Below are 55,523 nucleotides of genomic sequence, written 5' to 3'. Positions count from 1 at the left end.
GGCCAAAAGTTTTGAGAATGAGCTTGCTCAGGAATGGCAGCAGGCAGGTGTGAGAGCATCTGCACGCACAGTGAGGTGAAGACTTTTAGAGGATGGCCTGGTGTCAATAAGTGCAGCAAAGAAGCCACTTCTCTTCAGGGACAGACTGATATTCTGCAAAAGGTACAGGGATTGGACTGCTGAGGACTGGGGTAAAGTCATTTTCTTTCCGATTGTTTGGGGCATCCGGAAAAAAGCTTGTCCGGAGAAGACAAGGTGAGCACTACCATCAGTCCTGTGTCATGCCAACAGTAAAGCATCCTGAGACCATTCATGTGTGGGGTTGCTTCTCAGCCAAGGGTGTGGGCTCATTGACAGCATGTCAGGGCAGATTGCAGAGGTCTTGAAAAAGAAGGGTCTACACTGCAAATATTGACTCTTTGCATCAACTTTATGTAATTGTCAATAAAAGCCTTTGACACTTATGAAATGCTTGTAATTATACTTCTGTAGCGGCTGTTGGAAGGAGAGGACCAAGGTGCAGCGTGGTAAGTGTTCATATTTATTTATTGAACTGAACACTAAATACAAAAATAACGAGAGAATAAATTAAACCGAAACAGTCCCATAAGGTGCAAACACTGATATGGAAAACAACTACCCACAAAAACCCTGTGGGGCAAAGCTACCTAAGTATGGTTCTCAATCATGGACAACGGTAGACAGCTGTCCCTGATTGAGAACCATACCTGGCCAAAACAAAGAAATACAAACACATAGAAAAAGAACACAGAATGCCCACCCAAATCACACCCTGACCAACCCAAAAATAAAAAGCTCTCTACGGTCAGTATTCCATAGTAATATCTGACAAAAATATCTTAAGACACTGAAGCAGCAAACTTTGTAGAAATTAATATTTGTGTCATTCTCAAAAATTATGGCCACGACTGTACACTTGTTTGTACGTAGAACCCTAACACACATGGTGTAATGTGAGGAAATAGGGAAATGCATGCCTGCAGAGTACCTAGCTGCATAACCGCAAATTGCTCACTATTTTAATCATTACAAATGACGTGTTTGAAATTGGATACTCACAAACTAATGTGGCTATGGAATTATATGAATGAAGCGATAATGAATGACCACCAACGCTATATGCATGACTAATTATAATTGGCATGAAATTTCATAGCCATGAATAACTATAACTTAAGGTACCGTGGAGCCATGAAGAAGGCTGATTTATTGAGCCTAATGAATGAAAGGCAACCTAGTTGCTGGAGAGAGTGTGGGTGGATAACCTACACCTAGCATGGCTGCTGTGGTTGTGGCCCAATTCTGAAAGAATGGCCAGTGTAACATAGACGTTGAAAAGTACAGTTTTATGCAGTAGAGATTTGATACGCTAGCCAGAACCAGACAAGGCAAGATAGGAGGGGTGAGCGACAGAGGATGATGTGGAGAAGAGGTTGAGCGAGAAGTTATAGTAGCATAAGGACAGGATTAAGTGTTTATGCAAGCTATAATAGGTGCAACCGAAACCCGTAATCAGGAAAAATTGTGATTAGCCTTGATTGCGACGTGATGCAACCACTAGGCCAATGAGTTGAGGCCCCACTATTTATTTACCATTATCTGTAATGTAATCATTTAAGAGTAATAGCCTGCAAACTACTAAACTTGAAAATCCCCCAATTGCACACGGACCGGTAGTGAAACCCTGACTGATTTAATTTATTTTTATTTAACCTTTAACTAGTAAAATTGGTTAAGAACAAATTATTATTTACAATGATGGCCTGCCAAAAGGCAAAAGCCCTCCTGCGGGGACGGGGGCTGGGATTAAAAATAAATCAAAATATTGGACAAAACACACATCACAACAAGAGACAACAACACTACATAAAGAGAGATCTTAAGACAACAACATGTCATGGCAGCAACACATGACAACACCTGAGATGTGCCCGAGATCATCCAGGCACAGTCCGAGATGATCTGTTGCAACATGACCATAGGAAACTATAGGTACAGCCATGAATAGGCACCTGTGCAAGTGCCGCATGAATAACTGTCCAATCAAGGAAATGCACTTGCCAAATTAACTCTGCGTACTAGCATCAACTTGGTGGAAACCATTGCAGAGCAGCCTTAATAAATTGCTACAAAGTGGTGACTGTGGGACCAACCATTGTTAGTTGGGTTGGATTGTTATTGAGCTTGTAATAACAATGCATAGGAGTGATGAAATAAACCCTATGTGGAGACAACTAATCCAGCTATAGTCATTTGGATGTACATTTAATTTGAAGATACTGAAAAGGTGAATGACACAACATCGAAGATAATAGCTATGAGTTAGCATGACGTTAGCTCACCGCTTCGAAAATGAAAGTACTAGAATACGCTATACTTCCAAATAAAGATACGATTTGACAAATCGTCAACTCAATGGTGTCATAAATATCCAAATGAGTTGAATGAGCACTCAAGTAATCTTGAAGCTTGGAGCACTGGCCCCAGATATGGAAGGCAGCAGGCCTATTGCTGCAACTACTTTGGCTTTAAAGAATTTCTTAAATAAGAGATTTTGTAGCTAGCCCAGCCCCAGAAGTGACTATTTTTATCAACAGTATGCAAGAATTTGCTATGTGTTGTCTTAGGAATTCAGCATTCTCTGTGTTGGTCTTGCCAACCTCCATTGTCACACCTCTGAGAAGCAGAGGTAACATCATGGAGGTCTGATATCTGATTGGAGGTTAACTTTACAGTAATAGAATTGGTCAACAAATCAGGTTTTGAATCCAAACAACTCAGATGCTTATAACATATGAATTGTTCCTTCTCTTATTTGTTCCTGACCTGCTTTGGTGAGATTTTCTTATTCTCTCCACCCCATTGACTTTTGGGGATGGCCTTTTAGACCATGGTTTCTCTCTCTCTTTCTGACCATGCTTAGAATGCCTTATAATGCTTGTTAATGCCTTGTAACTTAAACGTTATGAATTGCATGTGAATCGATTCATTTTACAAAGTAATTACATACACTTGTATTTAGAATCCATTCTCAGACATTTCTTCATTGTCTATTACTGTAACTCCACCATAGTCTCTTGCATATTGCAAATTATCATTATGGAGTCAAACATTTTAATAGGCTAATTGCTTAGGCTTATTTGCAAGTCGCATATTATGTATTTATAATATCAAATTACTACCACTACAATCTCAGTTAAATAAATAAATACAATTGATCTCGTCTTTTCCTACTAGCACGGACTTTGCTGATAACTTCTGTATTGAAGAAAAATGTACTTACCACTGTGATATGTAGTTGTCTCATCTAGCTATCTTTAGATTAATTCACTTACTGTAAATCACTTTGGATAAAAGTGTCTGGTAAATGACTAAAATGTAAAAATCACAAGAGACATGATGTCCCAGAGTGGGCTCCCGAGTGGCGCAGCGGTCTAAGGCACCTCATCTCAGTACAAGGGGCTTCACTACAGTCCCTGTTTCGAATCCAGGCTGTATCACATCCAGCCGTGATTGGGAGTCCCATAGGGCGGTACACAATTGGCCCAGCGTCGTCTGGGTTGAGCCAAGGTAGGCCATCATTGTAAATAAGAAATTGTTCTTAACTGACTTGCCTAGTTAAATAAAGAAATGCTCAGCGGTGACATGTTTAGTGACGAGAGCTTGTGAGCAACTTCAAGTTGTGCAAGGCTTAAGTTATCAGTGGTATGGCCGTGCGACAACCAATGAACGATGATCACGTTGATTGGAGTAGAATGATATCCGACAGGTCTATTTGGAAGATACAACCATGAAGGGAGATCTGTGATTGGCACTAGTAGTTGTGGTATGACCGCCCTGACAGGCAAAATCAGAGGCTGAAGCATGCATGGAGAAGCATTCTCCCGATTCAGTCCAGGAAAGATGTAGCTTGGTCCTTTGAAAGCTGAAGCAGCACTTGTAACGATAAACCCTTTTAATAGAATGATGACAAGCATAAAAACTACCAGGCAACAAACTGCAGCTGACAGCCACAATCCTTAATATATTCCCTTCAATGACTAGCTTCGCTAAATGGCCCGATCCGGCAAGCTTACAATAAACCATGCAGCATTTAATGTAAGCTTGCATGATCAGGCGGCATTGTGAGGCTAGTCAATGACAGCCCTGCCACTTGGTTTACTATTGGGAGGGCTGGAGAATATAACTATGATTCTAGATGAAACTGGGTGCAATACCGACATAACATATCGGCAAATAACATAACTTTGATAAAAACTTTGTTGACGACAATGAATAAAAATACCTAGAGTGACAAGAAAATAGGCAGTAGTAGGCATACTGAGCTCATGAAACATGAAAGAAATAGTCCCCACTGAAAAAGTATTGGATAACATAAGTGACATTGTTAAGCATCACTGTGAAGTAGGCAAGTCGCAAAGAAAACAGGAGCTGCCTCCACTATTCCAGTACCATTTCAACTTCAACATCATCAAATCACCTACAGTTCATTCAGAAAGTATTCAGACCTTTGACCTTTTTCCACATTTTATTACATTACAGCGTTATTCCAAAATTGATTTGTTTTTAAAATCCCACACAATCTACACACAATACCCCATAATGACAAAGCAAAAACAAGTTTTTAGACATTTTCCTGTTTCCATTGATCATCCTTGAGATGTTTCTACAACTTGAGTGGAGTCAACCTGTGGTAAATTCAATTGATTGGGCATGATTTGGAAAGGCACACATCTGTCAATATAAGGTCCAACAGTTGACAGTGCATGTCAGAACAAAAACTAAGCCATGACGTCGAAGGAATTGTCTGTAGAGCTCCGAGACAGGTTTGTGTTGAGCCACTGATCTGGTGAAGGGTACCAAAACATATTTGCAGCATTGAAGGTCCCCAAGAACACAGTGGTCTCCATCCTTCTCAAAAGGAAGAAGTTTGGAACCACCAATATTCTTCCTAGAGCTAGCAGCCCAGCCAAACTGGGCAATCGGGGGAGAAGAGCCTTGATCAGGGAGGTGACCAAGAACCCGATGGACAGAGCTTCAGAGTTCCTCTGTGGAGATGGTTGTCCCATCTCTGCAGCACTCCTCCAATCAGGACTTTATGATAGAGTGGCCAGATGGAAGCCACTCCTCAGTAAAAGGCACATGACAGCCCGCTTGGAGTTTGCCAAAAGGCACCTAAAGACTCTCAGACCATGAGAAACAAGATTTTCTAGTCCGATGAAACCAAGATTGAACTATTTTGCCTGAATGACAAGCATCAAGTCTGGAGGAAACCTGGCACCATCCCTACGGTAAAACGTGGTTGCAGCATCATGGCGTGTGGAAGTTTTTCAGCGGCAGAGACTGGGAGACTAGTCAGGATCGAGGGAAAGATGAACGGAGCAAATTACAGAGATCCTTGGTGAAAAGCTGCTCCAGAGCGCTCAGGACTTCAGACTGGGGTGAAGGTTTACCTTCAAACAGGACAACAACGCTAAGCAAACAGCCAATACAATGCAGGAGTGGCTACGATACAAGTCTCTGAATGTCCTTGAGTGGCCCAGCTAGAGCCCGGACTTGAACCTGATCTGGAGAGACCTGAAAATGGCTATGCAGCTATCTGACAGAGCTTGAGAGGATCTGCAGAGAAGAATGGGAGAAACTCGCCAAATACAGGAGTGCCACACTTGGAGTGTCATACCCAAGAAGAATCAAGGCTGTAATCACTGCCAAAGGTGCTTCAACAAAGTACTGAGTAAAGGGTCTGAATACTTATGTTAATTAAAAAAAAAAAAGTTTTAATACATTTGCTAAAATATCTAAACTCTGTCATTAAAGGGGTATTGTGTGTAGATTTATGAGGGGAAAAAAACAATTTAATATTTTTTTAATAAGGCTGTAAGGTAACAAAATGTGGAAAAATAAAGGGGTCTGAATACTTGCCCAGTTTAAGGCAAGAAACAGCCATGCCTTTATCTTTCAACTTTTTCAAATCGTAGTCTCTGTCAGAGTCGTGTGTATAGGTGGCAGGGTGCAGGAGAGTCAAACGGCGTGTAAGTGGAGTCTTTTAATAGAAGTCCACTTAACATGCTCCAAACACTAAATACGTACATACATAAACGAACATGGGTACGAGAACCCGTTGCGCACCTATACAACATAAAACAACACTTGACATAAAACAATCTCTGACAAAGACATGAGGGGAAACAGAGGGTTAAATACACAACAGGTAATGAATGGGATTGAAAACAGGTGTGTGGGAAGACAAGACAAAACCAATGGAACATGAAAAATGGATCAATGAAGGCTAGACGAACAAGGAGAGGCAACGACTTCGGCAGAAGTCGTGACAGTCTCACACCTCACGTCTCCTAGCCCATAGGCTTATATGTTTTGATAAGGTTTGTATCACAACTAAAGTGGCCAAATAACTTCTTAAAATGAAGCACATTAATCCATTTTACAACAGGTGATATGTATGCCTAATTGGCATACATAAGCAGCGCGTGACTTTCAAGTTTGGTGAAGATAATTTTCACCATAAAAATTCAGCTTTAAAATAAAAGCATTATATGGGTAATTGCATTTGCGTCACATATGAGAAACGTGTTTTCCTGCTAATGGAACGTTTGCACTTACCATGTGCGCAATATGAAGAAATAGCCTAATAGTTTATCAACATTTTAAGCTAAACGTTATGATTTGTTGTGTCAGGCTCATTGCTTAAAAGTTTTTTTTATGCTAGTGGTTGTATTAAATGTGTTATTTTTCACATCCCACAACTGTCCTAGACTATGTTTGTAATATATCAAATCAAATTGTATTTGTCACATGTGCCAAATACAACAGGTAGATGCTTATTTACAAGCCCCTAATCAAAAATGCTATAAGAAGTTCAGGAAAAAGTGTTAAAGTAAAAATTTGAAAATGAAAAGTAACAAATAATTAAACAGCAAGAGAAAAATAACAATAGCGAGGCTATGTACAGGGGGTACCGGTACAGAGTCAATGTGCGGGGGCACCGGTTAGTCTAGCTCTTGAGATAATATGTACATGTGGGTAGAATTAAAGTGACTATGCATAGATAATAAGCAGAGTAGCAGCAGCATAAAAGAGGGGTCTGGGTAGCCCATTGATTAGCTGTTCAGGAGTCTTATGGCTTGGTGGTAGAAGCTGTTAAGAAACCTCTTGGACCTAGACTTGGCGTTCCGGTACCTCTTGCCGTGCGGTAGAAGAGAGAACAATATATGTCTAGGGTGGCTGGAGTCTTTGACCATTTTTAGGGCCTTCCTCTGACACTGCCTGGTATAGAGGTCCTGGATGGTTGGAAGCTTGGCCCCAGTGATGTACTGGTCCGTACGCACTACCCTCTGTAGTGCCTTGCTGTCGGAGGCCGAGCAGTTGCCATAGCAGGCAGTGATGCAACCAGTCAGAATATTCTCGATGGTGCAGCTGTAGAACCTTTTGCGGATCTGAGGACCCATGCCAAATCTTTTCAGTCTCCTGAGGGGGAATAGGCTTTGTCGTGTCCTCTTCACGACTGTCTTAGTGTGTTTGGACCATGATAGTTTATTGGTGATGTGGACACCAAGGAACTTGAAGCTCTCAACCTGCTACACTGCAGCCCCGTCAATGAGAATGGGGATGTGCTCGGTCCTCCTTTTCCTTTGTCCAATAATTGAGGATAATTGAGGATCAACGTGTCGGATGTGTTGATATCTACCCTTACCACCTGGGGGCAGCCCATCAGGAAGTCCAGGATCCAGTTGCAGAAGGAGGTGTTTAGTCTCAGGGCCCTTAGCTTAGTGATGAGCTTTGAGGGCATTATGGTGTTGAACGCTGAGCTGTAGTCAATGAATAGCATTCTCACATAGGTGTTCCTTTTGTCCAGGTAGGAAAGGGCAGTGTTGAGTGTAATAGAGATTGCATCATAATATTTATTTCTAGCACATAATAGAATAGGTCAACTTTTGTACTATAGGGGATAATAGATTGACATAGGCGAGTGCTTTTGCTGTTTGTTAGGCCTACACATCTTCTTGGCTGACAAAGTAAATGTGGGTAGTTCTTCCAATATCTTCAATATGCGCCTCGGAATTGAAGGACGCAAACCGTTGTGTCCCCGACGTGTTTGTCTTTAACTTGTAGCCTGTGAGAAAGACCATTAGATAATTCTGTAGTCAAGGTATCAATTGAACCATCCATTCTTACTGATCATTAAGGTATATTCTTATCTTTAAATATGAATGGATCTGAAGTTAAACCGAATCAGAGTTATTGGACACTCAATAGAAGCCTGTTGGAAGATGATAATTTCAAGATGGATGCCAGATATTATACAAGACAATTGGAGGAAAGCCCAACTATTTAAGTCTTATGGGAAACATTGGGAATTAATGAAGCATGAAATAAGACAAAGAGCCATGAAAAGAGGTAAAGAAATTGCTGAACATAAAAGATTGAGGGAAGATAAATACTTTCTCTAATCTCTATGGAGGACCTTGATGAAGAGGGAAAGGGTCAGTTATTCTCTTTACAACTAGAAATGGACCGGATGTATGAAGAGAAGGCAAAAGGGACATTTGTAAGATCAAGGAGATGGTTGGAGGAAGGTGGAAACAATACTAAATACTTTTACAATTTAGAAAGAAATCATTCTGAATTTACATCTATTCATAAGCTCAATATAGATGGCAAAGAAAATGAAAACCCCAAAGATATTTCAAAATATGTTTCAGAATTCTATGGTAATCTTTATACCAGTAATGCCTGTCCTACTAGTGACATATCTACCTTTCTAGACTGTCAGAGACAGTGCAACATTTAGAGATGAAGACTTCCAAAAGTCTTGTGATGAAATTATTTATATTAATAAAATTAAAAAATGTATCAGCAAGTTAAAAGACAACAAATCTCCAGGGAATGATGGCATTATCAGTAAATTCTATAAATATTTTCAGGAGGATATTATTGAATTTATATTTAATATTTTTAAAGAGGCAATTGATTTAGGGGTCCTGTCTGTTTCTATGACGCTTTGCCTAATTTCTGTAATACCCAAATTAAACAAAGATTATATGATGTTAGAAAATTGGAGACCAATCACATTAATGAACAATGATTGATACTGATGCAGGTACCCTTTGCAGATGGTCGCATGCGGTTGGACACATGGAATCATTTTCGCAGTATCCTCAAAACTGTGTCTTTTTGAAAACTGCTACAGGGACATAAGCACAAAAAATGCTGCTTGGAGACAAGTGTCCACGAGAGTAGGATTGCCAGGTCAGTTTGGTAATGAGCTTGTGCTAGATGTGGCTAGTTAGCTAACCTAGCTTGCTAACCCAGCCAATGAGGTGTGTGTGAAAGAAATAGTCAAATAAATTATGCTAGTTACTACCCCTGATAACTTTACCAAATAATCATGTTTGAAAGAGTGTGAATGCTAGATAAATAGTAATAGAAATGGTAGATACTACTGTACCCCTGATAATTTGGTCAGATAGCTATCATGGACATGTCACCTACTGTACACAGACACACACATGGCTATCTAATAACTATAGTTATGCTAGGTAATGGTTTGGCTTATCATGTTCATGTCTATGTAGAAGAAGACTAGGAGGAAGTGGAGAGGACTCAGGGAAAGGTATCAGAGAGAGAGAAGGGCAGAGAAAGAGAAGAAGAGGTCAGCAGCTTCAGGCCAGCAGCCTTGGTGCTTCTGCCACATTCCTTCTTTTCTGGATCCATTTATTGTGCCTATGGCAACGAGTGGCAATTTTACAGCCAGACCCTCTACTACGTCATCCACAAGTGTTGTCGCTACCGGTGCATCAAGACCCTCAACGTCACCTACAAGTGCAACCATCGCCTCCACCGGTGCAGCGAGACCCTCTACAACGTCTACATCATCCACGAGTATGACCACCACCGGTGCAGCGAGACCCTCTGCAACGTCTACATCATCCACGAGTATGACCACCACCGGTGCAGCGAGACCCTCTGCAACGTCTACATCATCCACGAGTATGACCACCACCGGTGCAGCGAGACCCTCTGCAACGTCTACATCATCCACGAGTATGACCACCACCGGTGCAGCCATGGAAGATGATGAAATGTAGGAAGCACCTCTGGATCTAGGACCACATGAGATTATTATGAACCTCACGGAAGTGACCACTGAGGACCTCGTTGAACAGGATGTGGCCATGGAGAGAAACGAAGAGGAACAACGTCACACCAAGCGTCATCGGAGGTACCAGCCCCCAGATCCACTCAACTTATTATAGTTGAGATCCACTCAACTATAATAACTACAACCTAAAACTTCTTACCTGGGAATATTGAAGACTTATGTTAAAAGGAATCACCAGCTTTCATATGTTCTCATGTTCTGAGCAAGGAACTTAAACGTTAGCTTTCTTACATGGCACATATTGCACTTTCACTTTCTCCAACACTTTGTTTTTGCATTATTTAAACCAAATTGAACTTGTTTCGTTATTCATTTGAGGCAAACTTTTATTGATGTATTATATTAAGTTAAAATAATCATCATTCAGTATTGTTGTAATTGTCATTATTACAAATAAATCAATTGGCCGATGAATTGGTATCGTCTTTTTTTGGTCCTCCAATAATCGGTATTGAAAAATCATAATCGATCGACCTCTAGTATACACATCACTCCACAGTGCGCTTTTAAGTTATTGGCATGGCCAGTTCTGAGGTTTTGCCTCTGGTGGCAAGTATCTGGAGCCAAAAAGGGTACCCTATGGCCAGAAGTAATAAATGCCAACAAGTTACCTCATTGGACAGAAAGAGATTTAGCTAACTCTAACCATATGAAACCTTAGAGGTGTATACTACAAAGTAGGATCAATGAGTTAGCCAGCTAACATTAATAAACAACCAGAAGTAACTTGATTTTATGATTGTACATTGTGTTTTGGATTGTTGAATCAGTTAAGCTAAAGCTTGAAATGGGCATGGCCTATCTTTTTTTAAAACAAATATTTCAGAAAATGTGGACGTTGGCTGGCTAACTCATTGAATCTGCTTTGTCGAATACCCCTCAGCACTAGCTGGAGAGGTGAAATTGTTTACTTCTTACTGCGATGAGAGTGTGGCCATATATGGTCAGATTCTCCTCAGACAGACAGCTGCTACCTATCTTGCGTCTACGATAAAGAGCCCAGCAAGTCAAAATGTTGACCAAAATCCCATTTCAACTTTGCTGGTTCATCGAGGTGTTGGAAATATAATTTTGTTCATTATTCTAAATTGCAATGCTTTTTATCTTAGGTTGAGGTATACAGTCAAAGCATACAAAAGCCAGAGCATTCGTACATTTGGGCGATTCCATGCCAGCATAGCACAAAAATATTTTTGGTACCTCATTGTTCTGGCAATTCTCACATAGGAATTTTACTGGGAGGAAGGATGTTTCACATGCTAGTTAAAAATTTACAAACCATTTTTTTTATCATGATGAAAGTGACAATCTTTAGACCACTTTCAACAAAAATACCTTTCAATATACATCTACAATAACTAAACTCAGCAACAACAAAAAAAGTCCATTTTCCAGGACCCTGTCTTTCAAAGATAATTTGTAAAAATACAAATAACTTCACAGATCTACATTGTAAAGGGTTTAAACACTTTTTCCCATGAACCATAAACAATGAACATGCACCTGTAGAAAGGTCCTTAAGACACTAACAGCTTACAGACAGTAGGCAATTAAGGTCACAGTTATGAAAACTTAGGACACTAAAGAGGCCTTTCTACTGACTCTGAAAAACACCAAAAGAAGGATGCCCAGAGTCCCTGCTCATCTGCTTGAACATGCTGCAAGGAGGCATGAGAACTGTAGATGTGGCCAGATCAATAAATTGTAATGTCCGTACTGTGAGACGCCTAAGACAGCGCTACAGGGAGACAGGATGGACAGCTGATCGTCCTCGCAGTGGCAGACCACGTGTAACAACACCTGCACAGGATCGATATATCTCCGAACATCACACCTGTGGGACAGGTACAGGATGGCAACAACTGCCCGAGTTACACCAGGAACGCACAATCCCTGCATCAGTGCTCAGACTGTCCGCAATAGGTGGAGAGAGGCTGGACTGAGGGCTTGTAGGCCTGTTGTAAGGCAGGTCCTCACCAGACGTCACCGGCAACATCATCACCTATGTGCACAAACTCACCATAACTGGATCAGACAGGACTGGCAAAAAGTGCTCTTCACTGACAAGTCGCGGTTTCGTCTCACCAGGGGTGATGGTCGGATTTGCGTTTATCGTCGAAGGAATGAGCGTTACACCGAGGCCTGTACTCTGGAGTGGGATCGACTTGGAGGTGGAGGGTCCGTCATGGTCTGGGACAGTGTGTCACAGCATCATCGGACTGAGCTTGTCGTCATTGCAGGCAATCTCAATGCTCTGTGTTACAGGGAAGACATCCTCCTCCCTCATGAGGAACCCTTCCTGCAGGCTCATCCTGACATGACCATCCAGCATGACAATTCCACCAGCCATACTGCTCGTTCTGTGCGTGATTTCCTGCAAGACAGAAATGACAGTGTTCTGCCATGGCCAGCGATGAGCCCAGATCTCAATCCCATTGAGCACGTCTGGGACCTGTTGGATCAGAAGGTAAGGGCTAGGGCCATTCCCCCCAGAAATGTCTGGGAATTTGCAGGTGCCTTGGTGGAAGAATGGGGTAACATCTCACAGCAAGAATTGGCCAATCTGGTGCGGTCCATGAGGAGGAGATGCATTGCAGTACTTAACGCAGCTGGTGGCCACACCAGATACTGACTGTTACTTTTGATTTTGACCCCCCCCCCCCCCCCCCCCCCCCCCCCTTTGTTCAGGGACACATTATTCCATTTCTGTTAGTCACTTGTCTGTGGAACTTGTTCAGTTTATGTCCCAGTTGTTGAATCTTATGTTCATACAAATATTTACACGTTACTTTTGCTGAAAATAAATGCAGTTGACAGTGAGAGGTCATTTCATTTTTAGAAATGGAAGTTTAGAAAGAGAAAGTCAGCGCGTCACAGTGACCCAAACAACAATCTCACTCGGTGCAAAAAGTGGATTTAATATGATTCTGAATATTTCTTTGTTATCGGAATCAATGCTACAACAAGAAGAAGTTAAGACACCGGTTTGTTCCAAATCGAGAATGAAGAAAGTATTGTCATGTAAAGGTGTGTCGAAATATTAGAACCAAATGCATGACCTTAGAGACCAACTTTAGATTTGCCGCTGAGGTTCCAGTTCACATGGCTACTAATATGTAATTTAAATAAATATTAGATTTGACCTAATCTAGATCTAGGTTTCTAATTGAACTGCTTAATTATAAAAACTAGATTAGTTAATCTAAGGTTAAATCTCTATGACTATGATTAGTGACACGTGTCATAATGGATTCACCATAGCAATATGTTCTAATTCTATGGAAACAAACCAACACTGGTCATTGCTAGTTAGCAAAGTGAGTTTTCACTTCAGGCTAAGGATGAAATTAATTGCACTTTGCTGTCAAATAAGTTAGCTGGCTAGCTGAGTTTAACAAACATAAACCACAGGAGATAAAATTGTTAAATCACACCAAAAATAAAAGCATATACACTAATATTTGCTGAATTTAAACCTTCTCCAGTGGTAGTTTAGATTATACTAATTTAACATTAGTAAAATTGTTTTTAAAACAATGGAGCAACAATATTACATTTTATCCTGGTTTAAAGTCAAAATGTAATCTAATCCTTCTAAAGTTAAGTGGGAGTAATTTAAAAATAGGATTAAAGTTTGGTGCAACAAGATTAATAAATAAACTGGGTTTAATAAAGGTTTAAGAGTTAATCCATGTTGGTACAACCCACCCTCAGTCTTGATATGTAAATGCTGATATACGTTATTGCACATCATGCCTACCACTAGGGGATGTTGTGAATAAGGTTGATGATACTGACTGAACAGAACTAAATAAATAAAAAAAAACACCCCGTTTTAGATTACCTTTTATTTTTCATATATCTGAAAATGCAAAGTTCATTGCCGTCGTCAGGCTGTCTGAGAGTTTGGTAGCAATTTTGTCTGAAAAGAAAATAGTGAGAAAGGAGAAATTGTATAAACTCACAGATCAACATATCAATTACAGAAGTAATGGTAGAATAAAAACACCAAAACCATATTGAAGTTAAAAACCTCAAGGTAACAAAATATGGTCGTCAAGTGATCTACAAACCAAGGATTTATACAACAAATTGTTTGTTTTAAAACGTAAGACATACCAGCTCTTTTCTGTTGCTTCTTCCTCTTCTTCCCAGCAGCCACGAGTGCTTGGCCCTGCTGAAGAGGGTCTACATTCCAGATATCCTTTAAATCGAGGGTCCTGGGGGCAGCAGCATCAACTGAACCACCAGTCTTTGCCCTTGGTGCTTTTATCTCCACAGTCATAGGTCCAAACTAGTGTTAAAAAAAAAAAAAAAAAGACAAGATGTACAAAACACTGATACCACCTTCCTAATATCGAATTCACCTGGTCAGTATGTCATGGAATGAGCAGGTGTTCTCAAATGTTTTGTACACTTAAGATGAAAGTCCTTTGATGAATTGCATTTAAGTGGAACTCAGCAAAAGTCATAATAACACTGTAAAACTGGTATCATCTGGGTTGTGTTAAGTAGTCATGAAAATGGGGAGTTGCTTCAGGGACATTGGCAACTAAGTTTAAAGCTTTAATTTTTTTAAACTTTTCTTACTTCCTGCTTTGGAATGGATGTGTCAATGTGTACAGTCGTGGCCAAAACGTTTTGAGAATGACAAATATACATTTTCAAAGTCTGCTGCCTCAATTTGTATGATGGCAATTTGTATATACTCCAGAATGTTATGAAGAGTGATCAGATGAATTGTAAAGTCCCTCTTTGCCATGCAAATGAACTGAATCTCAAAAAAACATCCCCACTGCATTTCAGCCCTGCCACAAAAGGACCAGCTGACATCATGTCAGTGATTCTCTCGTTAACACAAGTGTGAGTGTTGACGAGGACAAGGCTGGAGATCACTATGTCATGCTGATTGAGTTCGAATAACAGACTGGGAAGCTTTAAAAGGAGGGTGGTGCTTGGAATCATTGTTCTTCCTCTGTCAACCATGCTTACTTGCAAGGGAAAATGTGCCGTCATCATTGCTTTGCACAAAAAGGGCTTCACAGGCAAGGATATTGCTGCAAGTAAGATTGCACCTAAATCAACCATCAACTATTGAAAAAGCGACAGTCCCAGGTGATATATTATCGATTATATATTCTAAAAACAACCTGAGGATGGATTATAAAAACGTTTGACATGTTTCTGTGGACATTACGGATACTATTTGGAATTTGTCTGTGATGTGGTGACCGCTCGAGCCTGTGGATTTCTGAAGATAACATGCCAACCAAATGGGGGTATTTTGGATATAAAAATAATCTTTATGGAACAAAAGAAACATTTGTGTAAGTAACTGGGAGTCTCGTGAGTGCAAACAGCCGAAGATCAAAGGTAAGCGATTTAATCTATTGCTGTTCTGACTTTCGTGACCAATCTACTTGGCTGCTAGTGTTTAATATTTTGTCTACTGAGAGATGTTCTTACATAAACGCTTGTTATGCTTTCGCCGAAAAGCTGAATTGAAATCTGACACACCAGGTTGATTAACAACAAGCTAAGCTGTGTTTTGCTAAATTGCACTTGTGATTTCATGAAAATTAAATATTTTTAGTAATTTAATTTGAATTAGGTGCGCTGCAATTCAGTGGGTGTTGATGAAAATGATCCCACTAAAGGGATGGGTGCATCAAGAAGTTAACCCACTGTTTCTAGGCCGTCATTGAAAATAAGAATTTGTTCTTAACTTGCCTTGTTAAATAAACTTGTTTTTTTTAAGTATAATTGAGTGCACACTGTGTACACATGTATATTACATACAGTACCAGTCAAAAGTTGACACACCTACTCATTCCAGGGGTTCTTTTTTTTTTTTTTTTTTACTATTTTCTACATTGTAGAATAGTGAAAACATGGTATCATGTTGTAACGAAAATCTTTATTTTTAGATTCTTCAAAGTAACCAACCGCCTTGTTGACAGCTTTGCACACTCTTGGCATTCTCTCAACCAGCTTCATGAGGTACTCACCTGGAACGCATTTCAATTGACAGGTGTGCCTTGCTAAAAGGAAATTGGTGGAATTTTTCCTTCTTCATGCATTCGAGCCAATCAGTTGTGACAAGGAGGGGTGGTATACAGAAGATAGGGCTATTTGGTAAAATACCAAGTCCATAAGAAGAACAGCTCAAATAAGCAAAGAGAAACAGTCCATCATTACTTTAAGACATGAAGTTCAGTCAATACAGAAAACTTCAAGTTTCTTCAAGTGCAGTCGCAAAAACTATGCTATGATGAAACTGCCTCTCATGAGGACCGCCACATGAAAGAGTTACCTCTGCTGCAGTTCATTAGTTACCAGCCTCAGAAATTGCAGCCCAAATAAATGCTTCAGAGTTCGAGTAACAGACATCTCGACATCAACTTCAGAGGAGTGCGTGAGTCAGGCCTTCATGGTTGAACTGCTGCAAAGAAACCACTACTGAAGGCCACCAAAAATAAGAGATGTGCTTGGGCCAAGAAACACGAGCAATGGACATTAGACCGGTGGAAATCTGTCCTTTGGTCTGAGTCCAAATGAGATTTTTGGTTCCAACCGCTGTGTTTTTGAGACGCTGAACGGAGGATCTCTGCATGTGTTGTTCCCACCGTGAAGCATGGACGTGGTGGTGTTATGGTGCTTTGCTGGCGACACTGATTTATTTAGAATTCAAGGCACACTTAGCCAGCATGGCTACCACAGCATTCTCCTGCAATTCACCATCCCATCTGATTTGTGCAGTGGGACTATCATTTGTTTTTCAACAGGACAATGACCCAACACATCTCCAGGCTGTGTACGGGCTATTTGTCCAAGAAGGAGAGTGATGGAGTACTTCATCATATGACCTGGCCTCCACAGTCACCCAACCTTAACCCAATTGAGATGGTTTGGGATGAGTTGGACCGCAGAGTGAAGGAAAAGCAGCCAACAAGTGCTCAGCATATGTGGGAACTCCTTCAAGACTGTTGGAAAAACATTCCAGGTGAAGCTGGTTGAGAGAAAGCCAAGAGTGTGCAAAGCTGTCAAAGGCAAAGGGTGGCCACTTTGATGAACATAAAATACACTGCTCAAAAAAATTAAGGGAACACTAAAATAACACATCCTAGATCTGAATGAATAAATATTCTTATTAAATACTTTTTTCTTTACATAGTTGAATGTGCTGACAAAATCACACAAATTATCAATGGAAATCAAATTTATCAACCCATGGAGGTCTGGATTTGGAGTCACACTCAAAATTAAAGTGGAAAACCACACTACAGGCTGATCCAACTTTGATTTAATGTCCTTAAAACAAGTCAAAATGAGGCTCAGTAGTGAGTGTGGCCTCCACGTGCCTGTATGACCTCCCTACAACGCCTGGGCATGCTCCTGATGAGGTGGCGGATGGTCTCCCGAGGGATCTCCTCCTAGACCTGGACTAAAGCATCCGCCAACTCCTGGACAGTCTGTGGTGCAACGGATGGAGCGAGACATGATGTCCCAGATGTGCTCAATAGGATTCAGGTCTGGGGAACGGGCGGGCCAGTCCATAGCATCAATGCCTTTCTCTTGCAGGAACTGCTGACACACTCCAGCCACATGAGGTCTAGCATTGTCTTGCATGGTGGTTGTATGGTCTCACAAGGGGTCTGAGGATCTCATCTCGGTATCTAATGGCAGTCAGGCTACCTCTGGCGAGTACACGGAGGGCTGTGCGGCCCCCAAAAGAAATGCCACCCCACACCATGACTGATCCACCGCCAAACCGGTCATGCTGGAGGATGTTGCAGGCAGCAGAACGTTCTCCACGGCGTCTGTCCACATGTGCTCAGTTTTTTGGGTTAACTGCCTGTTCAGGGGCAGAACGACAGATTTGTACCGTGTCAGCTTGGGGGTTTGAACTTGCAACCTTCCGGTTACTAGTCCAACGCTCGAACCACTAGGCTACCCTGCCGCTCAGTGTGAACCTGCTTTCATCAGTGAAGAGCACAGGGCGCCAGTGGCGAATTTGCCAATCTTGGTGTTCTCTGGCAAATGCCAAACGTCCTGCACGGTGTTGGGCTGCAAGCACAACCCCCACCTGTGGACGTCGGGCCCTCATACCACCCTCATGGAGTCTGTTTCTGACCGTTTGAGCAGACACATGCACATTTGTGGCCTGCTGGAGGTCATTTTGCAGGGCTCTGGCAGTGCTCCTCCTTGCACAAAGGCGGAGGTAGCGGTCCTTCTGCTGGGTTGTTGCCCTCCTACGACCTCCTCCACGTCTCCTGATGTACTGGCCTGTCTCCTGGTAGCGCCTCCATGCTCTGGACACTACGCTGACAGACACAGCAAACCTTCTTGCCACAGCTCGCATTGATGTGCCATCCTGGATGAGCTGCACTACCTGAGCCACTTGTGTGGGTTGTAGACTCAGTCTCATGCTACCACTAGAGTGAAAGCACCGCCAGCATTCAAAAGTGACCAAAACATCAGCCAGGAAGCATAGGAACTGAGAAGTGGTCTGTGGTTATCACCTGCAGAACCATTCCTTTACTGGGGGTGTCTTGCTAAATGCCTATAATTTCCACCTGTTGTCTATTCCATTTGCACAACAGCATGTGACATTTATTGTCAGTGTTGCTTCCTAAGTGGACAGTTTTATTTCACAGAAGTGTGATTTACTTGGAGTTACATTGTGTTGCTTAAGTGTTCCCTTTATTTTTTTGAGCAGTGTATATTTTGATTTGTTGAACACTTTTGGTTACTACATGATTCCATGTGTTATTTCATAGTTTTTGATGTCTTCACTATTATCCTACAATGTAGAAAATAGTAAAAATGTAAGAAATCCTTGAATGAGTAGGCGTGTCCAAACTTTTGACTGGTACTGTATGTGGTGGAATCCACTGGTCATAAAAAAGTATGGAAAAGTGTGTGTTGGTGAAAACAAGTAAAAATGATTCAAAAAGGTTTGTTGTTTGCCTTCCTCCTCCCTGGGCCTGCTGTTTCAACATAGCACCAATAACCTGTCTGTCTCCAGCTTTTCTCGCACTCTTGACCCTGTGTAGTGTGTGAAACTAATGTCTTGCGGGAACATGCAAAATGGTATTTCAACACATTGTAAAAATGCTGTATTTTACCACACCCTACCCCATCCAGGTATAAATTAGGGAAGGGAGACAACAAATAAATAGCTTTGCATGTGTGGCTCCTTACCACAATCAATCAGTATGGCAAACATTCTCTGCTCAGAGAGCCTTAGAAATAGTTTTTGCAGAGAGAGAAGACTTCGGAAAACAAAGAATTTTCAGAATTTGAGGATCATGTCACTGTCAATTCAGAGTCTGACAGTAATTTGAAAGAAGAGGGAGAGCTTGACCCAGTAGGAGAAATATGGATGTCAAAAACTTGTGAAATTGAATGGTCTTCTTGCCCAAGTAATGAGACATGGCTGCCAATGTGATAAGGATGCAACCAGGGCCAACGCAGCGGTTACTTATGTGCAGGACATAAAGTCTTTTGAACTGGTCATCCCAGACGCCATCCGGAAACCCATTCTGAACTGCACTAATTTGGAGAGAAGGTGTGCTTTTGGAGAGAGATGGAAGTAGATGGACCCAACTAATTTAAATTCATACTTTGGGGTTCTTATCTTTGCTGGTGTTTTCAGATTAGAGGTCTACCGATTAATTAGGGCTGATTTCAAGTTATAACAATCGGTAATCTGTATTTTTGGGCACCGATTTGCCGTTTTTTTTTTTTTACACCTTTAACTTGGAACGTCAGTTTAGAACACATTCTTATTTTCAATGACGGCCTAGGAACATTGACAACATAACAATGTAACAGCAATATTTAGACTTAGGAATGCCATCCGTTAGATAAAGTACAGAACGGTTCCGTATCTCACTGACAGAATAAACGTTTTGTTTTCGAAATGATAGTTTCCGGATTCTAACATTTTAATGACCAAAGGCTTGTATTTCTGTGTGTTATTATGTTATAATTAAGTCTATGATTTGATAGAGCAGTCTGACTGAGCGATGGTAGGCACCAGCAGACTCGTAAGCATTCATTCAAACAGCACTTTTGTGCGTTTTGCCAGCAGCTCTTCGCTGTGCTACAAACATTGAGTTGTTTATGACTTCAAGCCGATCAACTCCTGAGATTAGGCTGGTGTAACCGATGTGAAATGGCTAGCTAGTTAGCGGGGTGACCGCTAATAGCGTTTTGAAACGTCACTCGCTCTGAGACTTGGAGTAGTTGTAGCTCTGCAAAGGTAACGCTGCTTAGAGGGTGGCTGTTGTCGTTGTGTTCCAGGTTCGAGCCCAGGGAGGAGCGAGGAGAGGGACAAAAGCTATACTGTTACACTGGCAATACTAAAGTGCATATAAGAACATCCAATAGTCAAAGGTTAATGAAATACAAATGACAGAGAAATAGTCCTATAATAACTACAACCTAAAACTTCTTACCTGGGAATATTGACGACTTATGTTAAAAGAAACCACCAGCTTTCATATGTTCTCATGTTCTGAGCAAGGAACTTAAACGTTAGCTTTCTTACATGGCACATATTGCACTTTTACTTTCTTCTCCAACACTTTGTTTTTGCATTATTTAAACCAAATTGAACATGTTTCATTATTTAGTTGAGGCTAAATTGATTTTATTGATGTATTATATCAAGTTAAAATAAGTGTTCATTCAGTATTGTTGTAATTGTCATTAGTACAAATACATTTGAAAAAAAATAATGGGGGAAAAAAAAAATTGACCGATTAATTGGTATCGGCTTTTTTTGGTCCTCCAATAATCGGTATCTGCGTTGAAAAATCAGTCGGTCGACCTCTATTTCAGATCTAATGGAGAATCCCTGTGGGATGCAGAAACTGGCAGAGAGCTTTTCAGTGCAACGATGTCTCTGGAAAACATCCACATTATTTCCAGGATTATCCGCTTATTATCCGAGACACCAGACCAGCCCGGCGGCAGAGAGACAAGCTATCTGCAATTAGGTGAGTGTGGGACAAGTGAGTGGACCGCCTTCCCCTGTTTTACAACTCTGGGCCCAACGTTACTGTTGATGAGCAGCTTTTGCCATTTAGGGGCCGCTGCCCCTTCAGGCAGTACATACTGTATAAACCCACAAAATATGGAATCAAGATCCAGGCTGCCTGTGATGCTGCTTCATCATATGCGTGGAACATGCAAGTGTAAACAAGGAAGCCAGGCGGAGGAGCCCCTGAGATTAATCAGGGGATGCAAGTTGTCCTGAACTTGACACAGGAACTCCGTGGCCACAACATCACATTCGCTAACTTTTTTTTTATTTTATACTTCGCACAAGCTGGGACAGGAGCACTTGACAATGTTAGGAACAGTACAAAAAAAACAAGCCAAAGCTCCCACCTCAGCTGGTGAACACACAGAACAGGCCTATCAATTCCTCTAAATTTGTGTTCACAAACGACACGTCCCTAGTCTCCTACGTACCAACGGCAGGTAAAAGGGTGGTACTCATGAGTACGCTGCATAGGGATGGGAGAATCTGTGTCCAGGAACATCAAAAAACACAAATCATAATGGATTACAATGCCACAAAAGGAGGGGAGGACAATTTAGACAAGCTGGTGACTGGCTACAACTGTGATATTCTTCAACATCTTGGCGTGGAACGCATTTGTCATCTGGATGGCGTTGAACCCAGATTGGAACAGAGGGAAGAAGACGGCTCTTTCTAGAAGAGCTGGGCAAGGCATTGGTGAGACCTCAAATCCAGAGGCGGCAGCAGATCCCAAGGACCCCAGCTTATGCAGCCATCATGAGGGGGATTCAGGAGGAGGATGCTTGTTGCCCGCCTCGCAAAACCAACAAAGCCAATACCGAAAGTAAGTGATGTTGTTGAATGTGTATGTCTCTCCTACCTTGGCCTGCTGTAACTATGTATGTGAGTGTGTGTGAAATGTTAGTAAAATTCCTGAACTAAGTGTTTTCATCATTCTAGGTTGCAGCTGGTGGCAACAAGAAGCGCTGCGATGTGTGTGGACCCAAGAAGGACAGGAAGACAGTACACAGGCATCAAGTGCAAGAAATACATTTGCAACACACACACAGTAGAGAACTCTGTCCCTCATGTGGTGTGTAGACCGGCCTTAATGTGTGTTCAATGGGGCTCATTTATCATTTACATAAAATAGAGTATGTAAAATGTATCCTTCCAAATTGTTCAGTTCAAACCAATAAACATCAAGTGATGAAAACATGATTTTTCTACCCGTCTTGATTATAATTGATTTGTTTACAAAAATAAATATGATCTAGCAGAGGTAAATGGCAAATATTAACCATGTATCAGATATAACCATGTATGCTGTCTATATTGCTTGTAATTGATAAGTCAACATCTAAGTATTAAGTATTTGTACGGCATTGTTTTCAAAACCCAATAATGTAGTGAGTCCAACAGACCCGCGAACATTAGGTGAATAACAAAAACATGACCACCACACAAGAGTTAAGAACTAAAAGGTCTAAAAAAAGTACCACCGAATCAGTTTAACTTGTCAAGTAAAAGCACTGCAATACCTCTGGGTCCTGATCATCATCCATGGATTCAGTTTCATCCTTGGACTCAACCCCATCCAAAGCTCCACCTTCCATTTCCAGGTCACAAGGTGGTTCTTCTTGACCACCCTGAGTCATCCCAGCAGTTGCCATGCAGAAACCCATTTGGACATCAGTGCAAGACGACACTACAAGAAAAACAAACATTTAGCACACTCTTTTTATCCCAACATAACTTTTTCAATTACTAGGTAACTGTCAAATGTGTGCGTGTATCCTACCAGCTAGCACTTCCTGGTTTCCCTTCTCTAGTTCCTCCCAGTCGAAAGCTTTGCCCATCTCTGCCACAATCTCAGCACTGATATGAGTGGGAAGAGTGTGCGTCTCCGGAGGGTGTGTAAAGTAGCTGATCCTACCCCTGCATGAAAGTAAATGAAACAGAATAATGGGACTTTAGGTAGGGAAGGTGTTGCTTTGAAAACCTCAGATGTAATAAATGTTTTTGCAGTTTTCACCCACCCTGTCCAGTCCATTAGGACACTCTTTGCCGCCTTGTCATTATCAGGCAGTCCTCCCTTCCTCAACTTGCCCTGTCGCTGTGCCAACAAAGCCAGGAATTCGAGAGCTGTGTGGAAGTCTGGAACACCATAGTGTTCCATGATCTATTGAAAAATTAAATGAAATATGAGAAAATGGACGTAACATCTGTCACATCATTGCAGTGAATATGCCGTTAAATAATCTTTGGGTACCTGTGTCTTATTGCAGCGTCTTAAGATGGCTTCGACTGGAGGTAGAGGGTCTACAAGCTGCTCAATCTTTACACAATTCCGAAGGATCATGGCCGCGTCAGTCGTCGAGGTTGCCATTACAATGCCGGGACAATCTAAAAGCTTGATGTGCTTGTCCAAGTGTATTTCCTGAAGGCACCTAAAAGCCATCATACAGGTCAGTCACGCAAGGAAAGAACATGTAGACCTAGACATAAATAAAGCCAAAAGCGTTGTACTTACTTGGTTACACCGGGTGTGGCTCCAACATTGCATGCACGTGCCCGCTTCAAACTGTTTATCAGACTGCTCTTTCCAACATTGGGAAAGCCTGAAAAAAAGAAACCATTCAAAATATTGCATAACTTCAAACCTTTGCCCAATTTGAAAAGTCTGGAATGATGTGGCCAAGATCCTTCAAAATTGTGTGAAGATTGAGCAGATAGCCTAGTGCTTAGGAGCGTTGGGCCAGTAAGTGAAATTTTGCTGGTTCGAATCCCCGAGTCGACTAGGTGAAGAAATGTTTTTTTTTTTAAAGTGCAGTTGAGCAAGGCACTGAACCCTAATTGCTTCTGTATCAATAAGTGCATTGACGACGTCGTCACCACAGTGATTGCACGTACATACCCCAACCAGAAGCCATGGATTTCCAGGCAACCCTCACACTGATCTAAAGGTAGAGCTGCCGCTTTCAAGGACCGGGACTAACCCGGAAGCTTATAAGAAATCCTGCTATGCCCTGTGATGAACCATCAAACAGGCAAAGCGTCAACACAGGAATAAAATAGAATCATACTACACCGGCTCTGACGCTCGCCGGATGTGGCAGGGCTACAAAGAAAAACACATCCGAGAGCTGCCCAGTGACACGAGCCTACTAGATGAGCTAAATAACTTCTATGCTCGTTTCGAGGCAAGTAACACCGGAACATGCATGAGAGCGTCAGTTGTTCCCAGGCGACTGTATGATCACGCTCACCACAGGCGATGTGAGTAAGACCTTTAAAAAGGTCAACATTCACAAGGCCGCAGGGCCAGACGGAGTACCAGGACGTGTGCACCAAGCATGCGCTGACCAACTTGCAAGTGTCTTCACTGACATTTCAAACCTCTCCCTGTCGGAGTCTGTTATACCAGCATGTTTCAAGCAGACCACCACAGTCCCTATGCCCAAGAACATGAAGTTAGCCTGCCTAAATGACTACAGACCCGTAGCACTCACAACAGTAGCCATGAAATGCTTTGAAAGGCTGGTCATGGCTCACATCAACACCATTATCCCAAAAACCCTAGACCCACTCCAATTTGCATACTACACCAACAGATCCACAAGTTATGCAATCACTATTGCACTCCACAATGCCCTTTCACACCTGAACAAAAGGAACAATTATGTAAGAATGCTGTTCATTGACTACAGCTCAGCGTTCAACACCATAGTGCCCTCAAAGCTCATCACTAAGCTAAAGACCCTGGGACGAAACACCTCCCTCTGCAACTGGATCCTGGACTTCCTGATGGGCAGGCACCAGGTGGTAAGGGTAGATAACACATCTGCCACACTGATCCTCAACACGTGGGTCCCTCAGGGGTGCATGCTCAGCCCCCCTCCTGTACTCCCTGTTCACTCATGACTGCACGGCCAAGCACGACTCCGACACCATCATTAAATTTGCTGATGACACAAGTGGTAGGCCTGACCACCGACAACCGCCTATAGGGAGGTCGTCAGAGACCTGACCGTGTCGTGCAAGGACAACAACCTCTCCCTCAACATGATCAAGAAGAGGACAGGGCTCCAGTGGAGCAGGTTGCGAGCTTCAAGTTCCTTGGCATCCACATCATCAACAAAGTAACATGGTCCAAACACACCAAGACAGTCGTGAAGAGGAAAAGATTTGGCATGGGTCCTCAGATCCTCAAAAGGTTCTACAGCTGCACCATCGAGAGCATTGTGATGGGTTGCATCACTGCCTGGTATGGCAACTGCTCGGCCTCCGACCACGAGGGACTAGAGTAGAGGTCGACCGATTATTAATTTTCAAAACCGATACAGATAATTGGAGGTCAAAAAAAAACAGCACGCACCGATTAATCTGCCGATTTTTATATATATATATATAAAATAATGAATATAATACTGAATGAACAACCTGATGGGTCATTTCGCGTGACGTATTGACTGAAAGAAACTGATTTGAAGACAACAAGTAATGACATAATTGTGCACCAATGATTTGTCCGCCGTTTCGTTGATTGACTGTATTTTAACCTAATGACCACTGATCGTCTTGAAATCTAGCTGGGTAGATAGCCAATGAGCTGAGGTAAACGGCAATAGGTCATGTTTATGTGTTGCAAGACCAACCCATGTAGTAAGCTCCGGCATAGAGTGTAATTCGCTATTGAAGTTTCATACCGGAAGGAGCAACACATTACACACAGCGTTGTTTCGCATATTCAGCTGTTTAGATATCAATCATTATGGCGACTAAGTCAGGTAAAGCGAAATCTAAGTCTAGATATACAGATGTACACAATTTTAGAATAAATTGATTGGGAAAGTGAGACAGATTGTTGTAGGACGATTCATTTAGCGATTCCCAAGTGGAGGAATATTTTTTGAACGGGAGAGGACATCGTTTTGGACTGGTAAGTTTTTCTCATGCTAATGCCCTTGTTTGAAATGAATAATCTAAAATATTAGCGATTTTTTTTTTTACATTTTAGAAGCAATATATAAACATGTAATGTCATGAAATGTGAGATGCACGTGTCTGCCGCCCCACCCCAACCCACATGAAATAGCCTATTTGAGGCTGTTGAGGGGAGGGCAGGCCCACAACAATGGCCAAAGTGAAATGGAGACAGTAGATACAGCTGGACTGTTGTAATATAATAAAGACAGTAGATCTAGCGGGTCTGTCATAATATATTCAACCTTATGTTCCCTGTACTCATAAATATAAATATATATATATTACCTATTGATACAGGGCTCATATGTGAAACTATTCTAACTGAACATTTTCTTTCACAGTGACACTGACTCTGAATGGCAGCCCCCAGTGCCAAGGTGTCCATCCCCCACTGAAGCTGGTTCATCCAGCTCCTGCCACAAGTGGTGTTCATCTGCCCAAATGTATTTCTCCAGGCATGGATGTGCCTCAGGGCCAAAAGGGCACAGCATGGAGGCGTCACTGTGTTCTTTGCAAAATTAAGTCCCCCTATCACCTGCGCCACATGCTTGGTGACCCTCTGCTTTACAGCAGAAAGAGACTACTATGGCACCTGGCATCAGCAGCACAATATTGTGTAGAGCTTTGGCAAAGTGGGCGGGGTTCTCATGCCTGTTTGGCCCTGTCCGGGGGTCTCATCAGATGGGGCCACAGTGTCTCCTGACCCCTCCTGTCTCAGCCTCCAGTATTTATGCTGCAGTAGTTTGTGTCGGGGGGCTAGGGTCAGTTTGTTATATCTGGAGTACTTCTCCTGTCCTATTCGGTGTCCTGTGTGAATTTAAGTGTGCTCTCTCTAATTCTCTCTCTTTCTCGGAGGACCTGAGCCCTAGGACCATGCGTCAGGACTACCTGGCATGATGACTCCTTGCTGTCCCTAGTCCACCTGGCCCTGCTGCTGTTCCAGTTTCAACTGTTCTGCCTGCGGCTATGGAACCCTAAACTGTTCATATTTACTCAAGGTGCTGTCCTGTTCCATCTTCTACAACTACTGTGATTATTATTATTTGACCCTGCTGGTCATCTACGAACGTTTGAAAATCTCGGCCATGTTCTGTTATAAATCTCCACCCGGCACAGCCAGAAGAGGACTGGCCACCCCTCATAGCCTGGTTCCTCTCTAGGTTTTGGCCTTTCTAGGGAGTTTTTCCTAGCCACCGTGCTTCTACACCTGCATTGCTTGCTGTTTGGGGTTTTAGGCTGGGTTTCTGTACAGCACTTTGAGATATTAGCTGATGTACGAAGGGCTATATAAATACATTTGATTTGATAGAGGACTGAGGGTCTTCCAAATATTGAAAGTGTGTAAATAGTTAGCCATGTTATTTTGTAAATTTATATATTTCTTTCTTCATATTCCCCCCCCCCCCCCATATTTTTTCTCTCCATTTTTTTTGGGGGGGGGGGGGGGGGGTGTTAGAATACCATTTTGTATATAGTTATTTGTCTCAAAATGTATACCTTCACCAATTTGGCCACTTGGGTACATTTGGGCTACTTGTGTGGGACACCTGGGTGACTTCATGATAAATGTCATGTAGCACACTCATTTTGGAAGTTATCAATCTGAAACTTTGCACAAGTACTGTTGCCCTCTTATGTTTTTCACTGAAATTGTCCCCATCATCCTACCTGAATGTTTGTTTTATCTTATTCATTTTAAAGATAATACAATGAACAAAAGCATACGTTTTTTATTTTTGTATTATCTAAACCAGATCTATTGTGTTATATTCTCCTACATTCCATTCACATTTACACAAACTTCAGTGTTTCCTTTCAAATGGTACCAAGAATATGCATATCCTTGATTCTGTGCCTGAGCTACAGGCTGTTAGATTTTGATGTCTTTCAGGCGGAAATTGAAAAAAAGAAGAGGGGGGGGGTAGCTCGAAGAGATTAATATAATACATAAAATCTATTTAGTCTCAACTAAATAATGGAACATGTTCAATTTGGTTTAAATAATGTACAAACAGTGTTGAAGAAGCAAAAGTGCAATATGTGCCATGTAAAAAAGCAAACATTTAAGTTCCTTGCTCAGAACATGAGAACATATGAAAGCTGGTGGTTCTATATTCCCAGTTCTTCAATACTCCCAGTTAAGAACTTTTAGGTTGGAGTTATTATAGGAGTAGAGAAAAGTCTACTATCTCTCTATACCATTTGTATTTCATATACCTTTGACTATTGGATGTTCTAATAGGCACTTTAGTATTGCCAGCCTAATCTCAGGAGTTGATAGGCTTGAAATTATAAACAGCGCAGTGAAGCAAGCATTGCTAAGAGCAGCTGGAAAACCCAGTAAAGTTTGAATGAATGCTTATGAGCCTGCTGCCGCCTAACACCGCTCAGACTGCTCTATCAAATCATAGACTTAATTATAATATAAACACAGAAATACAAGCCGTTGGTCATTAATATGGTAAAATATCATTTCAATTTTTTTATTTTTTTATTCTTTCAGTAAAATATGAAACGGGAGGCAACCAAGTCTAAATATTGCGGTTACATTGCACAACCTTTAATGTTAAGTCATAATCATTTAAAATTCTGGCAAATTAGTTTGCAAAGAGCCAGGCGGCCCAAACTGTTGCATATAACCTGACTCTGCGTGCAACGAACGCAATAGAAATGACAATTTCCCTAGTTAATATTGCCTGCTAACATTTATTTTAACTAAATATGCAGGTTTAAATTTTTTTTACTTCTGTCTATTGATTTTAAGAAAGGCATTGATGCTTATGGTTAGGTACATTCGTGCAACGATTGTGCTTTTTTTGCAAATGCGCTTTTGTTAAAACATCCCCCGTTTGGCGAAGTAGGCTGTGATTCGATGATAAATTAAAAGGCACCACATTGATTATATACAACGCAGGACAAGCTAGTTAACCTATAAATATCATCAACCATGTGTATTTAACTAGTGATTATGTGAAGATTGATTGTTTTTTAATAAGATAGGTTTAATGCTAGCGAGCAACTTACCTTGGCTCCTTGCTGCACTCGCATAACAGGTGGTCAGCCTGCCACGCAGTTTCCCCGTGAAATTCAATGTAATCGGCGTCCAAAAATGCAGATTACCGATTGTTATGAAAACTTGAAATCGGTCCTAACTAATCAGTCGACCTCTACTACAGAGGGTAGTGTGTATGGCCCAGTACATCACCGGGGCCAAGATTCCTGCCATCCAGGACCTCTATACCAGGCAGTGTCAGAAGAAGGCCCTACATTTTTTTGTCAAAGACTCCAGCCACCCTAGTCAAAGACTGTTCTCTCTGCTGCCGCACGGCAAGCGGTACCGGAGAGCTAAGTCTAGGTCCAAGAGGCTTCTAAACAGCTTCTACCCCTAAGCCATAAGGATCATGAACAGCTAATCAAATGGCTACCCAGACTATTTGCATTACCACCCCACCCTTCTACGATGCTGCTACTCTGTTAATTATCTATGCATAGTCATTTTAATAATTCTATCTATATGTACATATTACCTCAATACCGGTACCCCCTGTATATAGCCCGCTATTGTTATTTACTGCTGCTCTTTAAGGATTTGTTATACTTACCTCTTACTTTTTGGCAGGTATTTACTTAAATCTGCATTGTTGGTTAAGGGCTTTTAAAGTAATTATTTCACTTTAAAGTCTACACCGGTTGTATTCGGCGCATGTGACAAATACATTTTGATTTGAAGAAGCTCTGGATAACAGCGTCTGTTAAATGACTAAAATGTACATTTAAAATGTACCCACCAACCACACCAACAGTGATGGCTGTCTTAATGTCCAGGTTGCGGCAGTAGTTCCCCAAAAGTTTCATCAGGCATTCTGCACCCACACAGGCACTGCTACCTAGGAGCTCAGCAGTGGCCTGGGTAACAGGTACATTGCTTCGCTTCTGCAAATTGAAAACACAAGTATAGTTACTAGACCCTAACTGAAAAAAGTTTCAGTTTATCTAGTACATAGATCCTTATTGCTTAACAGCAAAATATAAATATTTTATGTAACTTAAATTAATTTCAGTAAACTATCCTGTCCATGTTCTACATATGCTGTTCTGAATAGTCTGACTCACCAAATTCTTGTTCTGTTGTTGCGTTGAGGCTTTGAAAGCCACAGTGGGAAATTCATTGCGAAGATACTTGATCCATTTCTCCACAATCTCCTTGGACACCAGGTCTAAGAGTACAGTGGAAAGACATGTTTGTCAGTTAAAGATAATATGGCACAATGGTTTCTAATGTATAAAACTATGCATATTAATGAATCTCTCACACTCACCAATCTTGTTAAGCACCAGGACTATTTTCTTGTCAGTGCCACTCTGAATTACAGCCTGCTCCACCTGAGGACAACGGCAGCCAATAGGGTCACGGGCATCCAGAACCTCCAGAATCACATCAGAGGCCTCAACCACCTTTTATACAGAACAGGGAATACAACACATTGTTATAATATCAATTATAAGCACTACACACATGTAACCTTCTCTAAAAGATCAGCTTACTTGTACAGAAATGTAATGTAAATAAATGGGTATCACTCAAGTGCAATACTGCAAATTGTTACACACGTGCTACTGTGCACACTCACAGACTATTGCACTAGATAAAGAAAAGTTACCTTTTTGAATTCCCTGTAGTACGCCTTTCTTGAATTCTCATTTTCAAAATTGACATGCTTCTCTAAATTCTGCATCTCAGTTTCCTGCAATCAGAAAACACAAAAACACTAATGACAAGCTCTCTCATTTAATGATAAAAACAGCATTGGGAAAGCTCTTTCTATAACCTACACTAGTTAAATTACCCTCTGCTCAAACTCTCTTTGTCGCTCTAGAACATCTCTCTGAAAACCATCCAGACTTCTCCTCTTCATCTGCTCCCGTTCTCTTGACAACCTCTGCTTTTCTTGGAGCTCCTGAAGCTGACCATGGCAAAGAGAGCAACACATTTTAAATACCTATAAATCAATTGCCAATCCAGAAGAATTGTGCTATTGTCATGACATAAATTAACAGTTGTAATAAAAATAAATGTGTATCATGGTTCACCCTTTTCTTCCGGATTTCTTCTGGTTTTCCATACTCTTTGGGATGGCGTGCAATGGACAGCTCCGAATGCATTTTCCCTCCTTGAGTCTGTTGTCCATCTTTCCCCTTCAATTTAAATTAAATAACCAGTGAGATATGGCCACCGACGTTAACATAACATAAGTAGCTAAACTATAGTTATACTGCCTTGTTCAGGGGCAGAACGAGAGATTTCTACATTGTCAGCTCGGGGACTCGTTCCTGTAACCCGCCCCGTCTACTTCACACCGAGTCGGACAAAGGTATTATATTGGGCTGCAGAGACCTTTCTCAGGTCATTTACTATGTTTTTGTCAAAAGCTGAGTTTTTCTGAAGTTGTAGCAATCGATGTTGTACGCCAAAATGGGGTCAGCTGCCTGGCAGATTTGTCCAAAGTGGTTACAACAGGCTAGCTAGTCGCCGCAATTAGCATCATTGTGTATTGCTACTATGCTCACCAGCGACGCAAGTGAAATTCAAATTATATTGTATTCAACATTATGGCTTGCGCACTGTTCTAAAATATAATCTATTGCAAATTGTTCGACTATGACTAACATGTTGTTGTTTATAACGTTACAATCTAGCTAACGTTCCGAGTAGCAAGCAGGCTAGCTAAACATACCTTTTGTTTTCCTTGGAAAAGTACTTTCGCTCGCTTTTGTTCTGCAAAACCCACAACAACAAAATAAGTTACATCAACCTAGCTACAATGTTGATTAAATGTTTAAACTATCAAAGTCAAATAACACATGTATTTACGCACTTCTGGCCTTCGACATGATTCCACATGTGGAGTGGTTGGTGATGGATTGCGCGGATCTGACGTCAAATCACTAAATCAGGTTAACACTCTTCAAAATAAAAGCTTCAGCAAAGACAAATACGCATGCAGCTGCAGATTACTAGCCCTGAAACCGAACGTCTGCGATGCGAATTTGTTTTTCAGCTTCTTCTGCATCTTCTTCTGTGGGGGTTTAAGGCAGACTACACCCTATGAGGTGTGTTGCCGCCACCTGCTGAGTGGGGTGAAAACTGGGAAACTTTATCGCAAAAAGGGGGGCACATACTAATTTAAAAAACGTAAACAAAAATGCTCAGCCTTTTTTTAAAAAATGTACTCAGATCCTTACACAGGCTCTGGGGCCTTGTGAAGGGGGAACATAGTTAGTCAGTTTTCCCTGCAATGTTTAAAAATATATATATTATTATTCGTTTGGCCAGAACAATCTATCCCTTGGGCAATACAAACAACAACATTAACCTTCTTTAACACCTTCATTCTCAGGCTGCAGGGCATCCACTGCATCAGCTATTTGCACCTCCTCTGCAAAGGAGACATGCGTGGCAGACCTTGATCCTTGCAACTACTCAGAAGCTCTGAATCCCACCACAAATGCAGCACAATGTTGTTCTTCTTCTTGATGAGGTTTAACGGCAGTTGGCATCCAAATCAAATCACATTTTATTGGTCAAATACACATGGTTAGCAGGTTTTCAGTCCAAGATGGCGTAGCAGTGCAGACGTGTTTTGTTCGTCCTCTCGTGTACTTTTGTATTTTTTTTTGTACGTAGTCTTTTTTGTATACATTTCAATTTTATTTTCAATCTCTTCTCCAAACGGGGAGGAGTTGCAATCTACTGCAGAGAGAGCCTGCAAAGTTTGTTCATACTTTCCAGGTCTATACCCAAACAGTTTCAACTTCTAATTTTAAAAATTAACCTCTCCAGAAATAAGTCTGTCACTGCTGCCGCCTGCTATCGACCCCCCTCCGCTCCCAGCTGTGCCCTGGACACCATTTGTGAATTCATCACCCCCCATCTAGCTTCAGAGTTCATTCTGTTAGGTGACCTAAACTGGGATATGCTTAACACCCCGGCAGTCCTACAATCTAAGCTAGATAGCCTCAATCTCACACAAATCATCAAGGAACCCACCAGGTACAACCCTAAATCCGTAAACATGGGCACCCTCATAGACGTTATCCTGACCAACTTGCCCTCCAAATATACCTCCACTGTATTCAATCAGGATCTCAGCGATCACTGCTTCATTGCCTGTATCCGCTATGGGTCCGCGGTCAAACGACCACCAATAATCACTGTCAAACTCTCCCTAAAACACTTCTGCGAGCAGGCCTTTCTAATCGACCTGGCCCGGGTATCCTGGAAGGATATTGACCTCATCCCGTCAGTCGAGGATGCCTGGTCATTCTTTAATATCTTAGATAAGCATGCCCCGTTCAAAAAATGCAGAACTAAGAACATATATAGCCCTTGGTTCACTCCAGACCTGACTGCCCTTGACCAGCACAAAAATAACCTGTGGCGGACTGCCATAGCATCGAATAGTCCCCATGATATGCAATTGTTCAGGGAAGTCAGGAACCAATACACGCAGTCAGTCAGGAAATCAAAGGCTAGCTTTTTCAAGCAGAAATTCGCATCCTGTAGCTCTAACTCCAAAAAGTTTTGGGACACTGTAAAGTCCATGGAGAACAGAGCACCTCCTCCCAGCTGCCCACTGCACTGAGGCTAGGTAACACGGTCACAACTGATAAATCCATGATAATCCAATATTTCAAAAAGCATTTCTCAATGGCTGGTCATGCCTTCCTCCTGGCTACTCCAACCCCGGCCAACAGCTCGCTGTTCAGTGTGTCAAATCGGAGGGCCTGTTGTCCGGACCTCTGGCAGTCTCTATGGGGGTGCCACAGGGTTCAATTCTCAGGCCGACTCTTTTCTCTGTATATATCAATGATGTCGCTCTTGCTGCGGGTGATTCCCTGATCCACCTCTACGCAGAAGACACCATTCTGTATACTTCTGGCCCTTCCTTGGATACTGTGCTAACTAACCTCCAAACGAGCTTCAATGCCATACAACACTCCTTCCGTGGCCTCCAACTGCTTTTAAATGCTAGTAAAACCAAATGCATGCTTTTCAACCGTTCGCTGCCCGCACCCGCCCGCCCGACTAGCATTACCACCCTGGACGGTTCCGACCTAGAATATGTGGACAACTATAAATACCTAGGTGTCTGGCTATACTGTAAACTCTCTTTCCAGACGCATATTAAACATCTCCAATCCAAAATCAAATCTAGAATCATCTTTCTATTTCGCAACAAAGCATTCTTCACTCATGCCGCCAAACTTACCCTAGTAAAACTGACTATCCTACCGATCCTCGACTTCGGCGATGTCATCTACAAAATAGCTTCACGCACTCTACTCAGCAAACTGGATGCAGTCTATCACAGTGCCATCCGTTTTGTTACCAAATCACCTTATACCACCCACCACTGCGACCTGTATGCTGTAGTGGGCTGGCCCTCGCTACATATTTGTCGCCAGACCCACTGGCTCCAGGTCATCTATGAGTCTATGCTAGGTAAAGCTCCGCCTTGTCTCAGTTCGCAAATACTCTATCTAACCCTACACTCATTAAAAACCCACCACCCTACTCCACTATTTAAATATATCTAGTCCTACCTCAGGCGAACGTACTGCTTCAGACGTCAAGTCTTGTACCCCCAAATACTTTTCTACAGCTGCCACCACAACCTAAATTTTCTGCGATTTAAGTTCCATCCCTGCAGTACAGTTGATAAACATTGCTATAAATGCTAAAAATCCAAAATTACTGAAGTACATATCACTTGTTGGCCTATCCCTCTCTACTGGTACAGATCCACTACTCACACCACTCCTCTCAGGATTCCCCCACCTTGACCCATCTTCCTTTACTTTCTTCACTGCCTCAGCATACAACTTCTGTGTTACTCTAACCCTGGAAAGCTTAACCTGCCTCTCTCGTATCGGACAGTTCTGATCCCCAGCCCCATGGGCACCCTTACGGTTAACACATACCGCTACTTTCCCCAATGCTACACATTCCTTTGTTTCATGCCCTTCTGTACACTTATCACACCTAGGATCCTCCCTCCTACACACTGCTGCCACATGCCCATAAGCTTGACACCTGCAACAACATAATGTGTTCGGCACAAAAGCTTGGACGAGATGGCTTATATATCCTAACATAATTTTGTCAAGCACAGATTCAACATCAAAACACAAAAGAACAGACAACGACTCTTCTGTTTCACTACTCACGCCACCCTGTCTGTGTCACACCGAACGACGAGCATCACAAACACCAGGAATCTTCCCCTTCAGTTGGTAAACTTTCACTTTTACCACTACCCCAGTCATCACTCCTTTCAATGGCACAATTTTCTTGAGAGCAAAACAATACACATCTCTTGTCCCCATTGGTTTGATGGACTCATCTTTATCCTGACCCTCGGTGCAAGCCTCGGGCTCTGAGAACTTTACCACACCTACCACCTCCGATCATTTGCCCTCACTCACTTCCATTTCTCATCCTGTCTTCGATCCGGCATACAACTTACACTTTCTACCATTCTTCTTCAACAAACCATCTACAAGGTTTCCCAAAATTTTTAACCAATTCAAGATCACCCGCTCCCTCTCTCTCTTCAACCTCTCTTTTTCCCTCCATTCCTCCGCTTTATTCCAAGAATATGTCTCCTTATGATAATATTGTTCTTCCCCTAACATACTGTACATCTCTTTCTCTCAAGGGGCGCCATTCCCCTCGCTACCTGGGGAACCCCCGGATAACAAAGTTCAATCCACAAAACTTTCTGCAGCACCATGCTTCCCCAGACCTCTTCTTCTTCTATTGTATATTGGTGATCGCACAATTGAATGTGCATCCCGCCACCTACTGTGCGGGATGGAAACAGGATTCCCCAAAAACGGAACAAACTACCAAAAAACTACAAAAAAAAATTGAATACATTTTTTTTTTAAAATAATGTTAAAAAATCAAACAGATCTGATCCCTACAATGGCTCAAGGGGAACCTGGGAAGACATGTCTTCTGGCGCCTTGCAAGTCTTCAGACGTAAAATTCTTAAGTCCCATAAACGTTTTTGCCGCAGCCACAATAATGTCCAGTTTCTTAGACGTCTTTGAATGCCACACAATTCACCTGTTTAAAATGTTTTTACCCCTTTTTCATGGTAACTAATTGGTAGTTACAATCTTGTCTCATCGCCGCAACTCCCATACGGACTCGGCAGAGGCGAAGGTTGAGAGCTGTGCATCCTCCGAAACACAACCCAGCCAAGCCGCACAGCTTCTTGACACAATGCCCACTTAACCCGGAAGCCAACCACACCAATGTGTCAGAGGAAACACCGTACACCTGGCGACCGTGTCAGCGTGTATTGTGTCCGGGCCAACCACAGGAGTCACTAGAGCACAATGGGACAAGAACATCCTTGCCAGCAAAACCCTCCCCTAACCCGGACGGCGCTGGGCCAATTGTGCGCCGCCCCATGGGTCTCCCAGTTGCGGCCAGCTATGACAGAGCCTGGACTCAAACCAGCATCTCTAGTGGCACAGCTAGCACTGTGATGCAGTGCCTCCGCATAGGAGATTCGATTTACCACTCTAACTTTTGCCACCTCAATCTCCTTCACCCTTACAGGGCACTCCAGGAATTTGGGATCATGATCCACACTACTTTTGCAACATCGTCATCCTTCTACACACCATTCATCAGTATACTCTGTCCATCTGCACACACTTGAAACATGGCCTAATCCTTTACAATTCTTACACTACAGTGGTTTGGGGATGAAAGCTCTTACCACGTATCTTATATAACCAAGCTTCACATGCGTAGGTATTTGCTCTTCATCAAAAAAACAACAAGACCGACAGACTTTCTTATTTTTCTCCATTCACCCAACGGGCTGAAAATGGCTGTCAAGCAATGGTCAACAACCAACTTGACAGAGCTTGAATATTTTTTAAAGAATAATGTGCAAGTATTGTACAATCCAGGTGGACAAAGCTCTTCGAGACTTATCCAGAAAGACTCACAGCTGTAATCACTGCCAAAGGTGATTCTAACTCAGGGATGTGAATAGTTATGTAAATTAGATATTTCTGTATTTCCAAAAGCATGTTTTCACTTTGTCATTATGGAGTATTGTGTGTAGATGGGTGAGATTTTTTTTTTATTGAATCCATTTTGAATTCATGCTGTAAAACAACAAAATGTGGATTAAGTCAAGGGGTATGAATACTTTCTGAAGGCACATGTGTCTGCAGAAACTCTTCATCAAATGACAGTAAAACCAATAGGCTTTCCTTCTTCTTTCCATCTACCATGTGTTTCAAGCTATGTGCATCAACTACTCCTGGCTAAACATCAACTATGTCCTGGCTAAACCGAAACCACAGTATCTAAGGAGATGCTAGAGATAACACCTTTTGTCTGTGCCTTATTCAGAAAATCATAGCAAACCACTTTCATATGTCAATATTTTTGAGAGGCACAGCGCACACTCCTTTTGCTCTTCTGACACACATAAAATTAACATCATACCAGTCCTGGCCACTCTGACTGCCTCCACCTTTCCCAATGCATCCCTCACCAGCAAACGGGTCTCCCAAAAAAACATCCTTACTCATGAATTGCTCTCCAACAAGGAACAAGCCATTAACAGCCCGATGCTTATCTTCATTAACAACTTAAATAACAATATGGGGATGAGGTAGTTGGGTGTGCTATTTACAGATTGACTGTGTACAGGTACAGTGATCGGTAAGCTGCTCTGACACCTGATGCTTAAAGTTAGAGACGGAGATATAAGTCTCCAGCTTCAGTGATTTTTGCAATTCGTTCCAGTCATTGGCATCAGAGAACTGGAAGGAGAGGCGGCCAAAGGAAGAATTGGCTTTGGGGGTGACCAGTGAGATATGGGTGGGTGCTGCTCTGGTGACCAGTGAGCTGAGATAAGACGGGGCTTTACCTAGCAGAGACTTATAGATGACCTGGAGCCAGTGGGTTTGGCGACGAATATGTAGCGAGGGCCAGCCAACGAGAGCATACATGTCGCAGTGGTGGGTAATATATCTGGCTTTGGTGACAAAATGGATGGCACTGTGATAGACTGCATCCAATTTGTTGAGTAGTGTTGGAGGCTAATTTCTAAATGACATTGCCGAAGTCAAGGATCGGTAGGATAGTCCGTTTTACAAGGGTAAGTTTGGTAGCATGAGTGAAGGATGCTTTGTTGCGATACAGTGCCTTGCGAAAGTATTCGGCCCCCTTGAACTTTGCGACCTTTTGCCACATTTCAGGCTTCAAACATAAAGATATAAAACTGTATTTTTTTGTGAAGAATCAACAACAAGTGGGACACAATCATGAAGTGGAACGACATTTATTGGATATTTCAAACTTTTTTAACAAATCAAAAACTGAAAGTTTGGGCGTGCAAAATTATTCAGCCCCTTTACTTTCAGTGCAGCAAACTCTCTCCAGAAGTTCAGTGAGGATCTCTGAATGATCCAATGTTGACCTAAATGACTAATGATGATAAATACAATCCACCTGTGTGTAATCAAGTCTCCGTATAAATGCACCTGCACTGTGATAGTCTCAGAGGTCCGTTAAAAGCGCAGAGAGCATCATGAAGAACAAGGAACACACCAGGCAGGTCCGAGATACTGTTGTGAAGAAGTTTAAAGCCGGATTTGGATACAAAAATATTTCCCAAGCTTTAAACATCCCAAGGAGCACTGTGCAAGCGATAATATTGAAATGGAAGGAGTATCAGACCACTGCAAATCTACCAAGACCTGGCCGTCCCTCTAAACTTTCAGCTCATACAAGGAGAAGACTGATCAGAGATGCAGCCAAGAGGCCCATGATCACTCTGGATGAACTGCAGAGATCTACAGCTGAGGTGGGAGACTCTGTCCATAGGACAACAATCAGTCGTATATTGCACAAATCTGGCCTTTATGGAAGAGTGGCAAGAAGAAAGCCATTTCTTAAAGATATCCATAAAAAAGTGTAGTTTAAAGTTTGCCACAAGCCACCTGGGAGACACACCAAACATGTGGAAGAAGGTGCTCTGGTCAGATTAAACCAAAATCGAACTTTTTGGCAACAATGCAAAACGTTATGTTTGGCGTAAAAGCAACACAGCGCATCACCCTGAACACACCATCCCCACTGTCAAACATGGTGGTGGCAGCATCATGGTTTGGGCCTGCTTTTCTTCAGCAGGGACAGGTAAGATGGTTAAAATTGATGGGAAGATGGATGGAGCCAAATACAAGACCATTCTGGAAGAAAACCTGATGTAGTCTGCAAAAGACCTGAGACTGGGACGGAGATTTGTCTTCCAACAAGACAATGATCCAAAACATAAAGCAAAATCTACAATGGAATGGTTAAAAAATAAACATATCCAGGTGTTAGAATGGCCAAGTCAAAGTCCAGACCTGAATCCAATCGAGAATCTGTGGAAAGAACTGAAAACTGCTGTTCACAAATGCTCTCCATCCAACCTCACTGAGCTCGAGCTGTTTTGCAAGGAGGAATGGGAAAAAATGTCAGTCTCTCGATGTGCAAAACTGATAGAGACATACCCCAAGCGACTTACAGCTGTAATCGCAGCAAAAGGTGGCGCTACAAAGTATTAACTTAAGGGGGCTGAATAATTTTTCCGTTTTTGAGAATACTTTCGCAAGGCACTGTATAGGAAGCCGATTCTAGATTTCATTTTGGATGTAATGTGTAATCCATTTAGTCTACCCCTTTTCTCTTTTTACATTTTCTGTTTGTAAAACTGAGATTATCTGGAGTTCTTCCACAGTGCCCTGCTAAAAAATACCCCAAAGAGCTACACAAGCATGAGGGAGCGGACACACCTTGTGGTTATGGAGCACATCAAGATTGTGGAACAGAAAAATCAAGACTACAGTAATGACACAACCACTTCACTCTTCTCTCTGCAGATTCTCAAAACACAACACAAAGACATGTCTACAAGACTCTTACCTCCTTCACTAGGTTTTACGCACCAGCTGTCAGAGCAGCTCACAGATCACTGGACCTGTACATAGCTCATCTGTAAATAGCCCATCCAATCTACCTCATCCCCATATTGTATTTATTTATTTATCTTGCTCCTTTGCACCCCAGTATCTCTACTTGCACGTTCATCTTCTGCACATTCTACCATTCCAGTGATTAATTGCTATATTGTAATTACGTCGCCACCATAGCCTATGTATTGCCTCTCTTATCCTACCTCATTTGCACATGCTGTATATATATTTTTCTACTAAATTATTGATTGTATGTGTGTTTATTCCATGTGTAATTCTGTGTTGTTATATGTGTTGAATTGCTTTGCTTTATCTTGGCCAGGTCGCAGTTGCAAATGAGAACTTGTTCTCAACTAGCCTACCTGGTTAAATAAAGGTGAAATATATATATATTTTTAAACATGGTCTGGAAGGTACTCTGTGGTCCTCAGGCTAACTCTATCCCAATAACACAAACCCATACAAACATGAACCATTTCATGTTTATGCCATGCTTAATGTAAATTGAGCTATTTTAGCTGTCAGCTTGTATTGTGTTTTGCCAATGTACCTTGTGCATAGCTAGGGGTTGGAAGCACATGCTGGTGGAATCATATTCTGTACCACCTACAACAAATTACACAACAATACACAATTCAACCACCACACTATTATATTTAATCTTTATTAGACTGGCTTCCTTAGCACACCTAATATGGACATTTCAACATTGTCAGCTTGCTGTTAGCTAGCTAGCGTCACTACATTGGCAGCAAGATTGCTAGCCAGTTTAGAACCAACTAACGTTAGCTACCAGTCTAGCAGTGACTACCATGGCATAGGCGAAATGGATTGACAGTGTGTATCCAAATGATAGCTAGCTATATGATTTAGCTGAATGCTTTCAGAGTTCATTACAGGACTGAAACATTAGCTAGCTAATTTACCTAGTCCAGCTAGGCTAGCAAGCTAGCTAACGTTAGATTACCTCTAATCAAAAATCTTCTGTTTTGTTGTGAAGGAAAAAATCTATGGTATCGCATCACTTCTCAGCTGTCGTCCAAATGGATTACCCATCAGTTTACCCTGAAAATCCCTCTGATAGTCTTTGGTCACCACAAGCATCATTCTTGAGAGCCGCAATCCACTGGCGGTATCGGGGTAGATCTCTGGTCGGTAGAACTGTGAAAGATAACTCGTTGTCGTGCATGTAATTTACACAGCCAGGCATAGAACACCACATGGACATGATGACAAACGTTAGTGAAAAACAAATGTTCCCCCAAAAAATTGTCTGGAGAAATTCTGCGATTACTGTGTTGTTAGTTTCAAAGTAAACAACACTATCACTCAAGTTTGTGGACACGCCCCATCTACCTACCGGCGGTAGCTGTATTCATTATGAATGTCGGAATATGTGGTTCACTATGAGCAGACAAACACAAGAAGTCAAAACTTCCCGATTCTAACAGTGAAATGAAAATGCGCAACTTCTAGCTTGTGGTTTGGATAATTTTGATGTTAAGGACAAAACGTAATGTTGTTAATATAGTAATGATTATATGCTGTGGCAGAGCCAGGGTGAAATTTCCCTTTAACACCTAATCCCTAGTCCAGCTAACATTAGCCACCTAGCTGCCTAGCTAACATTAGCCACAACAAATTGGAATTTGTAACTTAATATCATAGGTATTGCAAATTGTTAACATTTTGTACAAATAGTAATTCGTAACATATCATACGAATTGTAATTCGTAACGTATATGAAATGGATGATGGACATCCACAAATTAATATATACCATACCAAATGTAACATGTCATACTCATTTGAGTGTCACAAATTTTCATTTAAAATATTACATATACCCTGAGTCCAGGTTGCAGGCAGCAGGTATGAGGTCCCTAGCATACACAGTAAACTATAATCATGGCAACAACCATCCTGGACACTTCCTCCTGAGCCTTCTGTGTTGACGCAGTCTTTCTGCTGCATGGCAATTTACAGTATGGTCATTCGGAAGGAATTTTAAAGGGTTCGATTTTACCCTGTGATATGCCTTTTCAAAAGGTTAACTTGGCCATTACTGTAGTTTCTCGTCCTCTCCCACCATTGGTTTTATTGCTGTTGTTGTAGGTGAAGGAAGATTATTTAATTGTCTCTTGGTTATGTTGCCTGGCTGCAAAAGCAGCACTTCTCCAATCCTCTGCAGATTATGCAAATCAAGAAGAAAACATATTATTTCCATTTCAGTCATTGAATTGTTCTAAAATATTTGCCTTGCCAGTTGTTTGTTACCACAGTTGTGTTTTTTGCCTTTACCTGTTGGACGCCTTTTCTCTATCTTGCGGTTTGACGTCTTGTCTTTTCTTGCTCTTCACCTGTTGTGGTGTTAGCAACCAACAAGATGGTGTACCCCAATCTGTGGGGTTTTATACCAGCCATGTTGTCATCAAGATTAATCTAAATCAGAAATGGTCAGACACACACACACACAAACTTGAATTATGCTGACCCGGAAGAACTGAATCAAATGTTTGAATTTAAGGTTAATCCTTCTTGGATGAGAAGTGCTTTTGGGGTCATGTTACTCAGCAGTCAGGTGAAATTGCTTATCCTCGTCATGCTTAAAAAATGAAATAGTTGACTTAAAAATGATTCTAATTACTTGTACATAAAGAAAACACATTTTGTCAATTAAAATAGTTTTACTACAAAAAAGTAAACAGGGAAGTATACTTTGAGGAGATAATCAGACGTTGATTTAATTTACTTCATTCTATGTTCTAGCATTTCCTCATGTCACGACTTCCACCGAAGTCAGTCCCTCTCCTTGTGTTCAGTCGGCGTTCCGTGGTCGATGTCACCTCGATGTCACCGGCTGTCTAGCCACCGCCGATCCACTTTTCATTTTCCATTTGTTCTGTCTTTGTCTTATCACACCTGACTTCACTCACCAATTACTTGTTTATTATTTAACCCTCTGTTCCCTATGTTGTATTTGTGAGTGATTGTTATTTGTTACGTGGATAATTGTCAGGCGTTGCACTTTTGTTTTAGACTGTGTTTTTGGCACTTGTATACATTATGTGCTGTCATTTGGTAACCGGTATTAAAGTGTGCCTGTTTATTATACTCCACTCTCCTGCACTTGACTTCTCCTTCCATATAATCGCAGTACAGAATCAATCACCTCAAGAAGGGAGTCAGCAGGAGCAGACGCCCTCCCAGTTGCAGTGGAGGAGCGCATTCAGCAGAACACGACCATGTTACAACATCTGGGAACAGCCATGGATCGCGTGCTGCAGACTATGGATCATTGGGAGAGAGGAGGAGGTTTTTCAGCGCCTCCACCAGCTCCACTACAACAGGTCCCACTATCCTCCCCTCTTTCACCTGGTCCCAGCGGGATTCGACTCGCGCTCCCGAGGAAGTATGATGGGACGGCTGCCAGATGCCAGGGGTTTCTACTACAGCTGGAGCTCTACCTGGGGACCATCCACCCGGCTCCTTGGGGCGTGAGAGTGTGTCCACCCTCGTCTCCTGCCTCTCAGGCAAAGTACAGGAGTGGACTTTGCGTAATGGTCCCATGAACTTTGCGTAATGGTCCCATGAACTCTGCGTAATGGTCCCATGCCGCGTCTACCTCACTCCATACGGCATTGGCCCACTCCAGGACTTTTCCAACTGAGGCAGGGGACAAGGAGCGTGCAGGATTTCACCTTGGACTTCCGGACCCTGGCCACCAGCGAGGGATGGAACGACAGGCCCCCGATCGATCACTACAGGTGCAGTCTGCGCGAGGACGTCCGTCGGGAGTTGGCTTTCCCGAGACACCACCCTCACATTGGACCAGCTGGTGGACCTGTCTATCCGGCTGGACAACCTGCTGACTACCCGCGGATGTCTGGATCGGGACCTGTCAGTTCCATCCCCCAGCACCTCCGCTCTGAAACCCATGGAGCTGGGAGGTGCTGCACTTAGGGCGACCGGAGGAGGGGTCATTCCCTGCATCATCTGTGGCCGTAGAGGGTACACTGCTGGTCGGTGCTGGGGAGGGTTCCTAATGGAGTCGAGGCAGCAGGCAGGGCACTATCGTGTCACCCCAGGTGAGTCGGCAACAGGCTCACCCAGAGCCCCCTGCTGCTCACATGCATGTGTTTATTTTGTTTTCCCCGCATTCTCAGCATAAGGCGCTAGTAGATTCAGGCGCAGCTGGGAATTGTATTGACTGTTCATTTGCTCATAGTTTAGGGACCACCTCATCGACGGGGGGATTGTGCGATAACTCTCCTGGTAGACGCAGCACTTCCCAGGAGTCACGTGTATCCTCTGTCACAGGTTGAGACGGTGGATATGGAAACATATGTCTCCGAATCCCTGGGGCAGGGATACATTCGGCCCTCCACTTCCCCTGCCTCCTCAAGTTTCTTTTTTGTGAAGAAGAAGGATGGGGGTCTGCGCCCGTGTATTGACTATCGGGGGATCAATCAGATCACTGTGAGGTACAGCTACCCGCTGCCTCTCATCGCCAGTATGATCGAGTCATTGCACGGGGCGCGCTTCTTCACAAAATTGGATCTCAGTAGCGCTTACAACCTGGTGCGTATCCGGGAGGGGGATGAGTGGAAGACGGCATTTAATACCACCTCAGGGCACTATGAGTACCTCGTCATGCCGTACAGGTTGATGAATGCTCAATCAGTCTTCTAGGCCTTTGTTGACGAGATTGTTCGGGAACTGCACGGGCAGGGTGTAGTGGTGTATATCGACGACATTCTGATATACTCCGCTACACGCGCCGAGCATGTGTCCCTGGTGCGCAGGGTGCTTGGTCGACTGTTGGAGCATGACCTGTATGTCAAGGCTGAGAAATGTCTGTTCTTCCAACAGTCCGTCTCCTTCTTAGGGTACCGCATTTCCACGTCAGGGGTGGAGAAGGAGAGTGACCGCATTTCAGCAGTGCGTAATTGGCCGACTCTGACCATGGTAAAGGAAGTGCAGCGGTTTCTGGGGTTTGCCAACTACCATCGGAGGTTTATCCGGGGTTTTGGTCAAGTAGCAGCTCCCATTACCTCATTGCTGAAGGGGGGACCGGTGCGGCTGCAGTGGTCGGCTGAGGCGGACAGGGATTTTGGTCACCTGAAGGCTCTGTTTACCTCAGCTCCCGTGCTGGCTCATCCGGATCCCTCTTTGGCGTTCATAGTGGAGGTGGACGAGTCCGAGGCTGGGATAGGAGCCGTGCTCTCTCAGCGCTCGGACACGCCACCAAAGCTCTGCCCCTGTGCTCTCTTTTCGAAGAAGCTCAGCCCTGCAGAGCGAAACTATGATGTTGGGGACCGGGAGATGTTGGCTGTTGTCAAGGCTCTGAAGGCGTGGAGACATTGGCTTGAGGGGGCTAAACACCCTTTTCACATCTGGACTGACCTCCGCAATCTGGAGTACATCCAGGCGGCGAGGAGACTGAACCCTCGCCAGGCAAGGTGGGCTATGTTCTTTACCCGTTTAGTTTTCACTCTATCCTACAGACCAGGTTCCCAGAACGCTAAGGCAGACGTACTGTCCCGGATGTATGACACAGAAGAGCGGTCCATGGACATCAAGCAGGAGTTACACACAGAGCCCACTTCCCCCCAGTGTCCAGCTGGGCGCCGGTACGTTCCGTCTGCTGTCCGCAACCGTTTGTCCTATTGGGCCCATACGTCACTCTCCTCTGGTCATCCTGGCATCAGTCGGACTGCGCCTTGCCTTAGTGGGAAGTACTGGTGGCCCACCTTGGCCAAGGACGTGAGGGTTTATGTTTCCTCCTGAGCGGTGTGTGCCCAGAGCAAGGCTCCCAGGCACCTGCCCAGAGGGAAATTACAACCCCTACCGGTTCCACAACGGCCGTGGTCGCACCTGTCGGTGGACTTCCTGACGGATCTTCCTCCCTCACAGGGCAACACCACAATCCTGGTCGTTGTGGATCGTTTTTCTAAGTCCTGTCGTCTCCTCCCTCTGCCCTGTCTCCCTACGGCCCTACAGACTGTGGAGGCCCTGTTCACTCACGTCTTCCGGCACTACGGGTTGCCTGAGGATATAGTCTCTGATCGGGGTCCCCAGTTCACATCCAGGGTCTGGAGAACGTTTATGGAACGTCTGGGGGTCTCGGGCAGCCTTACCTCAGGTTTTCACCCCGTAACGGGCAGGTGGAGAGAGTAAATCAGAATGTGGGTAGGTTTCTGAGGTCATATTGCCAGGACCGGCCGGGGGAGTGGGCGACGTTCATCCCCTGGACAGAGATGGCCCAAATCTCACTCCGCCACTGCTCCACTAACTTCTCTCCTTTCCCGTGCGTACTGGGGTATCAGCCGGTTCTGGCACCGTGGCATCAGAGCCAGATCGAGGCTCCTGCGGTGGACGAGTGGTTCAAGCTCTCGGAGGAGACCTGGGACGCCGCCCATGTGCACCTACAACGGGCCGTGAGGTGGCAAAAAGCGAGCGCCAACCGCCACCGCAGCGAGGCCGGGGGACAGGGTTTGGCTCTTGACCCACTCCAGGAATCTGAGGTGCGGGAGGTTCCTCCGCCCCCTCTGGACATCGAGGGGGCACCGGCGTATGCTGTTCGAGCCATCCTGGACTCGAGGCGTCGGGCGAGGGGCCTTCAGTACCTCGTGGAGTGGGAGGGGTACGGTCCGGAGGAGAGATGCTTGGTGCCGGTGCAGGACGTCCTGGACCCTTCGTTGCTGCGGGATTTCCACCGTCTCCATCCGGATCACCCTGTGCCTCGTCCTCTGGGTCGTCCCCGAGGTCGGTATCGGCGCGCTGCTGGAACCGTGTGTCAAAGTGGGGGGTACTGTCACGACTTCCGCTGAAGTCATTCCCTCTCCTTGTTCGGGCAGCGTTTGGTGGTCGACGTCACCGGCTTTCTAGCCACCGCCGATCCACTTTTCATTTTCCATTTGTTCTGTCTCTGTCTTATCACACCTGGCTTCACTCACCAATCACTTGTTTATTATTTAACCCTCTGTTCCCCATGTTGTATTTGTGAGTGATTGTAATGTGGATGATTGTCAGGCGTTGCAGACCGTGTTTTTGGCATTTGTATGCGTTATGTGCTGTCATTTGGTAACCGGTATTAAAGTGCGCCTGTTTATTATACTCCGCTCTCCTGCACTTGACTTCGCCTCTCATATACATGCATTACACCTCATGTAAATACAAACCAATCATGAGGAAAGTGAATCACTTCGATCCTTTAGGCTGATTGGGGAGATAACCTCTATCCTATTCGCTTTACCAGACAGTTCATATTGGGTGTGGCATGTGAGTTTGGTCTTTAAACAATCATTGATAACAGGTAGCAGTGAATAAACATGGAATGAACAGTGTATAAACATAGAAAGTGAGACGAGAGGGTATTTTCATTTTGCTGCATGCATGAAATGTATTTTAATCAGAAAAAAACATTGTTAAATACATTGTATACACAATTATCTATTTACTAGTATTATTATTTTTTTGTTTTTTTATTTGCAAGAGGGATACAAAATGTTTACCTCATAAATTACTTTAAAAGTAAGGGGTTTTCAAACCATACATTGTTCACATCATTTTGAGATGATCAGATTTCCATTGGCAGTTAATTTCAGTTTTCCTTAGCTGTGAAGCTGTCTAGTTTAGCCACTGCAGAGTGAAGGGAATGCATTACAAGACGCCGACTTTTTCTTGTCACTTGGACAGAGATTGATAGTAGTAGTATATACATATTCCCATAATGTACCACTCAAATAGCTATAATATGCATATCAATTACCACACAATTCTCTGCCTGTTTAATCGAAGACCATGGATTAAAAAAGCTCCAAGGGGTGGTTCATAGCAATTTAGTTTTGTGGGTAACGTTTTTACACACATTGCACCTGTATGAGGTAAAGGTTAATAATCTCCTGAAAAGTTGTGGGAGAATGTTTGTTTAAGAAAAACAAGAGGATGTACTGTACATTTGAAAAGTCCCATTTGGAAAATCTCCTCAGAAGGTTCACGATTTGTTTCCAAGAGGTACAATGTTGTCTGGGGTTTATGCAGGTGCCACAGAGGAAACCTCTGTTTTTGATGTAGACACTTCAGTGCCATCATCTTCTGCCTTTCCAAAGAGCTGCATGATGCAAGTACGGAACTGGAGAGAGAGAAATAATTAAACATAAGACTTTCAAATTATATGTCTATCTCGAAATTGAACGAACACATTGTCAGCCAATGCTTTAAAAAAAATGTACTTCACAAGAAAGGCAATTGTGAAACATTTAGAAAAAGTAGTATTGTTAGAGCTTTGTTACATGAAATCAGTAAGATAAAAAAACAGTGTCTGAGAATCCTGTTTAGACTTACCTGTTTGTTCATGAAGACATATATAACTGGATTGTAGATGGTGGCGCTCTTGGCAAAGTAGGCAGGAATTGCGGCTGCCAGAGGGTGGAAAGCATACCCAGGGTTAGCCGCAGCAAAGCAGGCAAAGCAGGTATAAGGTCCCCAGCATACACAGTAAGCTATAATCATGACAACAACCATCCTGGACACTTCCTTCTCGGCCTTCTGTGTTGACTCAGAGTCTTTCTGCTGCGCTGCAACCTGTGGTCATTCAGAAGGAATATCAAATGGTTAGATCTAACCCTTTAATATGCCTTTTCAAAAGGTACACTTGACCATTACTGTATTTAACAACATAGTTGCTTGCTACAGTATGGTATATTTAAAATATCACTTACAGCACGAATGGCTAGCCACACGAAAATGTAGCAGAAGATGATCACGAACAGGGGGAAGAAGCAGCATGTAATCATGAGAGTAATCATGTAGGACTTGACTCCAGGATCTTCATTGCCTCCGAACACATCAGGTCCGCAGGAAGTCTTCAGGCCGTGAGGCCAGTACCTGGTGGAGGGAGAGAGATAAAGAAATGTGTTAAATAATTGAATTTTTAAAACTTGAATCCTCAGTGAAATAAGAAGAGAAATCCCACCTGCTCCAGCCAAAGATGGGGGGGGCACACCAGAAAGCAGACCAGACCCAGGAGAAGATAATGCCTCCCATGGCCCATTTGGCATCAAACTTGACACTTCCAAAGGGCTTGCACACCACCACCCATCTCTCCCAAGAGATGACAGCCAGGGACCACAGAGCAGCAATTCCTGCATAATATATACATATACTGTAAATTAGACAAAAGAGAAATTCTGATTACTGTCACTATGCTACGGTGTTCTAGAATCTGACAATTACTCTTTCTCAGCACCGTGTAGAAATGTATAATTTTCTTGTTAAATATTAGATAATAGTATAGTCCATGTAAAACTGCATCTTACCGCAAGTGGAGACAGTGTATCCCTCAAAGACACACATTGGATGTCCCAGAATGAAGTAGCCAAAAAACTGGTTGCAAACGCTGATGGTGCTTGCCAAAAGTGTTTCTCCAATGTCAGCAATAGCAAGGTTGACCAAGATCCAGTTCAGAGGGTGTTGGAGCTTCTTGAATTTTGCAGTGGCCACCAGTACCAGGCCATTGGTGAAGACTGAGAGGATGACCACTATGATCATCCAAAGTGTTGAAACATTGTACACCCATCTTGGAGCAATGTGGTAGTTGGGGCCCTCAAAGGGATCTGAGATCAAACAGACAAAATTATTTTTCTAAGAAGGAGAAAATGACAGGTGCAGGTGCCTGGTTAGATGATCTACATGCTTCTTTAGATGATCAATTAAAATGCAAAAGTAATGCAAATTACATAAATTATATTAATTCACTCAAATTATACGTAGAAAGTGAAATTTTACTTATGCCATCTGTTGTATATAACTTCCATAAAAATATGACTAAATACAGTTAACATAACCTTATGATTTAAATAAAATAAAATATATGAATTGGAAGTTTCAATCAAGGTAGATGTAGTTGCACTCTCACCTTTGGTGTTATTGCTGTTGGTGAAGGTAAAGGAAGATTCTCTCGTTGTATCTTGGTTTTGTCGCCTGGCTGCATAAGCAGCACTTCCCCAGCTTTCTGCCATTTCTGAGAAAGTATCTGAAGAATATACAAATAAAGAAGACAACATATTATTTCCATTTCAGTCATCGAATGATTGTAAAATATTTGCCTTGCCAGTTGTTTGTTGCCATAGTTATGCTTTTGCCTTTACCTGTTGGACGCTTTTTCTCTGTCTTGTGGTTGGCTTCTGTTGTCTTGTCTTGCTGATCACCTGTTGTGGTGTTAGCAACCAACAAGATGGTGTACCCCAATCTGTGGGGTTTTATACCAGCCATGTCGTCATCGAGATTAAGATCTAAGACTTATACACACACACACCAAAAAGAACTTGAGTTATGCCGGCCAGTCGAACTGAAGCCAAGGTTTGAATTTAAGGTTAATCCTTCTTGGATGAGAAGTGCTTTTGGGGTCATGTTACTCAGCAGTCAGGTGAAATTCCTTATCCTCTTCATGCTTAAAAGAGAAAATAGTTGACTTAACAATTGTTCTTATTACTTCTAAATAAAGAAAACACATTTTGACAATATGAATGTTTTTACTATAACAAAGTAAACAGGGAAGAATTCTTTGAGGGGATAATCAGACAATGATTTAATTTACTACATTCTACGTTCTATCTTTTCCTCATGCAAATACAAAACAATAATGATGAAAGTGGATCACTTCGGCCTTTTGCCTGATTTGTGAGATAATCTCTATCCTATCCGCTTTACCAGACAATTCATAACGGGTGTGTCATGTGAGTTTGGTCTTTAAACAATCATTGATAACAGGTATCAGTGAATAGAAATTGAATGAACAGTGTATAAAAATTGAAAGTGAGACCAAAGGGTATTTTCATTTGCTGCATGCATGACATTTATTTCAATCAGAAAAACACATTGTTAAATACATTGTATACACACTTTTCTTTATGCTATATGTTTTTTGTTGTTTGTTTTTTTTATTTGCAAGAGGATTAGAACATGTTTACCTCATAAACTACTTTAAAAGTAAGGGGTTTTCAAATCATACATTGTTCACATAATTTTGAGTTATCAGATTTCCATTGGCAGTTCATTTCAGTTTTCCTTAGCTGTGATGCTGTCTAGTTTAGCAACTACAGAGTGAAGGGAATGCCTTCCAAGACGCCAACATTTTATTGCCACTTGGACAGACATTGATAGTAGTAGTATATACATATTCCCATAATGTACCAAATAACTATAGTATGCATATCAATTACCACACAACTCACAGCTTGTTTAATCAAAGACCATGGATTAGAAAAGCTCCAATGGGTGGTTCATAGCAATTTAGTTTTTGTGGGTAATGGTTTTACAAACATTGCACCTGCATGAGGAAAAGCTTAATAATCTCCTGAAAAGTTGTGGGAAATTATTTATTTAAGAAACACAAGAGGATGTACTGTACATTTAAAAAGTCCCATTCTGAAAATCTCCATAGAACGATTTGTTTCCAAGAGATACGCCATTGTCTGGGGTTTATGCAGGTGCCACAGTGGAAACCTCTGTTTTTGATGTAGACACTTCAGAGGCATCATCTTCCGCCTTGCCAAAGAGCTGCATGATGCAAGAACGGAACTGTGGAGAGAGAATAAGAATGGAACATGAGGAAAGAGCTACAAAATATACAGTACGTCTACATTTAGGTAGACATACTGTAATTCCTTTGTTAACCACTTTATTATTGATGGGTCAAAATATACTTAACCAAAATGTAAAAGTAACATGTAAAGTGGTGGTCCCATGTTTCCCATGTTACTGAAATAAAAGATCCCAGAAATGTTGTCCATATCCACAAAAGCTTATTTCTGTTACATTTTGTTCAGAAATGTGTTTACATCTCTGTTAGTGAGCATATCACCCTTTGCTAAGATTATTCATCCACCTGACAGGTGTGGCATATCTGGAAGCAGATTAAACAGCATTATGATTACACAGGCGCACCTTGTACTGGGGACAATAAAAGGCCACTCTAAAATGTGCAGTTTTTTCACACAACACAATGCCACAGATATCTCAAGTTTTGAAGGAGCATGAAATTGTCATTCTGACTGCAGGAATGTCCACCAGAGCTGTTGCCAGAGAATGTAATGTTCATTTCTCTACCATAAGCCACCTCCAACCTCCTTTTAGAGAATTTGGCAGTATGTCCAACTGGCCTCACAACCGCAGACCTCATGTAACCACGCCAGCACAGGACCTCCACATCCAGCTTCTTCACCTGCAGGGTCATCTGAGAACAGCCACCTAGACAGCTGATGAAACTGTGGGTTTGCACAACCGAAGAATGTCTGCTCAAACTGTCAGAAACCTCAGGGAAGATTATCTGCATGCCTGTCGACATGTACAATATCCAGTAACTTCGCAAAGCCATAGAAGAGGAGTGGTCCAACATTCCACAGGCCACAATCAACAACCCGATCAACTCTATGCGAAGGAGACATGTTGCGCTGCATGACGCAAATGGTGGACACCAGATACTGACTGGTTTTCTGATCCACGCTCCTGCATTTTTTTTAAAGGTATCTGTGTCCAACAGATGAATATCTGTATTCCCAGTCGTGTGAAATCAAGATATTAGGGCCTATTTTTGTTCAGTGTTCATGTAGCTATCAGACTAACACACTTACCTGTTTGTTCATGAAGACATAGATAACTGGATTGTAGATGGTGGCGCTCTTGGCAAAGTAGGCAGGCAGTGCAGCAGCCAGAGGGTGGAAGGCATACCCAGGGTTAGCCGCAGCAAAGCAGGCAAAGCAGGTATAAGGTCCCCAGCACACACAGAAAGCTATAATCATGACAACAACCATCCTGGACACTTCCTTCTCGGCCTTCTGTGTTGACTCAGAGTCTTTCTGCTGTGCAGCAACCTGTGGTCATTCAGAAGGAATATCAAATGGTTAGATCTAACCCTTTAATATTCCTTTTCAAAAGGTGCACTTGACCATTACTGTATTTAACAACATAGTTGCTTGCTACAGTATAGTATATTTAAAATATCACTTACAGCACGAATGGCTAGCCACACGAAAATGTAGCAGAAGATGATCACGAACAGGGGGAAGAAACAGCATGTAATCATGAGAGTGATCATGTAGGATTTGACTCCAGGATCCTCATTGCCTCCGAACACATCAGGTCCGCAGGAAGTCTTCAGGCCGTGAGGCCAGTACCTGGTGGAGGGAGAGAGATAATGAGATTTTGAACAATGGAGTTTTTCACACATCAGTGAAATAAAAAGAGTAAAAAATCCCACCTGCTCCAGCCAAAGATGGGGGGGGCACACCAGAAAGCAGCCCAGACCCAGGAGAAGATAATGCCTCCCATGGCCCATTTGCCATCAAACTTGACATTTCCAAAGGGCTTGCACACCACCACCCATCTCTCCCAAGAGATGACAGCCAGGGACCACAGAGCAGCAATTCCTGTGCAGGGGAACAGTTGTACTGAAAGTTGGAGACACTCTAATTCTACGTGAAAACACAGCACCGTAATAACATGCACCAAGGAAATGGCTTTAGGGAGTACTTTGTGTTGATCAATTTCTCTATACTATACATTAATCTACCATTTCCACATATTACTGGTACAATAAATACAATTCAAATATGTGTAAAACTGAGGAGTCTCTTACCACACACAGACACAGTGTATCCCTCAAAGACACACATTGGATGTCCCAGAATAAAGTAGCCAAAAATCTGGTTGCAAACGCTGATGGTGCTTGCCAAAAGTGTTTCTCCAATGTCAGCAATAGCAAGGTTGACCAAGATCCAGTTCAGAGGGTGTTGGAGCTTCTTGAATTTTGCAGTGGCCACCAGTACCAGGCCATTGGTGAAGACTGAGGTAATGACCACAAAGATCATCCAAAGTGTTGAGAGATTGTATACCCATCTTGGAGCAATGTGGTAGTTGGGGCCCTCAAAAGGATCTGCAAAAGAAGAAGAGATAAAAATGTATTAGAACTTTCTGACTCATTGATATAGTCATATGCAGTGGTGTAAAGTACTTATGTAAAAATACTTTAAAGTACTACTTCAGTAGTTTTTTGGGGTATCTGTACTTTACTTTACTATTTATATTTGTTACAACTTTTACTTTCACTCCACTACATTCCTAAAGAAAATAATATACTTTTTACTCCATACATTTTCCCTGACACCCAAAAGTACTAATTTTGAATGCTTAGCAGGACAGAAAAATTGTCATATTCACACGCTTATCAAGAGAACATCCCTGGTCATCCCTACTGCCTCTGATCTGATCACTAAACACAAATGCTTAGTATGTAAATTATAGGTGAGTGTTGGAGTGTGCCCCTGACTATGTTGAAAACAAGAAAATCATGCCATCTGTTTTGTTTTACTATAAGGAATTTGAATTGATCCATACTTTTACTTTTTAGACTTAAGTATATTTTAGCAATTACATTTACTTTTGATACTTAAGTAGATTTAAAACCAAATACTTTTAGAATTTTACTTAAGTAGAATTTTACTGGGTGACTTTCACTTTTATTTCAGTCATTTTTAATTAAGGTATCTTTACTTCTACTTAAGTATGACAATTGGGTACTTTTTCCACCACTATATGAGGACATTAAACAAACATTTTGAACAGAATGTGTGCATCAAAAGTTATGACCAAGAAAAATACTGTCCTGACCCAAATTATTCAATGTATTGGTTGTATCATTGTGCGTACTGCTAATGCCAGTTACAAATGGTATGTCTGCTGTTTGTGAAATAACGTTTGAGAGAACTACACTGCAACAAAAGACCTTCAGCAACATCAATTTAATTTAAAAAGGACACCATTACTTTTTGTAAATCTATAATAACTCCAATCTTTTGGGGGAATATACAGAATCAGGCTCTTTCAATAGTTATACCCTCAGTCACTACACTAAACAAAATGTACTGTACCTTTGGTGTTATTGCTGTTGGTGTAGGCGAAACCTGATTCTCTCGTTGTATCGTCGTGCCGCCTGGCAGCTAACACTCCTAGCTCTGCCATCCTTGGACTGCTTAACAGGAGTTTCTGAAGTTGACTGCTGAAGTCCAAGCCGTGCTTCTCAACTATCCTAGGGTTTATATACCATCCTTTGGGTCTTTTGAAAGGATTATGGCCTTGGAGGAATTAGGGCACGGTTGGCACTGGGGCCATGGTATAATTTGTACCATGGCATGGGCTGGACTGTCTTTTCTTAACTGTTAATTACCACCAACAACT

General features: G+C 42.4%; 3 protein-coding genes across 3 annotated transcripts; all 3 read right to left on the bottom strand.

The window, feature by feature from the left end:
• Positions 1-14,034: 14,034 nt before the first annotated feature.
• Positions 14,035-32,352, bottom strand: gnl3l (G protein nucleolar 3 like). The gene is made up of 15 exons (XM_021569748.3): positions 32,102-32,352; positions 31,961-32,001; positions 31,317-31,421; positions 31,073-31,189; positions 30,887-30,970; positions 30,545-30,680; positions 30,339-30,442; positions 30,014-30,158; positions 23,770-23,857; positions 23,509-23,686; positions 23,276-23,418; positions 23,038-23,174; positions 22,778-22,944; positions 14,321-14,495; positions 14,035-14,123 (listed from the first exon to the last, which is right to left on the bottom strand). Exons 1-15 carry the CDS (start codon positions 32,115-32,117, stop codon positions 14,056-14,058), a joined length of 1,704 nt encoding a protein of 567 aa, XP_021425423.2. The 5' UTR covers positions 32,118-32,352; the 3' UTR covers positions 14,035-14,055.
• Positions 32,353-47,666: 15,314 nt separating this feature from the next.
• Positions 47,667-50,520, bottom strand: LOC100135982 (LWS opsin). Its single transcript, NM_001124320.1, is given in 10 exon segments — positions 47,667-48,320; positions 48,322-48,420; positions 48,633-48,857; positions 48,859-48,866; positions 48,869-48,872; positions 49,010-49,175; positions 49,264-49,432; positions 49,607-49,903; positions 50,206-50,322; positions 50,438-50,520. Coding segments are annotated over 8 exon segments (1,071 nt in total). The 5' UTR covers positions 50,309-50,322; positions 50,438-50,520; the 3' UTR covers positions 47,667-48,320.
• Positions 50,521-51,701: 1,181 nt separating this feature from the next.
• On the bottom strand, positions 51,702-55,307 carry LOC110493256 (red-sensitive opsin-2). The gene is made up of 6 exons (XM_021567517.3): positions 55,217-55,307; positions 53,926-54,222; positions 53,548-53,716; positions 53,299-53,464; positions 52,922-53,161; positions 51,702-51,869 (listed from the first exon to the last, which is right to left on the bottom strand). Exons 1-6 carry the CDS (start codon positions 55,305-55,307, stop codon positions 51,771-51,773), a joined length of 1,062 nt encoding a protein of 353 aa, XP_021423192.2. The 3' UTR covers positions 51,702-51,770.
• Between the last annotated feature and the right edge of the window lie 216 nt (positions 55,308-55,523).

The sequence above is a fragment of the Oncorhynchus mykiss genome, chromosome 17, assembly GCF_057628025.1.
Source record: "Oncorhynchus mykiss isolate SJ-2025 chromosome 17, ASM5762802v1, whole genome shotgun sequence".
Classification (NCBI taxonomy): Eukaryota; Metazoa; Chordata; class Actinopteri; order Salmoniformes; family Salmonidae; genus Oncorhynchus; species Oncorhynchus mykiss.
The sequence above is the reverse complement of the archived record's forward strand: the minus strand, read 5'-3'. Positions and strand labels throughout refer to the sequence as shown.

Coding starts and splice junctions, on each gene's coding strand:
- gnl3l (XM_021569748.3), bottom strand. Junction 31,422..31,960: donor TTTTCCAAGGAAAACAAAAG/GTATGTTTAGCT, acceptor TTTAAATTGAAG/GGGAAAGATGGACAACAGAC. Junction 14,496..22,777: donor ATGATGATCAGGACCCAGAG/GTATTGCAGTGC, acceptor TTTTAACACTAG/TTTGGACCTATGACTGTGGA.
- LOC110493256 (XM_021567517.3), bottom strand. CDS start 55,307: ATGGCAGAGCTAGGAGTGTTAGCTGCCAGGCGGCACGACGATACAACG. Junction 54,223..55,216: donor CAACAGCAATAACACCAAAG/GTACAGTACATT, acceptor CTTCTTTTGCAG/ATCCTTTTGAGGGCCCCAAC. Junction 53,717..53,925: donor ATACACTGTGTCTGTGTGTG/GTAAGAGACTCC, acceptor TCCCCTGCACAG/GAATTGCTGCTCTGTGGTCC.